This window comes from Mya arenaria, chromosome 7, assembly GCF_026914265.1.
Source record: "Mya arenaria isolate MELC-2E11 chromosome 7, ASM2691426v1".
Taxonomy (NCBI): Eukaryota; Metazoa; Mollusca; class Bivalvia; order Myida; family Myidae; genus Mya; species Mya arenaria.
The window spans coordinates 31,960,875-32,032,963 of record NC_069128.1 but is presented as its reverse complement, the minus strand read 5'-3'; the positions used below and the strand labels follow the sequence as shown (position 1 = coordinate 32,032,963).

The window sequence follows — 72,089 nt, the reverse complement described above, 5'->3', positions numbered from 1 at the left end:
TGTCTATAATATTCCACACGCACCATCGATACGTTGGAAATTTCTTCAAACATGGAACATCATTACTGAAAACTATCACTACTGGTGGATCAAACTCTTTACTTTCATATTTCGTGTTGTCAAAACTCCCATATTTGAGTTCAATGATCTCGTAGGTAATGTGTTCCTTGCGACTTCTAAACAAATCAGATACTACGTACGACTGTCCTTTGTCCATGTATTTGATATCTACACTTCTACCATTGCTGAATATATATCCACCTTCATACTTTTCCATAAGTTTACCTTTGTCCATGCCTGCTAAAGCATCCTGTACACGATTCAATATGTCATAATACGTATATGTATCTTCATATTCGGCTTCAATTTCCTTGAAAGAATCACCAGCAGAATCATCATCAGAACAATCGCCGTTACAGTATTCGATTACAACACGCTCGAAATAATCATCATCAGAATGAGTGGCTGATTAGCTCGACATAATTGTTTGAGAGTGTGTATGACACTAATCTTAACAACAGTCATTATATCATAACAAAGTAATTCACTTTTTTTGTGTTTTCTTTCCACGATATATAACACTTACAGTGAACTAGCTCACAATAGAAATATGACGGACATAAGCAACCTTAATTTACAAATTACCGGCTTCGTAGCGAGACTATGTATGGGTGATAACAAGCACGAGTCTACGTTCAAAGAAATCGTCTCAATACTTGACAATATCGAAAAAACTTTTCTGCAAAACAAACTAGAAACGACCGAGTATCGCAAGAAATGTGGCGCACTACAGCAAAAGGTGTTTAGGTTGATCAGAGAGAACGATCGGTATAAGCAAACTCATGTGCACAACTCGAATACGGACGATAGTCAACTATTGCAGGACGAAGTTACACGCTTGACATTGAATCTGTCACAGCTGACTGCGGAAAACAATCAGCTTAAGCAAAATAACACTGCATTGGAAGACGAAGTTTTGCGCTTGAAATCTCAAACAGACAACCAGCAATTCTTAGACGAAGCTGCCTGTATGGAACTATTCAACGAAAACACTCAAGATTTTTCATGAATTACTTTACTTCTGCCACTTACAAGTGAATATTACGAAATTCAATAAAAAAGCAATTTCAAAGCATTCGTTTTTTATGTTTATTTTATGTTATCCTAAGTCTTAGAAACGCAAATCTCAGAACGTTGTGCTTAAACTGTTCTCTTGCGCTTTGCTTGATTCTGGCCAGATAATCTTTTCCTTCTGAGTTACTATTGTTTATTTTACCCAATCTTTTATAGTAACGTTTTATGTTTCTTCTATTCATTTTTTGTGCCGGGTGGTTTATCCAACAAGCAGGACAAAAGCCGTTGTATTTATCAAAACAGCTTGGACACGCGGAATGTTCGAATGCACATTGTTTCATAACGAGCAAGCGATAGTCAATGTTACTGTAGCCACCGCACCAATGGCAAGCTCTGAAACGTTTTCCGAGTCTCTTATCATACGAAATACATTTTGAGTTTTTTGGACTGTTGTTGTGAGCCATACTTTATTTAAGAGGTTCAAAAATATTTCACTTATATAGTGTCAAGTCAATTTCATTCAGTTTATGTAATTCAAATGTTTTGACAACAGTAACATGGCAAGTCTTAACTGTTGGTGCAACAATAAATTACTGTCTATAATTGCTGCGTTTTACACATTTACGAAAACACAAGACAAAGAATATTTCATTTTTTCATGTTTATTTTACAATTGAATCGTTATCTACAAAAACTTGAAACATCATAACACACTAAATGTCTCCAAAGTCCTGATACTCAGAGTCCCCAGGTTCATTGTTCATAAGTACGGTTTTATCGTTTCCCACATATAGCCTATGTGCTTCAACAGAAAATCGTTTAGAATCTCAGGTTCAGCATAATCGTTTGAACTGTGTCTCAGTGCTGTCCTCGCTTCTTCCGTCTCACAATACTTGATCTCTCTGTACATTTCAACGCACCTCCTGATCTGGTCTGCCTCATATTTTGACTCCTGAATAGTGTATATTTGTTCAAGTATTTTGCAACTTTATCATGATCCAAAGGGGAAGCCGGCGAAGAATTTTCAAGATCATCGCTAAAATTCCCATCCTCGATATCGTCATCATCTGAAAGGACAACAGCTGTAGCTTCATCTTTTCCTTCCCATGCCTTGAACCTCTTCCTTATCGGGCTAGCAGGTGGAGTAAGAACGTCTGCTTTTACTTTTACTGCGCTGAATTCTTTCTCATCCATGCTCACATCCATACAAGACTCTGCCGCATCTCGCAAATTGTCCTTGTCAAACATACCAACTCTCATCGATTCGGTTTGCTGGGGGGAGGTATTGCTGTATTCTATTTTCTGTCTTTTTACAATGTTATCCATCTCACCATTTTCCACTTTTCTTTTCATTCCCGCATTGGAACTGGAATCGTTTAAATCCATCTGCGGTTCGAACATTTCATAATAATTCATGAACATTTCCTTATCCAACATATCAACACTCATCGATTCGGTTTGTTGCGGTAAGGTATTGCTGTTGTCTGATTTCTGTGTTTTTACGGTGTTAGCCATCTCATCCATCTCACAGTTCATGGCATTGGAATCATTCAAATCCATCTTCTGTCTGTACAATTTACAGTCGTCGCACTGGCAGTCCTCAACTTCGTAAAACTTACAGTCATAATAATTCAATCTGAAAAACTTACAGTCGTCACACTGGCAGTTGTTTGTCATGATCTCTTTGCAGTTTGGTTTTGCCATGATCTCTTTGCAGTTTGGCTTTGCAGTATTTTGCAATGTTTTGCAGTCTTTTGCTTTTATACCCATTTGAACTTTGTATTACAAAAAGGCGAACATCAACACGTCACTTTTGAACTTTTCCCTTGTGCTTTTCTTAATGGTGGCGAGGTAATCATGCCTCATCTCTCTCAATAACCAGTCGTTAGTTTCTATTTTACCCAATTTCTTGTAGTATCGTTTCCTTTCCTTAATGTGTGCTAACGCAACTGGATGGTTCAACCAACAAGCAGGACAAGAGCCGTTGTATTTATCAAAACAGCTTGGACACGCGGAATGTTCGAACACACAGTTTTTCATAATGAGTAAGAGATAATCAATGTTACTGTAACCACCACACCACTCACAACATCGAAAACGTTTTCCGAATCTCTTATCATACGAATAGTTTGACGTGTTTGACATGTTTGGATCTGTATCGGCTGTATCGGCTGTCATAGTGTATGTTTGTGTGTTTGTATCTTTGCTAAAAGTGTTAAATGTTTTGTAGCCACCACAAATAATGGAATACAGAAAACGGGGGTGAAAATAAGGGGGGGGGGGTTTCAACAAGGGGGGGGGGGCCTTTTCTATCAGCCTATTTCCCCAAGTCCATTCCATTTCCATTTTCATTTTTCAAACATCAACACAAAACTTCCCAGTTTGCTGTAAAAAAAATAGAATGAGTATGAAATCCTTTTTTTTTCGCACAACCCGTCCAACATTTTTTCAAAAAAATCCGTTGACCGATTAATAAAAAAATGGCCAAATATGAATAGTTTGTACAAGTTACGAATAAAACCTGATACATTCAGTCAATGGTTGACAAAAGAAAGTCAAGCAGCAGAGTTAGTGTAAGTAAGCGAGTATAAGTAAGCAAGTGTAAATAAGCGAGTGTAAGTAAGCGAGTGTAAGTTAGTGAGTGTAAGTAAGCGAGTGTAAGTAAGCGAGTGTTTGTAAGCGAGTTTAATAAGTTAGTGTAAGTAAGCGGGTGAAAGTAAGTAAGTGTAAGTAAGCGAGTGTAAAAGTAGCGAGTGAAAGTAAGTGAGTATAAGTAAGCGAGTGTAAAAGTAGCTAGTGTAAGTAAGCGAGTGTAAGTTAAGTAAGGGAGTGTTAATAAGCGAGTGTAAGTAAACGAGTGTATGTAAGCGAGTGGAGGTAAACGGGTGTAAGTAAGAGAGTGTAAGTTCAGTAAGTGATTGTAAGTAAGCGAGCATATGCAAGCGAGTGTAAGTACGCGAGTGAAAGTAAGCGAGCCTATGTAAACGAGTGCAAGAAAGGAATTGTAAGTAAGCGAGTGTTAATAAGCGAGAGTAAGTAAGCGAGTGTAAATAAGCGAGTGTTAGTAAGCGAGTGTAAATAAGCGAGTGTAAATAAGCGAGTGTTAGTAAGCGAATGTAAATAAGCGAGTGTAAGTAAGTGAGTGTAAGTAAGCGAGTGTAAATAAGCGAGTGTAAGAAAGCGAGTGTAAGTTAAGTAAGCGAGTGTAAATAAGCGAGTGTAAATAAGCGAATGTAAGTTAAGTAAGCGAGTGCAAATAAGCGAGTGTAAGTAAGCGAGTGTACATAAGCGAGTGTAAGTAAGCGAGTGTAGGTAAGCGGGTGTTAGTTAGAGAGTGTAAGTTCAGTAAGCGATTGTAAGTAAGCGATTGTAAGTAAGCGAGTGTAAGTACGCGAGTGTAAGTAAGCGAGCATATGTAAGCGAGTGCAAGTAAGCGAGTGTACGTAAGCGAGTGTAAATACGCGTGTATAAGTAAGCGATCGTATGTAAGCGTGTGCAAGTAAGCGAGTGTATGTAAGCGAGTGTTAGTAAGTGATAACAACAGCAAGAGGCTGTAATTCACAGACTGAGTCTTCTAAAGCAACTTTCAAAAAGAAACATGCGCATTAATTCTTCAATGAAAGCATATCTGTTTCTTAAAGTAATCGATGTATTTATTTTAATGTACAAACCATTTTAATCATTCCTTAAAATAAATGGTATTTTTTAAAAACGTTTTGAAAGTTTTTGAAATTCTGTGGTGAAACGTTAAGCATTTGTAATGATTGGAAAACACATTTATTATATTATTCATTAAAATCTACATAATACCCCAACATGTTTAACAGGATCAAGACTTGCTGAAGATGCCAAGGTCACTAGAATACATATGATCTAACACTGAGAGAAGATAATGCTATAATGCAATGAAAGTTACCAAAAGAAAATGTAACATAGAAATTTAATAAAACATGAAAATCAGAAATCAAAAATTGAAAGTTAACATTAACAACAACAACAACAACATCATCAACAACAGAATGTCACATCAAAAATGAGTTAAAACCATATTTAAGAATGTCACATCACTTTTAAATGAACTAAAAATGTTGCACCAAGGGCAGTGTGATAAATAAGTTTATAATGTTCAAATTAAGCTACATTTGAATTGTATTTAACTTTTCAATACGTGCTAAACTTACAAACGACGACCCAACCTTCCCACTATTCGACCCGTACAAGTCTAGGCCAAGTATGAAACTATATATAGTTAAACTTAAAATCCTTTTTGAGATTTCAATAAAGGTCAGTCTATGACACAGTTTCCAATTCAATGAAACTTCAGATAAGTGATATGACATCCAAATGTAATAACAATTACATGCGCATGTATGGAAAACCATTCAGAACTCCTCGGCCATTTTCTATCGAAACCACCTCGGATGTAAATGGCCGGTTTACAATGTCAGAAATCGGTACTTTAACTTCTTTGCACGTATATCGCATAGTTTCAATTTAGCAGTTAAACTTAATGACCTAACTCTTGGGAATCTTATCCATGTTTGCAATAATACACTTCACTGGCAATCAATTTTAATCTTTAAATACACGTTAAAACAATACATTTAATTAATAATATCTAAAATTTTACGAACTACGTCTGCCGATGAACCAGCATATATCCGAGGTTGTTTCGGATAGAAAAAGGCCGAGGAGTTCCGAATGATGGATACCACGCTTTTCCACTTGATAGGGGAGGCTAGTTCTTGAAGAGAAGGAATCATTTGCGAACGAACGAAAGTTTATTCAATGAAAGGTCTTCAGCCCATAATACATGTTACAATGCACATTGCACAGTAATGAATACACGGTGTTCACTGTTATGTGACAGAACAGCTGCAGCAGTCAGAACAAGCATTATGTTTGCTATGTGACTGTTAATGCTGTTTTTAGTTCAAATTAAGGGGCCGATTTTGTAGTAGACCGAATTGTCTCGCTCCCGTTGGCTCGAACTCCTCGTTAACTCGACGTAAAGGGCCGATTTATCAATACAAAATGTAGGCATTCCCGCTCCATTTATTTTCGCCGTTTCCTGGGAGTTCAAGGCAACGAGGTTGGACTGGATGCGTTCTTTCATACAAACGGCTTACACTTCCAGAGCTCATCATTAATTGTTTGTATTTTTTTCGTGAACAAGCGCCTATTCCTTGGCCAAAATTGTGATCGTTTTTGATATTGTGAAAACATGACGAGGAAAATACACGCCATGCACAATATACATGTTTCTGATATATTTTCTTTTCAAAGCATGTAAATAGGAAAAAAACGTAGTTAACAGTTGGTGTTTATTTTTCAAATGGTTAAAATATGCTCACAAAAAAGCTGTTGTGTCATGGAGCTAACCCTCTAGATACGGCAGGAGAGCAATTCTGGTGTGTCATGGAGCGGACCGTCTGTGTGGGGCATGAGAGCAAATCTGTTGTGTCATGGAGCTGATCCTCTGTATGGGGCATAAGAGCAAATCTGTTGTGTCATGGAGATGACCGTCTTTGTGGGGCATGAGACCAAATCTCTTGTGTCATGGAGCGGACCCTCTGTGTGGGACATGAGCGCAAATCTGTTGTGTCACGGAGAGGAGCCTCTGCGTGGGGCATGAGAGCAAATCTGTTGTGTCACGGAGCGGACCCTCTGCGTGGGGCATGAAAGCAAATCTGTTGTGTCACGGAGCTGACCCTCTGCGTGGGGCATGAGAGCAAATCTGTTGTGTCATGGAGCGGACCCTCTGCGTGGGGCATGAGTGCAAATCTGTCGTGTCATGGAGCTGACCCTCTGCGTGGGGCATGAGAGCAAATCTGTTGTGTCATGAAGCGGACCCTCTGCGTGGGGCATGAGAGCAAATCTGTTGTGTCATGGAGCGGACCCTCTGCGTGGGGCATGGGAGCAAATCTGTTGTGTCACGGAGCGGACCCTCTGCGTGGGGCATGAGAGCAAATCTGTGTGTCACGGAGCTGACCCTCTGCATGGGGCATGAGAGCAAATCTGTTGTGTCACGGAGCTGACGCTCTGCATGGGGCATGAGAGCAAATTTGTTGTGTCACGGAGCTGACCCTCTGCATAGGGCATGAGAGCAAATCTGTTGTGTCACGGAGCTGACCCTCTGTAACGGGCATGAGAGCAAATCTGTTGTGTCACGGAGAGGACCCTCTGCGTGGGGCATGAGAGCAAATCTGTTGTGTCACGGAGCTGACCCTCTGCATGGGGCATGAGAGCAAATCTGTTGTGTCACGGAGCTGACCCTCTGTATTGGGCATGAGAGCAAATCTGTTGTGTCACGGAGCTGACCCTCTGCATGGGGCATGAGAGCAAATCTGTTGTGTCACGGAGCTGACCCTCTGTAAAGGGCATGAGAGCAAATCTGTTGTGTCACGGAGCTGACCCTCTGTATGGGGCATGATAGCAAATCTGTGGTGTCATGGAGCATACTCTCTGGTAAAACTATAACAATAACAAAATTATCTTCAATAAAAACAGTAAATCGTCATATTTCATACATAATTTTAGTGAATGTATTAATCTAAAAAACTTAAACAATTTCTTCAAATGTTGAATAAATTATTTATTTTTATAATGATTAAATTATTAGGACAAATGTTCTCAACACTTTGTTTGAATTGAATATTAACTTAGTTTATGCTAACCGGTATAATGATATTCATAACTGTTACAAGTCCTTAAGTATAATGAAAGATAATGAATTCTATTTACCAGTCCAGAATTAAGCTTAACATCATAAGGGAACAATAACTTCCTTCTTATAGTATCCATGTTCTGTTGAAAGCCTGAAAAGATTTCATGCTTTTTACATAAACAGTTTAACCATTTAACAAGAAACGCCGCTATGTGACGAAACCAGGTTTTTAATGATCGTAAGAAGAACTTCAGCCTGTGTCTGTTTTTCTAAATTTAGTAACAGTGACCTTGACCCTAGGGACCCAAAATGCAATCCATTGAAAGGTATCCATAAGCTCTTCCTTTATACCAAGTTGGGTCAGGATATGTCAACCCTAACTTAGGTTATTCAGTTTCAACCATTTTTCTGTTTTTAGTAACATTGACCTTGACCTTGAATCTAGGGACCCCCATCGCAATCCCATGGAAGGTATCCATAAACTCTTCCTTTATACCTGGTTTGGTCAAGATATGTGGACCCTGACTAAAGCTATTCAGTTTCAACTATTTTTCTATTTTTAGTAACAGTGACCTTGACCTTGACCCTAGGGACCCCAAATACAATCCCATGAAAGAATCCATAAATTATTCCCATAGACAAAGTTTGGTCAAGATATGTCAACCCTAACTAAAGATATTCAGTTTCAACCATTTTTCTTTTTTTAGTAACAATGACCTTGATCCTAGGGACCCCAAACGTAATCCCATGAAAGATATCCATAAACTCTTCCTTAAGACCAAGTTTGGTCAAGATATGCCAACCCTAACTTAAGTTATTCAGTTTCTACCGTTTTTCTATTTTTAGTAACAGTGACCTTGAACTTGACCCTTTGGACTCCAAACGCAATCCCATGAAAGGTACCCATAAACTCTTCCTTTAGACCAAGTTTAGTCAAGATTTGTCAACCCTAACTAAAGTTATTTAGTTTCAACCGTTTTTATATTTTTAGTAACAGTGACATTGGCCTTGACCCTAGGGACCCAAACGCAATCCCATGAAAGGTATCCATAAACTCTTCCTATAGACCAAGTTTGGTCAAGATATGTCAACCCTTACTAAAGTTATTCAGTTTCAACTGTTTTTCTATTTTTGAAACAGTGACCTCGACCTTGAACCTAGGGACCCCAAACGCAATCCCATGAAAGGCATCAATAAACTCTTCCTATATACAGAGTTTAGTCAAGATATGTCATCTCTAACTTAAGTAATTCAGTTTCAACCGTTTTTCTATTTTTAATAACAGTGACCTTGACCTTGACCCAAGGGACCCCAAACACAATCCAATGAACGGTATCCATAAAGTCTTCCTATAGACCCAAGTTTAGTCAAAATATGTCATCCCTAACTAAAGTTATTCAGTTTCAACTGTTTTTCTATTTTTAGAAACAGTGACCTTGACCCTAGGGACCCAAAACGCAATTCCAGGAAAGGCATCCATAAACTCTTCCTATAGACCAAGTTTAGTCAAAATATGTCATCCCTAACTAAAGTTATTCAGTTTCAACCGTTTTTCTGTTTTTAGTTACAGTGACCTTAACCTTGACCCTAGGGACCCCAAACGCAATCCCATGAAAGGTACCCATAAACTCTTTTTATAGACCAAGTTTGGTCAAGATATGTCAACACTTACTAAAGTTATTCAGTTTCATAAGTGAGTTATGGCCGCCCGTCCGAACAACGACGTTCGTCATTCTAATAACCAGGTTTCACTATGTGAAAACCAAGTTAAAAATATGTTTGTAATACGATAAATCTAAAACAAATACATTGTCTTCAAATGCTTAATACCTCAAACTAAACAAGAGCTGTCACAGAGACAGCGCGCTCGACTATTCCGCCGCTTTTCAGTGGATTGAAAAAGTTTGGCGAAACATGCATGGATCCCTGTTAGATTTGATTTTAATGCAATACATGATGTGCTGAAATATTAACATAAATGTTGTTACATGCAAAATTTTAACCAGAATTTTTAAGTCTAATAATGAAGGGCCATTATTTGCAAAACACAGTTCTCTAACTTAATTATTCAATAGGTTTGGTGGTTGAATACCCTTGTATAAAGTCTCAATGCAATACACATAAAGAGACGTTAATTTATTATCACAATTAAAAAACATCAAATCAAATTGAAATGATTCATCTAATGCTTGTATATGTGCAAGGTATTATATGCATCAATTCGGTGCACAGCGGACGCATATATGTTTATATGTATAGCAAATATACCAGATTATAATTTTGAACAGGAAATAAGTACCCTAGTGGAAAAGCTGATAGTTAAGCTTCCTTTTCCAAAGAGATCATATAGAAAATATGAAAACAAATGAAGAAAAGACTCGGAAAACATTAAATAAAGTCTAGGAAGTGCAGAGATTGACTCAAAAGATGAAAAAGGTATGACAGCGCTCGAGATACTGAGAAAAAAGAGCAGAATTTGCAGTGTATTGCTCCATCGCTAAGAACGAAGACAACTAGATCCTAAATATGATTTACAAATAAAAGAAAAGGAGAAACTTAAGAAGCAGAGGCAGAGAAGAAATAAAAATGAACGAAATGAGCAAACAACAAAAGTCCAGAAAATGACAGGCAGAATAAAAGGAGAAAGGACAAGATAAGAAAGCATGAACGCACACAGTTGAAGCAGCATCGGTAACGGAGAAAACACAACATGCAAAACAATCCCTTCGGAGGGATTCCATGGCATGGGCCTCCACAATTAACCATCAGGTAAAGAATGCTACACCAAAGAGAAGGTCTTAAAATACGTCATGTTAAAGAAAATTACACTATTGGTGATGTCTGTCACAAGAAAAGTAGGCACACCAACTAAATCAGGAAAAGCTTAAAAAACAGCTAGTATACACAAGCAATGCTAAGAATATGTGGAGTTGCAAGTAAAGACTTTGACAATTCGAGTAGCGAAAACGGACCAGAGTAAAACCATGTCAAAGCCAGGTGAATATAAATCCTTGTGGAAACCAAAAGTTGAGAATTTTCTTAAATTTAATTCTTGAGTAATGCCTAATGAAAGAGGTACTATTCTATTGAGTAGGATGTTAGTGGCAAAGAGGCATCTTTTGAATTTAGGCATGTTCACAAAAGTGTTAAATGGTAACAGGTGCATTGAGACCAAAAACTTTATTCCACTCTATGGACATATTTTATTCGATTGTTTATAAATTTGGGTTTGTAGGCTCTAATGTACTCTTTCAAACATCTACAGTATTGTTTCATGCTTTACTGAAAGTACATTTCCTCTTATTGTAAAACTGTTTACCAGGAAAAGTTAAGTTCCAAAAATAATTACATAATTAAAAAATATTACTTGCATTATGATTTTTCCCCTGTGCACCCATTCCATTAAATAACAAAGTACTAAACATGTATGAATTCTAGTACTTTATATTACCATTGATGATATTTTCTTATAATTGGACTCAATTTTAAGTAATTAATGTTATATGTATGACTGTTTGCTGTAAGTTGTTCTCTTAGCCATTTTCCATTTGCATCATTACATGCTGTTGAATTTTGAGGAAATTGTTGTGAAAAATGTGATACTGATGAAATTTTGAGGAATACATTCTAACATATACACAGAATTGTCTTAAGTTGATCACAAATAATGTTTTTATTAACATAAAAGTGAATATAAATGCATATTATATTGGCTTTCAATATGTGTCTCCTGTGCACCGAAAAATAGTTCTATTTTGAAATGAAAAATTTGGCAATTGTAAATTACAATACATTCTTGAAATTTGGTATGTGATCTATAAAGATGCATAAGGTGAAGTAATTTTTTTTTTTCCTTATTTGATTCTTGTTTTAATTACAGCAAAAACTTTGTGAGGTAACAATTTATTTTTGGTTTCAAATTTAGACAAAATGTGTTGATTTTCTTTATTTTTCTAAAACAACTGAATTATTATTCACATGACTACACACAGGTACCAATTACTGATTATAAAATTCAGAAAAAAAACATCTGATTTATGCTAGGTTCTTGTCATTAGACACTTTTATAGATCACCCATATTGTTAGAAATGTTTGCAATATTTGGATTTAAGGTCAAAATATTTTTTATTTGTATTTCCTGATACTTTCCCAAAGTTATTTCCGTGTAATTTGAAGTATTTACTTTCATGTAAAATAGGTGACAATCATGAAAACTGGGTTTGAATTTTCAACCCCTATGTCACACTTTTGCCTCATTATTTTGAAAAGCACCCAAATATGTGTATAAAATTGATTGCAGTTGAATAACGGATTTTTACTCACCCTCGCTCTAAATTGTGCTATTTCTGTGTTAATCACAGTTGCACGGACAAGCACTGAGGCTGCACCAGCTGGTTATTCATCAGATTCAGGTTTGGTCACTAACTTATCAAGCCCTTAGGGTTAATTGCTTAGCACATGTTTGTCTATATTGGTCCTCAAACTTTGCATGGAAGTGACCAGAAGATGACCCCTATTGATTAATCGTCTTTATTTGAAAATGTTTATAATGACCTTGAACGCTAAAAGCTTAGGTCCAAGTGAAAATTTCATAATGCCTGCACCAACAGTCCTTAAACTAGATTTATTATCTATTATTTTGGTCTTTTTTTGGAGATCTGCTTTATGATGTCATGATGGTTAAATTCTCTCCTGCATAATACATATAATGTCTGTTTATTTTTCATCAATAGGTAGTGACTCCGGAAGGAGGAATTCAGCACGCCTTGCTGAGAAACGAAAGAGAACAACTAACTAAGTTGTTAAGTATAAGGCCGTAGTAATATGTCCGTTTCGGGTAACCCGACCCTATATATACCTATAAAAATGCGCCGACCCTAACCATTTTTTTCCGTTTCTGAGCAAAAAAATATTCGTTAGTGAATAGAGAGTTACGAAGGGCGGATAAATGCAGATTTTAATCAGAATTATTGTGAATATGATAAAACAAAGTCAGGCAATGACAGTAATGTAGGAAAGACTTCCATGTGCAAGAAAACACTCTGAACTTACGACAGATTTTGAAAAAAAATAATAAAAAATATAAAAAATCCCTACCTACCCTACCTAGAAATTTTGGGAAGGTTACCCTAAACAAACATTTTATTTTTTTTGGCATAAGGTTATGTTGTATATGCACCTATAAATATTGTAGATATTGCTAAATCATGGCTCAATACAGTTCAAATTTGTTGGGGCTATATCACCTGTTGCTCAATTACCTTGTTGGCTCAAACTGGATGTTAAGGATCGATTTTGTATTACTCTTAGTAAGCATACTTGTTCAAGGCTCAATATTCACAATTTATTAGGCTCAAAGTATTTTGGCTGGTCCCTGGAATATCAGGTTAACAGGTTTCAACTGTACATTTACTTTTTAATTGACTTCTGTGTGACATTAGGTTTCAAAATACCTTGGCCATGTATTAAAGGCTTCTTAACATTTCTGGCTTTAAAACTTCTAGCAGATGATACTAGATTTAAAGACCATAGATTGCATAACCATCTGTCTTTACTAAGATTTCATTTAATCATGCCATAATGGCAATGATATCAAATTTGGCAATCAAAGCACATTGCTATTGGCCATTTTCCTTTGAAAACAACCTCAGATCTTCAATAAAAATAAAAATTACATATTAAAACAATAAAATTGATTAATATATGGCCATACATCAAGCTTGCTATATGATGGAGATGGCTGATGTGTTCCATTTGTAAATGTTGATGCCTCAGGTGACCTCACATGAATTTTGTTTTGAAAGGGAATGGCTTGTCAATTTCTTAAATAATATATATATGATTGCAGATGAATAACTGATTTGTTTCTTTATTTTCACTCAAAAATAATTTCTAAACAGATTAATGTTTTGCTCCTGTTTGATGCTTTTTGAATACAGGCGTTTTTTTGTTGCTGGAAGAAAAGGGCCTACATGAAATAGTGCCAAGCAGTTGTCCAAAAAATCGGAGTTGTGCTTCATTTTAAATATTAATCAAATTCAAGGTAATAAATGAAAAAATAGAGACTCAGTGTCTCTCACATAAATGATCTTTGAAACCATGCATATAAATAACATTTAATAAAACAAATGGTAGGAGTACATTAGGTCTGTTTGGGGTGTAATGAGAATGTGCTGGACAGTGAATTATTGCTCATATTCTTTCCCTTGACATTACCCTTTCATATTTTTTTGACAGCCAAAAAGTAAAGGTCTGTCAACAGGCAGCAAATTGTTGTTACACATGGTACTAAAATAGGATACTTTAAATAATTTGGAGTTATGCTCATTTGTCAACTGAACAAGGCAAATGAGCATTGCCTTTTGTTCTGCCCCACTCTTGTTTTTGTTTGTTTAATTGATAGATTAACCGAGACTTACCTTCGTAGAGGGGAAGTTGAAGGTTGATCGGAATTTTATCACTGCAAACACCTTAAGAGCTCCACACGAGAGGCGACGCAACTACGGCAGCTAGGAATTTCAGGCTTTAGAGAAGCAAAGAGTTCGCTTGCGAAATATTTGCTAAATGTTAATTTGTAGAAAATCAAAGACAAGATTAGGGCGGAGTGGGTTGGGCGTGTTGAGCTCTTAAGGGGTTTGCAGTGATGAAATTCCGATCAACCTTCAACTTCCCCTCTACGAAGGTAACCCTCGGTTAATCTATCAATTTCATCCACTGCATAACCCCTTAATGAGCCCCACACGAGATTTTAGAGAATTTTCTGCAAATCAACTCTAGTATTGAAGAAACATTATAAACATCATAAACTGTTTCTATGTGCTTTTATTTACATAACGCAGTTAATTACTCATCATCTAAAACTGCATGTCGGAAATCAGCTGTATTAGAATTGTCCATATCTTTAAGGTAAAACTTTTGAAATGTTCTGGCATTTGACCAGCCTGCCCTTTTCAGTATTTGTGGGAGTGCTACGCCTCCTTTATGTGCTTTGGATGTGGATGCAGATCTCGTGCTATGTGGCTTAAATTTGGGGTCAATCCCAGAAGTTACTAGGACTTTTTTCACCCATTTGCTAATTGTTGCTGGAGAAGCTGTTTTGTATGGGCTGATTGTGGTTATTATTAAATAATCACCAGTTCTCAATTTGGAAGTAAAATTACCACATTGACTGTTTGTTGTAGTGTTGTTGTTTTTTATTAAAGAATGGAAAAGATAGACTGATGGATTTGTGAATTTATATTTTAAGATGACAGTGACATCAGTGACATTTGTTCAGGGGCAAGTTTTGGTGAAGGAAGGAGTAAGTTATAATATTTCTAACAGTTTGACCATAATAGCTAGAATGGCCTACATTAGATATAAGACTTAACAATTCATGGGATGAATCCGGAAAATGATGGTTCTATTGTATGGAATATTGTGGGATTGTATTAGCTTCTTCATGAATTAGTGGGTAAACTATGAGTTGCTTTGGAAATATCTAAAGCTGCACTTTCACAGATTGAACATTTAGACATTTTTTTGTGTTTAAACGAGCCAATTTATGCGAAAATGCATGGAAACCAGTGATATAAGACTGCTGACAAAAATTCAGATCGCGGATTGCATATATATATATATGTTCAAAAATTGATGTTCTATGCATTTTTCTTAAACCGTTAGTATCGCTTTTAGCCATTAAACATTAATTTTCAAATGGTAATAGGAAAATCTGCAATCTAATCTTTTGTCAGCTGTCTTATATCACTGGTTTGCAGTGATATATATCCTATTTACATAAGGAATGAATTGCGGGCTTGATGTCATTATCGGGGTATCAACACAATTGGGCTGTAAGGACTCCAGGCGTACTTTGACCAGCCCAATTGCGTTCATATCCCCCATAATGACATCAAGCCCGCAATTGATTACTTATTTACACTATTAGTTTATTATTTAATTAAAGGATTGTTAAAAAACCCTTCATTTCATTTAAGAAAACCCTTCAGTCATACCCATTCTGTAAATAGAACGACCCAACAGTAACAATAACCGGAAACGTTTATCAAATGACGTCGCAATAATGCTGAAAAAGAACAACCACTCGAAATCACATTTAAACGTTGAAATTGAGACACTTATTGCCGCATTACATTAAAATATCATAAATCAACACTTTCTTAAAGGTTTATTTATATTTTTACAGGACCTGCTGACACAATACAAACAATGACAAGATCAATAATGTTCATGCATATTGTTATGCGATGAATTGCGATCCGAACATATCCGAAGATGTTGCGTTCATCCGATGATAACCGCAATTGCCAAAAGGCTGTTCATTTAAGGAGGAGGAAGCAGAGAAGAACAAAGAAACCGGGTATGTTTCATTTTTACTCTACCTTTTTTTTAAGTTCAGCACCTTAAAATATACAAAGAGCAAAATTAATAGTGTGTGCATGTATAAATGGTCTTGTATATCTGTTAATAGTGGCTTGATCATGCTGAAATTTTCAATGAGTACAGCTAAGAGATGTGATATGATATTCAATTTATTTTATTTCATAACAAAAACAGATGAACAAAAACTGACCAATAAATGTGATGGTGTGTAAAAGCCAAAAGCACTGCTTATTCAAAATTATTACTATTTCGAAATTATTTTTGGTCTTGATTTTACTCTTTCTTTGTTTAACTAAATTTTTAATCTTTCATCCGAAATTGTTACTTCAAATGCACACAGCCAACGGATTGCAATTAGCTCTTGTTAAAGAATGATACAGAGCATGCTTAAGATAGCAATAACAACGTGACGTCGTATTTTGCACTTCCCTATTCTGCACAATGCTAATACCACTCCTCACTCAAATGGATATTACTCCTGCAAACATTTATACTAACTGCCGAAAATGGTATCAAAATAATCATGAATAAATTATCTATCGACTGTAGTACGGGTTTTATCATATTATGTAAAACAAAATAAAACGAGCAAAAAGTTTCACAAGCATTTTTTGTAATATGTTGTTTTTCTGCCGGTCTTGGGATGTTTTGACTGACATTTTATACTTCCGATTTCGGATATTTGAAGAATTGTTTTGATTATCAATGACTTTACAAGGATACATTGACGTCTCCTGCACCGGTGAGTATAACTTTTATGAATTATTATGTAGTTTTTCTGCTTTTATTTTGACAAAAACTAAAACAGGGGATAAAACATGCTGAATTACAGGTCCAAATCGAAAGAGAACAACAATGCATCATCGATTTTCTGAAAATTCATTCATTTATCTACACAGTGATGCTATCCATTTGATTCAGTAATCTGTCGCATTTTCCCGGAAGGGCTATTTATAAACACATCGTTTCTGAGGGTGGCCAAAAATAAGAATAATTTGATGACTCATAAGGCATGCAACATTAAAAGCCGAGAGAATCCGAATTAACTAGGAAGTAGTTTTTGTTACTTTAAATGCCAACCTCTGTAAATAGTAATTTATTTTGAGTAAACATTGAGGTAGGTTTATGCATATCATTGTTTTATTATATTTAGAATGTTATTTATTAGGGGTTGCCAATTCTTTTGCATGAACATTGGTCAAATGTTTTATAATTTAAATAAATAAGTCTTAAAATTTGCAATTGTTTTTATTTTGGATATTGTGATCGGTTTTAATGAAATCAACAGACCGGGTTCTTTAGGGATCTGGTCACTTTCGGTTTTAAAACAAGTAAATAAACTAATGTAGAATTGGCAGTTATTTTTTATTTAAGCCATTCTAAATTATTAATTAAAAATCTGTCAAGCTGAAGTTTGTTATTGTTTATGCGCATGTTTCTGCCAATGGCATTGCCGACAAATTCATATTTAATAACTTAAAGGAGCTCGACAACCAAAAATCAATTAATCAAATTACAACCCCAAGTTTCCATTAAGTGTTTTATTGGTTAATAAGAAAAATGCAGGCTGGCTTATATACAGGCATTTCACAATTGATACTAAAAAGTACGGTAAGCATTTTTTAATATTCTAAACAGTTAATTGGATGCCTACCAATTTTAATTGATTATAGATCATTCATTATCACTAAGTAACTAATACTTTAATAATTATGGGAAAGTTTCAAATTTCAACATATCAATGTTTTAACATGTTAATTTCAGGAAACATTTTAATGTCCTGTATAGTTACTTGGATTATAAAATCACTCTCTGTAAAAATTATTCATCTTTTCAAACATTATTAGTCTTCAAATTTATTGGAATTCCTGTTATGATAGGATTTAAATTGCTGTCATTAATTTTCGACTCATTGTTGCGATTATTCATTTGAAATGATTTTAAACTTCACATGCCATAAATGGCTGTTCTTATTTTTTAACTAAATATTGTGAGTATTTTTAAACATTAGTAAGTCTGCCAATTCATGGATGGTCAGTTTTGTCATTTATTGGTCTTTTTTCCCTGTCTTATTTAATCTTTTCTTCCTTTCAGTGAGATATAAAGCCATAGAATACATTCATGCCACTCAAATTCAGCCACTCAGAAGGATGGGAAGGATTGCAGAACTGAGGTAACTTGTAACTATGATGTATATTTACCAGAGAATACCTCATGAACATGCCATTTGCTTAATTTTCTTTGGAATTATACCTTATTGTAAGTTATTGAGAACTCTTTATAAACTGTGACATTTTGTATGATGACACATTTTATTATTTGTAAAAAATGCTTTTGACATATTTCTGAGCTGTGAAGTTGAATTGATTCTTAAATTGATTCTGATAAATACCAAACTGTGTATAGACATCAAACCTCATTACATATACATAGTTGTCCCTGTGATACATAATTATCTTTAATATGTTTCTTTTTACTTTCAGTTTCACTCTCACCTGACAAATGCAGATTCAGTAACCTACAAAGTGTAATTGTATGTACTTTTTAAGTCAAGTTGTATTTTTTTGCTCTATTAAAATATAATTTTGACCTTTTTGAGGAATAATTTGGAAAGGAAAAAATAAATTATTATAAAGAAAAAGTACTTCGCTATGTACAAAAAGGGGACAAAAACAGTATGAAGTTTTAAATTAGAAAATCCTTACTTCTCTCTGTATGTATGTCAACTTTATTTAATATCTGGTTATATAATGTATTCCCTTAATTAATTGTGTTAAAACCTTTTTACACTGTATGTATACATCTGTTTATGTATGTTGCCATATAAACTGAATGCATTTTGTTTCTTTGGTGTACATGTGTATTCAAATCAACACATTTCTTTGTTACATTTTCAGGCTCATGATGGTTTCTGAGAAAAAAATCAGCTTGGTGTAATTTGACAGTATTTGACAGTGGTTCTATCATGCAACAGTCATACCATGAAGTGTCTCACAGATTCTCTCTCAATTCCTGCAATATCCAAGATTACAGTGTAGTGCAAAGATGATTAATGTTCTTGCAATAAGAAGTATCTGCACTTCTAAATACCCCGGTACAGCATGAACAGTTTCTTCGTTTTTTGAGTGATTATAGAGTGAAAATGTTTCTATATAAAATGTTGTCTTTTTATGTGTAAAACTTGTTATGAACGGTTACAAATACATGCATGGACATTTGGATTCCAAATCTATGCACATTTTGATTCCAATAATTAACCACAAAAGTATTTTAAATTTGGTTTGAAACAGAAATATTGTCCATTTCTTTGTTTCTAAACAGTATGTGGTATTATTCTTGTTTATAGTTTCCATGTCAATTTAAAAAAGTCAGTTCTTTTAAAGATGCACTCTTACTCCCACATAAGATTTACCACAATTAATACTATTGTTTTATTATTCCAAAAAGGATAAATAAATGTCGAAAACAATGGTTCTAATGAAGGATACCTATTTTAACTTGAAGGAAATGTGCACAAAACACAATATTTCTACCATATGAGATCATAGTAGATCACAGTAAATCTTTAAGCATCCACCAATCATTTAATACTTTTGCGTTTTCAGCTATTAAATACACGGTTACAATCTTGTTGTCAGTACTAAATATTTTCCATAAATGAATTATTAAGTAAGTAGTTAAAGGGTTAATAGTCAAAGTATATGTGTATGCATTGATTTTGAATAAGTGTGTCACTTTAAACAGTTGCCATGGTAACTAGAGTCTAGTTTTCTTAGGAAACTGTAATTGTTGTCTAAAAACCTAGCCCATTTTTCAATGGCGCAGCGCCCGTGCCCCTTTTCTTACCGCCCTGTCCCTTTTTTGAGTAGTGCCCTTTTCACAAATGCTCTATTAGCGCTAATTATCCCGTTAGTGCCCTTTTTACTATTGAAATCATTATTAAAGATCGGCAGCCGCTGTCATAATTGAGACAAATTACGTAATATTTATGATAATAGTGTTCCCGCTAGGTGTCACCATGCTGCCCCATTGCCGACTTCTTAAAATATGCCGTACTGCCCTTTCATCTTCCCATGTGCCTTGTCCAAGTCATATGACAGCTAATTGTGTATTTGTGTAGTGAGCAGACGACATGTGTTTTCATAACCGGTCATCTTTTAATCCGATAATTAGGAAAAGCCAAATAGGGAACATCGGCAGGAGGCGGAGCTATTGAATACCAGCCAATCAGAATATACATTGAGAACTCGTTTATTCAATGATGAAAGTTCGTAAAATGCGATAGAAAATGTGAGGGGATGGTGAAAAATGTTGTCAAGCACAATTAAATATTTTTAAATAATTGTTTATTGTATTGTACAGACGAGACTCGCCATTTTAAACAGTGTTGATTTGAAGCAGACGGTCACTGCCGATTTATAAACACAGGAAAAGTGGCGCTAACACAATCAAATACATCACTTATTCAGTAAATGTTTTGAAAGTTTATTTGTAAATAAAATATTGATGATGAAAATTTCTTTGTAACCCACAAAAATATGTTGATGCTTTATCTAGTGTTTACCTATCATGTCCACGATCTTGTCAAAATTCGCCGAAACCGCCATTTTGTCAGACCGAATTTAGGAGTTATTTTATCAATGTTTTATGTTTTATAAGTGACTTTTTAAGAAAGGGCAGTGATTTTTATTGTCATTTTATTCTAAAACATGAGCATATTAAACATTATTTTACCAAAGACAATTAAATAACAGCCAAGCTGAATGTAACATTCGTACCCAATCCTGAACGTACCAAATTAAGATTCGTCCCTTACATATTTGTTTTTTGTGTATTTATTTATTTGGTTGCTTCAAATGTTTAACTGTCTTTGTTTTTTTCTTCATTTTACATGATTTTTAGGAGAAATATGTGACATTGCACTAAAGAAGACTCCAGTCAAGTACAGTCACACTATACCACAGACAATAAGACAAATTTTAATTTTGATATTAAAACACACCCTTCTAAATTTTGAGAAAAAGCCCCATTTTGTTCAATCCTAAAATAATGGAAAATGATTTAAAATGAGTATGAAAACAAAACAAATTCTAGGGTGAGACCCCCACCCCCCACCCCCAGAAAAAAAAAACCTTGTGACAGGGGTGGACCCCTCCCACAACCACCCCCAATCGCCCCTACACGACTCATGTAGCTTGCCCTTTTCAAAACTCCACCCTGCCCTTTTCAAATCCTGGCTGGAGCACTGATACTTTTTAGCATGTCCGCTTCAGTCGTAGAAATATTTCTGTTATTTTTTTATTTATTTGGTCATACTTTGTATACAATTATATGTATAATTTAACCTTGAAAATAGCTGACAATCTCATACTTTTAAAATAATCAGAATTGCTAGATGGGTTTAAGTTCACCTTTTTTACAATTGTCAGGCAAATCAATGCAAGATATACATAATTCTCCTTTTTAACAAAAGCGATGTTTTTTAGCATTTTTTTGTATTTTTATTGAATGGTTACCATTGCAACTATTTTTTTGTTTGCCTGTAATCTTCTTATTTATAATACTATTAATTGTAAAAATGCAAAAGTCAAGCAGTGAATGGAAGAATGTAAATGTTCTTTGTCTTTTACCTTATTGCTAGCTCATTCTCCAAAATATACAGCATTTTTAAAATTTCTTAAAAATTGACGTTTTTTCATCATTTTTTTAACGTTAAATAATTTGCTTAAAACATTGTTTAAGCTCTGATATTTAGATATGTGTATTAAATTTATAGAAAATAAACAAATTGTGTTGTTTTACATTGTTTAGTTCATTTAAATTCCGAAGTTTTGAATTTGACCTATTTTGGCAAAAAATTGACAAATAGGAAAATTAAAAGGGCCATAATTCTGTCAAAAAATGATGGATTTTTAAAAAAAATGTGCATATTTGAGTTTGTAATGACGTAACCTTTAAAATGATATATCACTTTACTATATAATTATTTTTTACATTGTTATTGCTACTTAAGATACAAACATCGGTGTCAGAAAATGAGCCAATTCATTTGGGTGACGCAGTGTGTATATAATTGCTGGTTAACACAACAGTTACTGAATATCATTTGAAAATCAGATTCGATTGCCACATTTCCTGTTGAGAATCTGTTCATGAACTGATGAACTGTTCATGAACATTCATGAACTGTCCATCAAGTTCTTGAAAAAATTATCAATGTAGTTCATCAACAGTTCATGAACCAAAGTTGATGAATTTTTCATGAACTGTTCATCAAAAGAAGTTCACGAGTCTTATGCCATAATAATAAATATCACCAATTTTCTTGCACAGAATTCATCAAAACATAAGTCCATGAAACTGGTTTATGAACCTAAGTTCATGAACTTGAATCATCAAAGTTTAATGAATTTGATGAACTGTTTAACCATTCAAAAGATGAGACGCCCAGCAGAAGGTTGCGGCAGCAACAGGCAGGTAGTTGAGGAGTGAGAAAGTGGTGACTGTTAGGTGTAGATCAGATGAACACTGTTTGACTTAAAAAGCCATTTGGGATAATTCAAGGGCAATTACCCATAAATGTGTGGGGTTTCTATGCATTTTTATCAGCTGGCATAAAAAAATTGCAGCAAGTTGCAGATTTGAAACATTTGTTTAAATTAACAATTGACAATCAAATATTATTACCTGCTTTTTTATCAGATCGTCCAAGATTGAGATGATCACTATGGGAGGTGGTATTGATCTCACTATTAGACAGTGTAATAAAAATTAACACTTCAACTAAAAGCATTGAAGACCATTGAGGGTACTGATGAACACATATTCGAGCCTGTCCGAATTTGATGGAACTGACGCAATATGTAGAGATATCCTATTTGCTAAAATACTTTTATTTACAAAGAACATCTTTGCCAGCCCTGGTAAATTACTTGTCAAACAGGTTAAAGGTATTTTCTTTCCAGGTTCACTAAACTAATCAAAGCGCGAGGCGCTGAAAGACTATCTGCGGGCAAATATGTGAGAGTTGCAAATTTTATTGAACTATGGGAATGGGTGAAGGGCACATAAATAAAAGTGAAAAATGTGCTGAAAGCACTTGTGCCCACACTGGGCGAGGAAACAAACATATATATATCTTTATGGCGTCTTGTGTCAATTTGTTTTTGTAAATGTCACTTCAATCGTCGTAATCCACCATCCCCATGTATTTAGTGTTACAATGCATGCCCCATTTCAACTGTTTCTAAAGGTTTTTCGTTGCTTTGATTAGATATCATACGATAAGAAAATACAAAACATCATATATATATCATTTCCTTTTATTAACATACACGTTTTGTTTAGGGAAAATTATTTTTTACAAACAACTTTAGCAATAATACCATTCAAAATGCACAGCTTATCACTTCAGTCGACATATCCCCATTTTTAATGACAACAAGCTCATCTTGAATGGGGTGTTCCGTCGTCATATCTGCCGTACCGGTAAGAGAGTCTGCGCTCATGTCACGTGTTAGCTACCAGGCAGTCACTTTAATGTATCCTTATCGTAGTTCTACGGTGGCCACTGTGTTCAATAAGTATTTTGCTGCTTAATTTTCATTGGTCTGTCAGTGCAATAGTTTGTTTTTAATAATCTTACTAATACCAGCGATATCAAGAATGATAATATACCAACGCTTGGGCTTTGGGGGAGGCAGTCTCCTCGTAAATATTTTGGCTGATTATGACCAATGACAAAAACATATTTCTGTTATGAGAATATAATATAGCAACCAATGTATCAATTATATGCTATTATGAGTAAAGGACGTTATCGTCAGTTCCCATTGCAACAGCTATGACTGGGTAGCGGTCAGCAAAGGTATGTAGAGCAAAGACAGACAGTACAGTACATCGAGATCAGTATGTATAAACTGGAGACACATTTTTATTATATTTGTCTTTATAAAGGAAATTATTAACAGTTTGTTAACTAAAAAAAGTTGTAGTAGATACCGTTATTTATAATATTTTCTTCATATTTCAATATATTAGGATCTGGGTGAAGGTCATTCACTTCGCAGTGCTTTACAATAATTCTTCTCCGGACTATGGAGAGGTGTAAATAATGTATTAAACGCTGTATATGAACGTAGTCCAACTTAATGTTCATTTATTGAATTCAAATCGAATATATAGATGGTAAAATAACTCAATAACTGCCACAATATAAGTAAATGTGGGTAAGTATATTATAGTTTGTGTCTCAGGTAGACAGGTCCGTTTAACGCTCACCTCATCCCAGACCAACCCCATCTACACCATACAAGATAACTTCAGGCGCCTGTGATGTGTCTATCTAAAGGGTCAAGTAAGAAAATATTACATAGTGGAATTACCATGCTAATCCATGACATATGGCTTCAAGTACCAGAACCTTAAACAATAAAAAGATCGTAAGTGCAACACACGTATCATTTATTCTATAAATATGATTTCGTTAAAATTTCCCCATTTAAATGTCTTCGATAATAGATAGCTTTATTTTTACGGAAATGCACAAACCTCTCTTGGGATCGTACCTGTGCAGTCATATGTCCGTTGTAATTACTGTTTTTTGGAATTATTTAAAGGAACGTCGGCGCTGTAAGCTGCCTCGATTTGGTGTGAGACACACGATGTTGACACAAGGGCTGCGCTGGCCGGAATCGGAACGCAGTATATGGTCATTGACCTAGGAGGTCAGTTAAGAATAACCGCATGGATGCGGCATAATTTAATTTCACATCCGCTCTGAAAACTTGCATATTATCGTAATATATATAGCATTGGTCTGTTTGTATCTATTAAAGGGGGGGGGGGGTCACAAACACATGCGGAAAGACTGGATTCGGTTTCTTTAGTTTCATTCAAAATACTACTTAAAACCTGGCAAATACAAATATATACATTAAAAAATATGTAATTCATTTATACAATTTTTAGTTAAGTGGGAACCAAAATATATAAGAGCACTGGAAATATAAATTTGATATGTCCACTGCAGTGAAAATAACATCAGTGAAAATAACATTATATTCACCAAAAAGCATAAACAAATCAATACATTCTAATAATTTTTCAAATGAGTCGGGAGTTTTGATCTATACAGAACGCTCATGAAAATACGCTCAATGGTATTCATGGGCTCTCCAGAGTTACTTCAGTGCACACTATGTATGCAAGTCGTATTTCCTCTAAATACACAAACTTTTGGCTAGCTTAGTTGAAATACTCAAGTTCAGTAACTATTTTTTATCTATTTAAAGATATTAATTTAAAAGAATAAGTTCATGGCTGCCTGTATTTAGGAATTAAGCAGTTTGTGATCCCTTTTCTTTGCTATAGTGAGGACAATATCTTTGATACAAATCTAATGTTACAATTTAATTAACTGTAGTATCCATTTAGAGTATTCTAACCTTAAACATATAAATGATGATTGTAATGATGGGAATTCTATTTCAGGTGGCACTGCAGATATTTCTATCTCCAAGAGAAGAAATAGGGCGGCACTCTGAAGGAAATACATCAGCCAAGTGGTGGACCATGGGGTGGCATTTATGTTTACGCTGCTGCACTAAAGACCGATGAAATGGTGGACTACTTTGACGTCATCAGGGAATTTGAAACAAAGAATCGTATCTTTAGCAAACAATCATAAGGGAAATTCATGTTAAAAATATCAGCAACCACTAAGAAGCTGTCCAAGAAGTTTACAGGACAAAAGCTGGAGAAGAGGATAGGTAGCCTTGGATATGGTGATTCAGTTATCGTGAAAGCTGGAGACAAGTTGCGAGTTAAATTTGACATCGTTCGTTCTTGGTTTGACGGTCCTATAAACAACCTAGTTGACCACGTGAAGAGCCTTCTTAAGGAGCCCAAATTGAGGGCGGTGCAGACCATTGTGCTGGTTGGTGGTTTTGGAGAGAGCACGTACGTCCAGGAGAGACTTAGGGTTGAACTCCTAGACAAGCGACTGATCGTCCCTGGTGAGGCGGGTCTCGCCGTGTTGAAAGGAGCCGTCAGGTTTGGGCACAACCCAGCGATCATCACATCAAGGGTTATGAAATACACGTACGAAATTGAAGTGAGTTCGCTTTATGATGAAAAGATTCATAGCGAGGACAAAAATGCTTAGGTGTATACGGAAAATTGCACGCCAGTCAATGCTTCTCTGTGTTCGTTCGCGTGAACGATGAAGTTTCCATTGAGGACGAAAGAACCAAGAGATACTCTCCTATGGGATATACGATATACACACCCATCTACCGGACGACAGCCGAGAACCCCGTGTACGTGACCGACCCCGGCTGTGAGATGCTCGGGGAGCTGGTGACAGGGCTGCCCCGGGACCTTCCTCTCGTTGAGCTCAATGACGATACAACATTCATGTTTGGCGGAACGGAACTTGTTGTAAAAGCACGTGTGAGAAAAACGGGACACGAGGAGATATTGAAACTTAACTTCTTGAAATAAACTACGACCGGCCCGAGGAACCTGTTATGTGATACTAAAAAAACACAATAGCGTATATATATTATTAAAATGTTATTATTTCCTTTTGCATCATATTAAGTTGATATTATTAATGTGCATATAAAAAACAGGTTATGCTGCTGACCAAGTGAGAGAAACATCGGGTAGAAGAATAATCTTGAAAACTAATTGTTTCAAGTAAGCTGTAGCCGGCGTCAAGAACCTGCGTAATATAATGACAGAATAATGTATTTATAAGGAAATGACGTTATCTTGGTTCTATCAGCATTATCAAATGAAATTACCTTTTATGACTTATATGTTATACGATCTCTATAAACTCTATATACTTTTTTATCCTGTCGCTTGCATACATATCGATCCAATAACAAGGTGCCGTGTAAATTTTAGTTCATAAGGATAGTAGACCACGTGATGTCTATCTACTGTCAGGTGGTCATGTGACCGCGAAAACGAACTTCTTTTCTATATTATGCAATGTCAGAGGAACAGCACAAATAATGTTTTAGTATCTTATCAATGGACCACAAACAGGCGACCTCAACAATAATTCGACCATAAATACCGATCATTATGCAAATTAATGACACTGGCAAAACAATCGACCTGAAAATCTACATGTGATGTGAATATCTTACCCCACCCGCAAATGATAGAAACTGTAAAACAGAATTAAACGATACTCGTCGATAGTTTTGTCCATTTCTGTGGTGAATGACAAAAACTCACTTACAACAGATATAAATTTTCCTTTTGCCGGTGCAGTTTTGAACATCCAACACTATCAGCATGAATTAAATCCATTTAATATGGGGCTATTGTTTGTAAACACTCGTGATCTAGAATCTTGACCTGTGTACTGTACTTTGTGACTTGCGGAATAATTGTTACATCAGATAATATTTGGAGACTGATCCATGCTTATGCACGTGTAAACGCTTTTTATGTTTCGAATTGATATTGACGTATATAAATGCAATGACTTAGAATATAAACGTATTGAAAAAAGTTGATCAGTTTTAAGAACTATTGTGGGGGCGATTTAAACATGAATACAGAGTCATGACGTCAACAGGGAAAAACAGTTGGTCATCTTACTTTTAAAGATACTTAATAATTTTTAGGTTTTTTATAGTGTTTAATTAAACGAAGTAACAGGATAAATAGACTTCTAGGCTAGTGCCTTCGGCTCATTCGATAAATTTCCCCGCCTTGCTAGATAAACTTCCTCCATCCAAGGCACTAACCTAATATTCTTTATATTTATACATTCTGATATGGACGATGATTAATATATGTATGTAAAACCTAAGTACATACTTAAATTACATTAACTCGACAAACTGAATGCCCTATAATATAATAATTATAATTTCATGGAATCATAACTTCAACAAATGAATAATTTGTTTTAAAGCGATCACCAACCTAACCCAGGGATGCTCTCAACCAAGGGAAAACGAAATCAGCCAGCGTATATAATAATGTTCTACAGTTTCTGTTAATGTTTTATGTGTATGTATGCATAAAACGAAAACGATTAGACAGGTCAAACCTATTAGACGGAAAGTTTTGTTTTCTTTTGTTTTGATATGAATTTGTAATAGTATGTGTGTATGATTTTGTTACATTTGTAGAAAAAAAAGGTTTAAGTTTTGAACTAATTAAAAGACGAAGTGAACTGCATATTGCAAGTGTTTATTTTTATAAATGAAAATATAAGTTTTTACGGCATATATTAATTTTGATGTGTGTGTGGTACGTTTTTGCCTTGAGTTTGGTGTGCCCTTACCGTGTGCATCTTAACAGCGTTATGATATGATTACTTCCTTTATGAGCTTGTCCCTGTAGTTTGTTCATACTTTATTTGATAATTGTGTTTTCGAAGGATTTTTTGATCTGGTAAGTAAGTTTATATCACTTTTATCGCAACATAAATACGCCTACCCGGAGGCCAGACTTATAAGCTTCTCTCTTTTTTAACCAATATTTCTAAAGGCTACTTTGTAGTCTAACAAGACAGAAAGTAAGATGTTCAAGTCAGAAAGCAAGATGCACAAGTCAGAAAGCATGACATACAAGTCAGAAAGCTAGATTCACAAGTCAGAAAGCAAGATATACAAGTCAGAAAGCAAGACATACAAGTCAGAAAGCAAGACATACGAGTCAGAAAGCTAGATTCACAAGTCAGAAAGCAAGATTTTCAAGACAAAAAGCAAGACATACAAGTCAGAAAGCAAGAAATACAAGTCAAAAAGCTAGATTCACAAGTCAAAAAGCTAGATTCACAAGTCAGAAAGCAAGATATACAAGTCAGAAAGCAAGATGTACAAGTCAGAAAGCAAGATAGACAAGTCAGAAAGCAAGACATACAAGGCAGAAAGCAAGATATACCAGTCAGAAATCAAGATGTACAAGTCAGAAAGCAAGACATACATGTCAGAAAGCAAGATTCACAAGTCAGAGTTCAAGGCATACAAGTCAGAAAGCAAGAGATACAAGTCAGAAAGCAATATTCACAAGTCAGAAAGCAAGATGTTTTACTTATCTTTTACTAAACAATTATAACCACACTCCCCTAACTTGATTTATGTCAATATTAAAGATTAAGAAGAATGGAAACAGCTGCTACAAAAAAGGCTAAACTTTAAATTGGGGAGTATCCCGAACCCCCTTTCTCCATTTAAACTATATATCTCTTTTACTAATGGGGATCGCGGCGCACATGAAAAGCTGCTTCCAGAAGTGACACCCCCTCTAATGCCAAGTTCTAGATGGCCACTGAATTCATGTTTTGACATTTTGTTTATTTAATATGAGATATGCTACTTACCCACTATCACCGAGAAGCACCCCGTGTTCCAGACTCTATCACCGAGAAGCACCCCGTGTTCCAGACTCTATCACCGAGAAGCACCCCGTGTTCCAGACTCTATCACCGAGAAGCACCCCGTGTTCCAGACTCTATCACCGAGAAGCACCCTGTGTTCCAGACTCTATCACCGAGAAGCACCCCGTGTCCCAGACTCTATCACCGATAAGCACCCCGTGTTCCAGACTCCTGTTATCTCGCTGGAGCCTTTTGCAGAGATCCGACGTTTTCGTGCATGACAACTTTCACACGCTGGACAAATTGATATGTTCATCGATCAGTGGGTGAGTTTAAAATTGTATGACCGTTTGGGTCTAGGACGAGTTGTCAAAAACTGTTTGAGAAAGCGTTTCTTAAGACGCAGGTATTTAGAATGTTTAGATGAAAAAACTGTTTATGTTATACCTTCGTGGTCGTAAACAGCATGTACATATACGATGTGGTACCCTTTTTTATTTATATATGCAAGCTAATCAACAGCACCATCTACACACTCCCTTGTTATAAAAGGTATCTTTACTCCAATCAAATGATTCCGATTCCAATAATTTTCATTCACCATTATTCGATAATATTAAATGTTCTTTGACATTAAAACATTAGAATGTGAGAATTATGTCTTTACACATAAGTTAATACTTATTGTAACTTGTTGGCTTAACAATACCATTTTGTAAAGTGCTGGGTCGTTTCTACAAGGATCATAAGAGCAAATCCATACCTAGGAGAGGGTTTCAACATTGCAGTTTTACTGCTAAAAGGTTTTCAAAACAGTTTTTACACTCTTTAGAATTCTGCATAAAACGTCCCACTGATGTCGGATTAAATTGCTTTGTAAGTCAATAAACTTTCGCGAAATAATTCTAGTAGAAGTAATGATATATAAATATATTATATAGTTAAAATTTAGCGATTCACAATTATTTAAAGTCATCAATTATTCCCTGTGAACAATTCAGAAGTTGCCAATATAGGTTTGAAAATTCCTGTTGCTAAAGGAGTCATGGTAAATGTTGTTGCATGTCTTAGTGGGATCGTGATATACTTGTTGGTTAAGAGATTCCTTCAAAGACCGTCGTCGACATCTGGCTTCCATGTCATATAGTTATTAACTATAATTTATTATTATAAACAAAATAATGTTGTATATTCATACACTATGAAAATATGTGAACAGTAAGTCCATGCACATGGATAAACAATAAGGATAAACGTTGAATTGAAATTCATTTAGGAAAACAATACTGTTGAAACTCTCTCCTAGATATTTAACTGTTCCTATGATCCTTGAAGAAACGGCCCAGCACTTTAAAGAAACAACACTTGAAGTTAGTATATTAGTTATTGTGTGTTTTATTATACTTTATTTTCCAATATCATCAGGTTGATGTTAGCTCTTGTATCGTTATACAGTGTCATCGTTATGTATTGACTAAAGTTTAAAGCAGTTAACTATCGAAAGCGGTTAAAATCATTTCTTTAAGCATTTCGTTTATGTTAAGAAGACACTGATTATCGTCTCCTACCAAAGCTGTTTACTGCTCCCTTAGTAAATAACGTCAGTTGTTTATATTGATATGCTTGCATGTGTTTAAACCTCATAACTGTTGTAAATAGGTGTGTGCAATATTTTTGGATAAATGTGTTTTTAAACTCAAACACATAAGCGTTTTACGCAAGGATATCTGACTTAAACAAGGAAGTAATTCACTTCTGAATACAATGCAGGTTGGTTTTCCCGGTCTTCAGATATTATTTGGTACGATTTTGAAATCCACATTATTTATTTGGTTAATACGGTTTTGTTATCATTTTAAATTCAAACTAAAATATATTTCACTAAGCTGTGACGACTTGAGTGAATTGCGCTAACGTTATAGTATTTTGAAATTAAATAAGATCGATGCAGAAGCTTTGGTTTTGATGTAGTATTTTAATATTGATGTGTTTTTACGATTTTAACCTTAATATTTATTATCGATAGGTTTAAAAAGAAGAATATGTTTGAGTGTGTTCAGTATTTGAATACATGTGTTCCAAATGATGAAACATATCTGTTTTAAGCGTAAAAAGCCAGAAAAGATTTTTTCTTAAACAAGGAAGTAACTTGATTCTGAATACAATGCAGTTGGGTAAGTTTATACCAAATTAATTCAGCTCGATTGTGTAGAAAGCTAACAGCTTATTTTAAACATTCTCGAGTCCGCTTCCTGGGTTAAATTCACTAGTATTCAGTGTCCATATGAGAGGCCACAATAACGTTCCCCTTACCAAGGATCGAACCCGGGACATCTTGGTCGGGAGGGGGGCTTTCTACCTCTGAACCATCCCGAATGTAGTTTGGTTGTCCGCGGTCTTCAGGGAGTATACGGTATTTACGACTTTAACATCCAAATAATTCATTTGATTTTAATACTCAATTTTCAACACTTTATATTCATTCATTATATATTATTTCAATTAGATGTGACGACTGAAGTGACTTGTGCTAAAGTTTGGGTTTTAGTCTTAGTATTGTTTTAATTTTAAATAAGATCGAATCAAACGTTTCGGCGGCTTTAATGATGATAGGTGATACAAAATGCTACCAAAATCGATGAAATGGCATTGGTAATTGCAAGCCAGAAATACATTAAATTTTACATTCTGAACTACGATTGCTTAGATTCATGTTTGTATAATACATCTAGTTGCTAATGATTTGCTGTTGTTTTGTAGGATCTTTTTTTAAATGATTGGGATTTGATTATTGCTTCTTAATCAAAATTAATATCTTTAATGTTTTCTTATTTAAATTGAATATTTCTTTATTTACTACAGTGGTATAGGCAAAGGTGTCCATGACATGATTGAAAGTAAATATTGAGTTTTATTCAGAATAACCTTATATATATATATATATATATATATATATATATATATATATATATATATATATATATATATATAGTATATAACAATAGATTCAGTAGAAATGAGTGAAAATTCCTTAACTTCCTACACCGGTTGGAACCTAAGACGCGTATCTAAAGGACACAAATAACTTTAGTGCACTATTTTGTGTAATCTTTATAAGAAATGTATGAAGATGGAGGTCTGTGGACCGGTTCTATTCGCGTCTAGGTTCATATAACCCTTTTTCGAACTGGGACGTAACTAGGTCATTGCACCGAACGCTCAAAAGTAGCTTCATGATTGCTCCGTATGCAATTCGCGTTCGTTGAATACTATTAAATAATTCGGGTAGTAAATTACTTTTAAAAGAGTACCGCAGATACCCTATGGTAAACGGATGTATATTAGATTGGAAGCTGAATTAGTGAGGCAGATACCTATGGTAGGCGGATGCAGATGAGATTGGAAGCTGCATTAGTGAGGCAGATACCCTATGGTAGGCGGATGCAGATGAGATTGAAAGCTGCATTAATGGGGCAGATACCCTATGGTAGGCGGATGCAGATGAGATTGGAAGCTGCATTAATGAGGCAGATACCCTATGGTAGGCGGATGCAGATGAGATTGGAAGCTGCATAAGTAAGGCAGATACCTTATGGTAGGCTGATGTAGATTATATTGGAAGCTGAATTAGTGAGGCGGATACCCTATGGTAGGCGGATGTAAATGAGATTGGAAGCTGCAGTAGTGAGGCGGATACCCTATGGTAGGCGGATGTATATTAGATTGGAAGCTGCATTGGTGAGGCAGATACCTATGGTAGGCGGATGTAGATTAGATTGGAAGCTGCATTAGTGGGGCAGATACCCTATGGTCGGCGGATGCAGATGAGATTGGAAGCTGCATTATTGGGGCAGATACCATATGGTAGGCGGATGTATTTTAGATTGGAAGCTGAATTTGTGAGGCAGGTACCCTATGGTAGGCGGATGCAGATGAGATTGGAAGCTGCATTAATGGGGCAGATACCCTATGGTAGGCGGATGCAGATGAGATTGGAAGCTGCATTAATGGGGCAGATACCCTATGGTAGGCGGATGCAGATGAGATTGGAAGCTACATTATTGAGGCAGATACCCTATGGTAGGCGGATGCAGATGAGATTGGAAGCTGCATAAGTAAGGCAGATACCCTATGGTAGGCTGATGTAGATTAGATTGGAAGCTGAATTAGTGAGGCGGATACCCTATGGTAGGCGGATGTAGATGAGATTGGAAGCTGCAGTAGTGAGGCGGATACCCTATGGTAGGCGGATGTAGATTAGATTGGAAGCTGCATTAGTGAGGCAGATACCCTATGGTAGGCGAATGTAGATTAGATTGGAAGCTGCATTAGTGAGGCAGATACCATATGGTAGGCGAATGTGGATTAGATTGGAAGCTGCATGAGTGAGGCGGATACGCTATGGTAAGCGAATGTAGATCAGATTGGAAGTTGCAGGAGTGAGGCAGATATCCTATGGTAGGCGGATGTAGTTCAGATTGGAAGCTGCATGAGAGAGGTGGATACCTTATGGTAGACGGATGTAGATCAGATTGGAAGCTGAAGGCATAATGCTAATACCTTATGGTATGCGGATGTAAATTGGATTGGAAGCTGCATTAGTGAGGCAGATACTCCATGATAGGCGGATGTAGATCAATTTGGAAGCTGCATTAGTGAGGCAGATACCCTATGGTAGGCGGATGTAGATCAATTTGTAAGCTGCAGGAGTGAGGCGGATACCCTATGATAGGCGGATGTATATCAAATTGGAAGCTGCAGGAGTGATGCGGATATCCTATGGTAGGCTGATGTAGGTCAGATTGGAAGCTGCAGGAGAGAGGTGGATACCTTATGGTAGACGGATGTAGATCAAATTGGAAGCTGCAGGAGTGAGGCGGATACTCTATGGTAGGCGGATGTAATTAAAATTTAAAGCTTGCGTAGCGAGGCAGATACCATATGGCAGACGGATGTAGATATGACTTTCACCATAGATGTTGTGAGTTCGAGCCCCACTAGGGGAACGTTCTCTTTGCCTTTCAAAAAGAACACATTACTGGTTTCAGCACAGGAGATAGGCTCGAGAATAATTCATATAGATTAGTGTTTATAGAAGTATAAGTATGTTTGCTGTTCCTATTTAGATAATGGCGTAAGAATCATGTTATGGATTCTGTGTCTCTTGTTGTCATGGCGTGGACATACAATCAGCTTACTGAAAATATGATACAACATATGTAAAAATGAAATGTTTATATAACAACGTTGTATGTTTACTGTTGTTTTTTCTGTATTTATCGATCAGAAATATATTTAAAGTAAAATAGAATCTCTTCCATCATGCACATTGCATACGTATAAGTTCAATATCTTAAACATTGGTGTAGATATACATGGAACTTTCAAATACAAAATAATCGTTCTTTAAACAGTCCAATATTTAAAATGCCAATAAAGTGATTTATTCATTGAAACAGCGATTGATACAGATTGTTACTAATCTGTTATTATTATTTGACAAAAATTCATAACGTCAACCCACAAATCACACTTGCGCATAAAAGAACGTTTAGCTTCATTTATCATATTTAAACCTGCATTAGCAAAGGACATGGCATCAAAGCAGATTCAGTGTGAAATGTGTTGTAAGGAAAATGCAGTTGGATATTGCGAAACCTGCGGATACGTTGGAGAATCTTGTATAGATATTCACAAGACAGGAAAGGTGTTTCAAACTCACAATGTCAGTATGAATGAGGAAAATAATGAAAATCCAAAAGTCATATTACGGGACATCACAGAAGAAAGATGTAAGCAGCATCCGACAGAGAGAGCTATATTTCTGTGTAATGTTCATGATTCCATGATTTGTGGCCGATGTCTTCATTCGGAACATCTTTCGTGTGGAAAAGATGTTGTTGATTTGCTGCATGAAGGAGTTACCATTGATTGCGAGAAAGTCAAAAACATGAAATCTGTGCTGATGGAGGTTAAAGATGAAATTCAACTTGTGAGAGAAGACGCAGAACACAGTAATGATAACAACAAGAAAAGTGCTGATAAATGTGTGATGGCATGTATGGAATTAGGGAATCAAATTAAACAACGTGTCGATGAACTAACAAGTGGCATACGAGATGAAATAAGAAAGAAATATGACGAAAACCTGAGCACCTTTTCTCGTATAACTATTACGTGTAATGAAACCAGCACGTGGTGTGAAAATGAAAAAAGAAAGATTGATGAATTTGTTGACAATAATATGGCTGGATACCTGTACCTAACGTGTAGAAAATTTGAGAAAGGGGTTTCGGAGGTTAGATCCCGTCTGAGCGAAATCAAGCACAAGCACACTTTTAAAGGGTTTGACTTTAAAGAAAACAAAGTCATTCTGAAATGTGTGTTTGAGGACTTGGGAGAAGCTTGTAAACAAGAAGAAGTTACTGAGAGCGAAGATGGAAGTACAAACAATGTTATCGTAGCCACCACAGATATAAAAAAGGTATCGCGTATGAGTTCGATTGTTTAAGTGATATAATCCGTAAGTTCTTTCAAGATCGTTATACCAATGAAGTATTCCCGAATTGTTGAATCATCAACTTCTCTGCACTTAATGATTGATTAATTTTTACATAGAATTTCAGCTATGATTAAGTCAAATGGCATTGCATTTTTTTATAAGAATATCATAATTCTACCAAATATGTCCGATTAAAAAATTATTTTTGGAACGTGCATCTTTTTTTAAAACCCATATAGTGTTCTTGGTTTGCATGTTTGATTTCAGACACGGCAGGAGCTAACTGTGCTGTTGAGGCAGGCAATACACTTCTTAGATAAATCAGAAAAGGTTTGTAAAAGTGTGAACTGCTAAAGTGTAACGCGGCATTGTATTTAAACATTTTTTTTTAAACACACACTACATAAAATACACATTTGGCTGATTCTTCAGAACTTTGTTAAGGTTTATAATGTTGTCAAGTACATTGTTGTTAACTTTTAAATCTTAATTGCACCGGAAGGTACATGGATACACTTGTGATCTACAGTATGTCTAACAAGATTTGAGACAACAATTTCAGCTTTACAGGTTTTATTTAGATATATGCGCACACCATGAAATATTACACCTTAAAATGTTAACAACGATGTCATTAATCACGTTGATAAATTTAATCAAGATCTGAACAATCGGCCGAATAAGTAGCACGAGTGACAGAGGCTTCTCAATCAACAAAATAATCCTACCGTCGCTATTTATTAAAATATATATCTTTTTAAATGTATAACTTCATTAGTACAATTATGTAAAGTTTAGTTGATTTTGCAAGTAAGATTCAACTTGTGACTCTCACTTACTATTAGTTTGAATGTATTGTCCTTACGATAGCATTTATCGTAATTAAAAATTAATCCATGTATTAAAAAAAATCAAAAATTAAACGATCAGTTTACAAAAAATAAAGAAAAGCGCATTTTTTTAAAGCGAAACACGACGCTGTTTTTCAATAAAAAAGATGTTTTCATCGAATTCAAAATAAAAAAAAAACGTTGAAAATAGATATGTGCGTGAACGTTTTCACAAGACGCACATGGGGTTTAAATTTTATAGCGGTAAACGAAGAATGGATGAAAATATCGGTTATTGTAGCTGGAACTTAAAACAATGACATACGTCTCAAAATTGACGCCAGTCGTATATTTTGAAGACGCGTAGTTCAAAATTTGTTCCGAATATTGAAAAAATAAAAACAGTTCCTAACTGGGCATATGCTTTTCTATTCGTTTACCAATTTTCAGGCATTAACTCGAAAACTCGCTCAGGGTCGTATTCCACCTTATGCCTTATCTTTTGAAATGGAGTTCATGTTTATATCTCAGTCCAAAACTAAATATTACAATTTTATTGAAATGTGGTTAAGTTTAATATAAAAATCCAAGGTAAAATGATGCAATTTACCACAAACATCTGTGTACTATCCATGTTGTTATTTTGTAGTATACCCGTAAATCGACGGGAAATTAATTGTATACAAGCTTTCTTGTTGAACACTTAGGTGACTATATCGAACATAGACGGTCCCCATGACTTTACGTTTTATGTTTTCAGACAAGGAAGGCACTGTGTGATGAGCTAAAAAATGTAAAACAGCACCTAGATAATTCAGAGAAGGTGAGACGTAACACAAACTTGTTTTATGAACATAACTTTTACAGATTGCTAGAGAAAGCACGTGTAGTAAACCATTTACATAATTCCCTGCCATAAAACACATGTATAGGGATATAATTGTATTATAGTTAGTAAATTTATATATAAGTTCGATAACGCATTGCAATGTGTACTGATACTATGATCAAAACTATTAACTTTGTGGTACGCCTTTATGATTTTAGGCAAGGAGGGCGTTTGAACAAGAACTACTGAAAGGAAAACAGGGCATAGAGCACTCTGAACGGGTAAGAGGAACAATGCTTTACAATACGTATACAAGCTATTTGACAAATATATTCAATTTATTTCAAACGCTAAAGAAACCTTTTTAGAACGGGAAAGATTCATTTATTCCAAGCTATTATAATGTCTTATAGAAAAGTATAGAATGTTTTACCAATAGACATTACACATTTAAGCAGGGTATATATACAAAAATTGGCTTCTGGACGTAGATTTCCTTATATTTTGTTACATACATAATAAACACATTGCTGCTCTTGCTTAAAAAGCCCGTGGTGAAAAATATCTAACGGGTTTCGAGAACTCAAGCGTGTTTCCCTTTTATTACCAGGGAAACCACATGTCAAACATGACTGACAGCCGTAGTCGTAGGGACACGCGAAATAGCTTGTACTAATTAAGTCGTTATCATTATGGTACAATCGGGTATATTTTTGCAATGATTATTTTCATAGACTCTCAGTTACCATTGAAACCATATATTTTCGAAAGAGTTTTGTATACAGGGCGTGCGACATTATTGTATACAGTGTCATTGTTAACGTTAACAAAAGGTTGATATTCCCACGTCTTGTTTTTAATACGAGGTTGTCATTTATATTTATCTGTCCATGTAATTATTAGTGTTGAATCTAAATTCGATTATATTGCATTATTATCAATGAAATTACTTTTTGTTTGTTAAAAAGCGTTATTGCCATATGCCTTCATTTACGAACAAGAATGGTATTTATTATTTTACGAAAATGAGTAAACAAGACTAAAAAGATTCTGCAAAAATATTAAAAATAAAAACAAATGGTTATCTATGCTTTATATTATTCTTCCATGTAATATTTTGAATAATTGTATAAAGTATTACATGCTGTGTTAATTTTTATATTCATTGCAACACAAATAGCTGATAACGTGGCACACTTTGTGGAACAGTCACATGCTTAATGAAAGAAACGTATAAAAGCCAAGAACATTCTATAATATGTTGCATTCGCCGTATTTACACATTAACAATTTTATATTAGTATTGGCTATATAAAGAATCAGTTTTCAGAGAATAAATGTATATAAATTTGTGACGTTTACCAATACATTAATCATCATCATTGTGCAGATTTCCTTATATATTGTGTTATCTTTATATGTTCGAGACTCGAGTACATCCTGAGTAGAAAGTTTGATATTAAACATCATTTAAGCTGTTCTGTACCTGGGTTAAAAAAAGTATTTTCGGCCACAAGATTGGTTTGTTGTTATTATGTGTAATTGGTTTACAGGATTGCAGGCGGATAAAAAAAGTTCACGTCTTAGTTTAATCGTGAAACTGGCCCAAACCCTTTGGTTTAACATGTATATAATACTATAGTAATTGTTATAAGTATTTAGAACTAATGTAACAAATTCCTTGCATGTTAACAGGCAAGACAGAAACTGTGTGACGAACTGAAACAAGTAAAGCAAGAGCTAGATAGTTCAGAAAAGGTGAGACGTTAAACAAGCATGTTTTTAAATATTATCGTACAGATGTACGGGGAAAGCACAAATAGAATACCATGAACAGTAGTCCTTGCTATATTACCAATGTATAGGAGTATATTACATTATGACAAATTATATAAATTTTCGATAACGCATTGCCATGAGTATATATGAACTGATAGTGCTATTGAAACTACTCAATTATATATATATGAGATATTTGACAAATAGATGCTATGATTAATACTGACTTTCATATGTACGAGCTAGATAAATTCATCGCATAATCTGTTCAGTATAATAATGTCTTCGATACACCTGCACTCTACCGTTGTACCTACAAAATGCCGATAAAAACAATGGATTAAAAGGTTAATTCATCGCAGAATCTGTTCAGTCGTATATTTAAAACAAATTAAACCAAACGAATAGATCTGCGTGGTATAACCCATACTGGCTTTTGTTCGAGCTCTCGAGCGGTAACATAGGCGTGATAGTAAACGCATCTGTTTTGTGTAATTGTAGGGATGTTTAGGGGTTCGAATCCATAAAGCGAGAACATACGCGTGATAGTCAATACACTGTTTTGGGGCTCGAACCACCGAGCGGAAACATAGCCGTGATAGTAAGCGCACTAGTTTGTGTTGATTTGTAGGGAGGTTTGGGGCTCGAACCGCCGAGCGGAAATATAGTCGTGATAGTAAGCGCTCTAGTTTGTTTTGATGTGTAGAGAGGTTCGGGCCTCGAACCGAAGAGCGGAAACATAGTCGTGATAGTAAACGCGCTAGTTTGTGTTGATGTGTAAGGAGGTTGCGGGCTCGAACCGCCGAGCGGAAACATAGTCGTGATAGTAAGCGCACTAGTTTGTGTTGATATGTAGGGATGTTTGGGGTTTGATCCAAAATGGATAGCAACGTTTGATATAGGGTTGATAAAACATTTTTTATATCAAATCTACGTGAATTCATTCTGCGAGACACAAATTGATTAGTTTGTCCATCATATTGAATATTACATTTTACATGTTATAAGATATATTACATCGCTAGAAGTAGAAATAGAATCAAAATGAATACCATAGGTTAAGCCTGTGACACTACTATGCAATTGTGAGCTAATATTGATAGTGTTACAATGTGAACATTTACGTCTTAAATCATTTTTTTGGACGATCACGCTTTGGTATTGCGAGTACTACTTGTGAAACAATCCTGGATATTTTTTAGGGCGTCTATAAGACAGAATACGATTAAAATTATGTAGTGAGTTGACACTGTCTTGATTAGAAACTTTCAAAAGATATTTGGTAATGATGTATTAAAACATATTAGAAGTGGTATGGCTGATTTAGCATTTGTTTTTGTTTTGAACAGAGTAACGCATCATACTGTGACATATTTCTAACTAGCGTCAATCCATCCGCTATGACATCTTTATTCGAAATAACTTTGTAAACTAGTTAAAGACCTTCTGAACACATTGTCATTTGAGATAATATGTCTATAGCGTTTAACCTAGCAATATGGAATGCCACATTTACATGACATAGGGTGAAAAAAGGAAAAATCTAAGTATAAATGCATATTAGTTGGCTTACAAAATATATCTGTTATAATATCACCAGAATCACCTTTAGATATCGTAACATCTAAAACTGATACATATTGCTTTGATATAAAATGTGTAAACTTTATATTTGATGAGCATTGTTTAAAGCATTTATAAAACAGTTATGTTCCTCTATTGATCCATTCCAAATCATAAATATATCATCTAGAAATCTTAACCAAACATCTGGTTTCAAAGGAACTACACTTTATTCTTCTGATTAACCCATAACTAGGGAGGCATATAATGGAGCCTTAGGAATGCCGATAGTGGTACATATAGTTTGCAAATAGCTTTCACTGTCAAAGTCAAAACTAATGTTTTTAAGAACAACTTTTAACACTTTGCTAATATTACTTGCACTAATATTTCGATTTCCAGTATCTTTCTCTAGAAAATATGAACGACTTCAATACCGTCTTAATGCGGAATATTCGTGTACAATGACAAAACATCAAGTGTAACTAAATAAGAATCTTTTTTTTCCAATTTGATATTTTTAACTTTGTTTATAAAATCTGTAGTGTCCTTTATGTACGATGGTAAACTCTGATATGTAACCAGAAAAGCATCCTATCGTAATATTCCATTTATTATATACATTACTATCTTTTCCTTTCTATTTTTCGGTTTCAATTTGATATTAACAATGGCTTAAAAGGTAAATTCAATGGAGTATCTGTTCAGTATATATTATCATCGCAATAATTTGTTCAATCACTACTGGCATTATCTAATTAATACGTACTTTTACCTCTGAAAACATGACTATAATTCACTTTTGGCAATTCAGAAACATTAACGTCAGTTATAGGTCATATACATATACATGTGTACATATATTACTATATATAGTAACACATTTGTGCAGGGTTTTCGCAATTATTTGCATGACTCAGCGATTATCAGTTTTGCGGCGAGGCAAACGCGAGCGCAGTTAGAAAACTATGCTAGTGTTTCATAACCAGTGTGGACTATTAGAGCGACGTTTTTTTTATATAGTGTTGACATTCTAAAAAACAACAAAGGAAGCGGCAAAATTGATTTCACTTGAAAAACAACAACTGTACATGCATATTGACATCAATAATATGAGGTATAAGTTTATTTAAGTACAAACAGTCGTTCTACTTGCTACGTGTTCATGTTTATTAAATTAGATCTTGACATTCAAGACATGAAACATCAGTTATTCGTACAGAAAAATGCGGATAGACGTGTTAAGTAATTTTCAAGGCAAACATGTGAAATTAATGGGAACATAAAATGCAAACAAAATGTTGTTTTCCTTTTTGGCTTACTCATCGTAGTCAAATCAGAAGGAAATAAGAATGCACAACTGGATTTCAGGTAAACTTGAAAAAGACTTTAAACTTACAAAATAAGGAAAACAAACATATGTATTAAAGAGGTTAGTACACGGCGTAACCGGGCCATTGAGTAATACGGCACGAGATGATGTTCTACAATAAACAAATACCTCGTCCTTTTGAAATTTACGTACAGAGTACACAATTTAAGGAAACAGAAATTCGCGGCATCTGTCAACGCTGAATAAAAAAAACGCAGCCCTATTGACACAGTTTAAACTAGCATACTTTCTTACACTACGTGCGTTTGCCCCCTTTAAAATTTGTGGTTATGAAGTTAATACCGCACTCCATGATTTCGCCGGTCGCCGTATGGATTTTAGAACGAAAATTGAATTCACGTGCGAACGTTCCACAGGCAAAGCGATAACTCGGTAATCGGCCTGGGCCGCAACACTAATAATCGTCGAGTCATGCAAATAATCGCGGAAACCGTGCACAAATGTGTTACTATATATTGACACTAAAGAATAACTTCACTAATCATTAAAAGAAATATATTTAATTCTGGTTGAAAATAAGTGACGAGTTACAAACGTATTGTATCTGAATAGAAACAACTAGTTCGATCGAGTATTTGAAAGGAAGATTCACCCATATTATTTGATTGTTGAATGGTTTTCCATTAATTAGGTCGTTTAACATTTGATTGAACCCTACAAAGAAAGTCAATGAACAATATTCATACCGTTAGTTGACCATCATCTTGTAAATAAAACTTTTTTAACAATGGTTGTTGTTTATCTGGTGGCCATTATTTAATCACAGAAATAAACGAAGTATTTTCCCATTCGTTCAATTCAATGTTACAGTATGTACAGATAAGACTGGAGTGTTTTTATGCGAAAAGGTGTATAGTGCCGTGAATCAACCTTTTCAAACACTGTATCAGACAATGCAGATAAAATATGACATTGTTGAAGTGTGATAATATAGCTAATGCTAATGCAGTTTAATTATCAACATCCAAGTAATACATAGACTTTCCACACAATATCACCTGGTATGTGTTCCATAAACACCCCCATTACGCGATTGTCAGATGTCTACAGTTAACTAGTTCAACACTCTACACGATCGTATTCAAAATAACATTACAATGATTTTTATTGAAATGACTGTTCAAAATAACTTTGATATACGTTGATAATTCCTCTGTCCAATAAATTCCAAACAAATAGTGTTTGGTGTCCACAAATGTGTTGTATATATAGGGGATGTTATGATAGGATGCTTTTCTGGAGACCTGTATCACGTCGAGTTCGGTGTTTACTCACCGAAGAGTATCCTGTCGTAATATTCCAATTATTATATACATTACTATTTATTCCTTTGTTATTTATTCCGTCTCAATTTAATTTAAATGTACCGCTATCTGTCAAATGTCCAAATATAGAATGGCTGGCGCGTATGAATATGTTACGTATTTTTTGTGTATTGAAGTCCAGACGTAACATAATTCACTTTATAGAGCAAAATAATAAGAAAATGTCTAAAAACACACACACAACAAATTGCTTATAAATACGCAAATAATTATTCAATGTCACAGCACAAAAATCAATAACAATCATTAACTGTACTATGTTTTACAAGTATAAACAAATCGTCGTTTCCTGAAGACGTAACGCGGCCATTTTAAAAACGAAAGTGAATGTTCGTATGAATTTTTGACGATCATTATATGCAGAACTGAGGGAAGTTCGTGAGTCAATCGCTATTACTATCGATGACGCGAATTCGTCTTTTGTTTTTATTGGCGAGCTGCTCATGTTTATGGGAATGTTACAATTCATGATTTTCGAATTGTCAAACAACTAGTTGACTAGATCTGGGAAGTGCTCTCAGCTTCGTGTCTATCTTCATGTTTCTTTGAATACCATGTTCCTGGATATTTACATGCTACTGGTGACGTGAGTAAAATTAGGTAATGTTATGTATATACAGTTAGACAGGTATTTCCAGTTATTTTTGTCATGCTATTTTTAGCTACGCGAAAGTAGTTCCTAGACTTTAAACCGTACTAACATGATTCAGAAAACGACAGTATGGTGATACGGATTTTCTATACGGCGTGTTGTATTTTCAGCAATGCATATATGCATATAATAAATCGGAAAACAACGGAACCTTGTTTACATCTCCTTAAAATGTTCAGCCGCTTACCAATGACATTTGTTAACGAAAATAAAACTAAACATTCGATGTATAAATGGTTTAAAGTTTGGACTCAATACTATAAAAATCAAAAACGTAAAATAATAAAATATACGAACAAAGCACGAGTACTGTGTATTTTAGGGATGTGATCTTGCAGATTTCTCATTAATTAGTGGACATTAATTGTGGCCTATCGGTATGTTTACCCTTTTCCAACATGTTATTTAAAGCATGATCGTAAGGACTTGAGACAAAACAAGTATTTTATACAAGTTTCGTATTACTTAACTCGAGATCGTATATCATGCAGGTAATCGTGCAGAGTTTCGTTTAATAAACCATTTGTCACAAATGCTCAATGCTCAGAACTAACAAACACTCGATGAAAGAAAAGAAACGTACAAACAACACAGACATACCACAAATGTATCAAACCATGTTTATCAACATATGCTGGGTTCACCACACATGTATCAAACCATGTTTATCAATATATGCTGGGTTCACCACACATGTATCAAACCATGTTGATCAATATATGCTGTGTTCACCACACATGTATCAAACCATGTTTATCAATAATGCTGGGTTCACCACACATGTATCAAACCATGTTTATCAATAATGCTGGGTTCACCACGCATGTATCAAACCATGTTTATCAATATATGCTGGGTTCACCAAACATGTATCAAACCATGTTTATCAATATATGCTGGGTTCACCACACATGTATCAAACCATGTTTATCAATATATGCTGGGTTCACCACACATGTATCAAACCATGTTTATCAATATATGCTGGGTTCACCACACATGTATCAAACCATGTTCATCAATAATGCTGGGTTCACCACACATGTATCAAACCATGTTTATCAATATATGCTGGGTTCACCAAATATGTATCAAACCATGTTAACAATAATGCTGGGTTCACCACACATGTATCAAACCATGTTTATCAATATATGCTGGGTTCACCACACATGTATCAAATCATCTATATCAATATATGCTGGGTTCACCACACATGTATCAAATCATCTATATAAACATATGCTGGGTTCACCACACATGTATCAAATCCTCTATATCAATATATGCTGGGTTCACCACACATGTATCAAACCGTATTTATCAACATATGCTGGGTTCACCACACATGTATTAAACCATCTATATCAATATATGCTGGGTTCACCACACATGTATCAAACCATCTATATCAATATATGCTGTGTTCACCACACATGTATCAAACCATATTTATCAATATATGCTGGGTTCACTACACATGTATCAAACCATGTTTATCAATATATGCTGGGTTCACCACACATGTATCAAACCATATTTATCAATATATGCTGGGTTCACCACACATGTATCAAACCACGTTTATCAATATATGCTGTGTTCACCACACATGTATCAAACCATATTTATCAATATATGCTAGGTTCACCACACATGTATCAAACCATATTTATCAATATATACTGGGTTCACCACACATGTATCAAACCATAATGATCAATATATGCTGGGTTCACCACACATGTATCAAACCATATTTATCAATATATGCTGGGTTCACCACACATGTATTAAACCATATTTATCAATATATGCTGGGTTCACCACACATGTATCAAACAATGTTTGTCATCGTATGCTGGGTTCACCACACATGTATCAAACCATATTTATCAATATATGCTGGGTTCACCACACATGTATCAAACCATGTTTATCAATATATGCTGGGTTCACCACACATGTATCAAATGATCTATATCAACATATGCTGGGTTCACCACACATGTATCAAATCCTCTATATTAATATATGCTGGGTTCACCACACATGTATCAAACCGTATTTATCAATATATGCTGGGTTCACCACACATGTATACAACCATCTATATCAATATATGCTGGGTTCACCACACATGTATCAAACCATCTATATCAATATATGCTGGGTTCACCACACATGTATCAAACCATATTTATCAATATATGCTGGGTTCACCACACATGTATCAAACCATCTTCATCAATATATGCTGGGTTCACCACACATGTATCAAACCATATTTATCAATATATACTGGGTTCACCACACATGTATCAAACCATAATGATCAATATATGCTGGGTTCACCACACATGTATCAAACCATCTATATCAATATATGCTGGGTTCACCACACATGTATCAAACCATATTTATCAATATATGCTGGGTTCACCACACATGTATCAAACCATCTATATCAATATATGCTGGGTTCACCACACATGTATCAAACCATATTTATCAATATATGCTGGGTTCACTACACATGTATCAAACCATGTTTATCAATATATGCTGGGTTCACCACACATGTATCAAACCATATTTATCAATATATGCTGGGTTCACCACACATGTATCAAACCACGCTTATCAATATATGCTGGGTTCACCACACATGTATCAAACCATATTTATCAATATTTGCTGGGTTCACCACACATGTATTAAACCATTTTTATCAATATATGCTGGGTTCACCACACATGTATTAAACCATATTTATCAATATATGCTGGGTTCACCACACATGTATCAAACCATGTTTATCATCGTATGGTGGGTTCACCACACATGTATCAAACCATATTTATCAATATATGCTGGGTTCACCACACATGTATCAAACCATGTTTATCAATATATGCTGGGTTCACCACACATGTATCAAATCATCTATATCAATATATGCTGGGTTCACCACACATGTATCAAATCATCTATATCAATATATGCTGGGTTCACCACACATGTATCAAATCCTCTATATCAATATATGCTGGGTTCACCACACATATATACAACCATCTATATCAATATATGCTGGGTTCACCACACATGTATCAAACCATGTTTATCAATATAAGCTGGGTTCACCACACATGTATCAAACCATATTTATCAAAATATGCTGGGTTCACCAAACATGTATTAAACCATGTTTATCAATATATGCTGGGTTCACCACACATGTATCAAACCATATTTATCAATATATGCTGGGTTCACCACACATGTATCAAACCATCTTTATCAATATATGCTGGGTTCACCACACATGTATCAAACCATATTTATCAATATATGCTGGGTTCACCACACATGTATCAAACCATATTTATCAATATATACTGGGTTCACCACACATGTATCAAACCATATTTATCAATATATGCTGGGTTCAACACGCATGTATCAAATCCTCTATATCAATATATGCTGGGTTCACCACACATGTATCAAACCATATTTATCAATATATGCTGGGTTCACCACACATGTATCAAACCATATTTATCAATATATACTGGGTTCACCACACATGTATCAAACCATATTGATCAATATATGCTGGGTTCACCACACATGTATCAAACCATATTTATCAATATATGCTGGGTTCACCACACATGTATTAAACCATCTTTATCAATATATGCTGGGTTCACCACACATGTATCAAACCATATTTATCAATATATGCTGGGTTCACCACACATGTATCAAACCATATTGATCAATATATGCTGGGTTCACCACGCATGTATCAAACCATATTTATCAATATATATACTGGGTTCACCACACATGTATCAAACCATGTTTATCATTGTATGCTGGGTTCACCACACATGTATCAAACCATGTTCATCATTTATGCTGGGTTCACCACACATGTATCAAACCATGTTTATCAATATATGCTGGGTTCACCACACATGTATCAAACCATGTTTATCAATAATGCTGGGTTCACCACACATGTATATAACCATGTTTATCAATAATGCTGGGTTCACCACACATGTATCAAATCCTCTATATCAATATATGCTGGGTTCACCACACATGTATCAAACCGTATTGATCAACATATGCTGGGTTCAGCTCACATGTATCAAACCATCTATATCAATATATGCTGGGTTCACCACACATGTATCAAACTATCTATATCAATATATGCTGGGTTCACCACACATGTATCAAACCATATTTATCAATATATGCTGGATTCACCACACATGTATTAAACCATATTTATCAATATATGCTGGGTTCACCACACATGTATCAAACCATCTTTATCAATATATGCTGGGTTCACCACACATGTATCAAACCATATTTATCAATATATGCTGGGTTCACCACACATGTATTAAACCATATTTATCAATATATGTTGGGTTCAACACGCATGTATCATAGTATATTTATCAATATATACTGGGTTCACCACACATGTATCAAACCATATTGATCAATATATGCTGGGTTCACCACACATATATCAAACCATATTTATTAATATATGCTGGGTTCACCACACATGTATCAAACCATATTTATCAATATATGCTGAGTTCACCACACATGTATTAAACCATATTTATCAATATATGCTGGGTTCACCACACATGTATCAAACCATGTTTATCATTGTATGCTGGGTTCACCACACATGTATCAAACCATGTTTATTATTGTATGCTGGGTTCACCACACATGTATCAAACCATGTTTATCAATGTATGCTGGGTTCACCACACATATATCAAACCATGTTTATCAATATATGCTGGGTTCACCACATTGGAACGGTCAGCGAAACAGGAGTTCACTGTCGACTGTTTATTGATTTCCAACCTTACACTTGTCCCGAAACCATAGATAGTTGTATGTTGTGAGTATAGAGGGCGTTCAACACAGTTCTATACAATGACATACTATATTATAACTTTAGAGTGATATATCCACAGGGTTTTTTAATAACAAGAGGGTATATCATGTGTATTATATACGTGTCTACGGTTTCACAGAATGTAGAAAATTATGATATCAAAATTATACGATTTTAGTCTGATGTAAAACACAGCTTAATATTGTAGACTATATGCCGACTATGCGTGATATCCTTAATGTAGACGAAACATTTATAGGTAAAATATACGTTAATAAAGTGAAAGTACGAAACTTGAGATCACACATTCATACTTAAATAGTGTGACATCTTTAAACAATGATGCTTTATATGTTTGCAGTATGTTACTTCCTCGAAAGTGCGGTTCATGTAAGCAAAGTTAGTACTGCCGGATTGTTGAACTCGAATACTATCCAAGCTCTATCTGTATGAATACAATAAGTTCCATCAATGTTTTCACCTGTTTGACATGACTTACGTTGCTTTATGTTCCGTATAGTTACGACTGAATATGGAGGTGGAGTTAAAACAAACGAAAGAAGCCTTGGCTCAAGTTGAAAGGGTAAGCAATGATAGCAAATGTACCTTGCACGGGCAAACACGAACAGTATTAGCTAACTATTGATTATTGTAGTAGCATATGAAAAAGCGGTGGTTATAACGTCATAGACTCTTGTTATATTGTGTATCCTTTGTTCGAAATGCACCGCATATTCCAAACATGAATAGTTCTATTCATGCTTTATTTTCTGTTTTAAGGAAAAAGTAATAGTCCAGACAAGACTATCACACATCAACAAACACTTTAACTGTAAGTTATACTTAAATAAATACGTATTATACAAATACCTAAACATCAGCAAATTGACAACGCATTATAAAATCTCCATATTAATCATTGAAAATTGATATTTATTACATTGCTATATATTATTCATGCTTGAATTGGTGGTAAATGATGTTTAATATTTAGGCAACTGCTAGATGGTACGATTTATATTTAAAGTTATTAATGATATCAATGATTAAAGCAATAAGAGTTGCTTAGCATCTTACCCTTCAAATCTGCTTGTATAAAGGCTTGTGTTTGCTATTAACAAAACAATCAGAAATTGCAATGTGTGTTCAAATCTGTTGTAGAGCGTACACGATTTAATATATATATGCAAAAAGTTACAGAAAATGCTCATTTTGTTTTTAAGGGACTCAACCAACTGGAACGGTGGAGGTAAAGATCAGCAAGGATGAATACTGTTATTCTATCATCGTATTGGTTTTTACATTCCCGGATGGCATTCAGACGGTAATCATTTTGTGTGAATTCTTTATTTATAATCACGTGTTTGAAGCTACTTGCAAACACAGTACTATACTATTGTATACATGTGGACATTTACCTTCTTTGTTGCGAAATATTGCCAGTATCAGATTTAATCTCTTCGCAAAAATTTCAATGTTATTTTTGTATTTTTTAAATAGTTTACCTTAACTAAGGAACACGTTATCATGATAGAAAAACAAGATCTGCACCAAGTCAAAAGGACAGGCAGTGGGAAAAAATCAACCAACATTACTGACGTTAAATCATATAAGCTTAGTGATACAAATCAAAGTTACAAGCTTGTACAATTCAGGGTCATGTCATAAATTATCTAATTTCACAGGTGTTTTTGTGCTAAAAATAGCATTACAACCGATTTATTTGTTTATTCTAAATCACTCATCTCGGACGGTATTAGCCTTTTCTAAGAAGAGCTCAAAACATGTACTTAAAAAAACCTACATTAAAATGCCCATTCACGATGTGTATATGTTAAAATTTTAATAACGTTTTAACAAACAATAGTCTCTTTAAGACGTTTCGTTTTAACACTTCAATATGTACATTTACACTTCATTCCTGAAGGAAATTAACGATGGTTGTTGTTTAGCAATTTCTCATTATTTTTGTGTAAAATGCAATGGCATTTCCCATCAAAATCGCGTGCATTTGTTCGATACTTCTGTCCTGTGGGCGGGGCATATTTACTACGTAACTATATTTTCAATGAAATCGTAGTAAAATTAGTGTCAACCTGCATAACTAAAATCTGCAGTAAAGCAGTTAAAACCAAATGAGCAACGATAGTTTAATTGATTTTAATGTAGATTTTGAGTTCATGATAGATGGAACAGTTGAAGAAATATTAAATGACAATGATGACGACTTATTTCAGAATTTGGAATTGTAATTGGCATATTTTTTATTGGGTTATGATATGCAATGGCGCAGTTTAAAATGCTGGTGGAGTCCTTCAAAAAGTCAAATTGTAATCCTTAAATAAGTAAAAGCGATACATCCATACTCATAACGATGTGCTTAGTATTTATCTTTTTCTTCTGTTTATTTATTTTTGTACAACATTTTAAGCCTTGAAAGACAATCGCCTTGTATGTGAAAAATGATATTGGTGTATAGGTTATGTCAAGAGTCGTCATATAATGCACAATTTATTCAACTAGTTCTGGAAATTTGTTAGGAAGCACGCCTTTGGCGAGCTTACTAAACTGTTTCAAAACGTATTGAATACAACTGTGTTGCTGAAATATAGTACCAGGAATAATTTAAAATATGATATATATCCAATAATTTAACTCCATTTATAAGTTAAATGCATCCACGATGATATCCAGTAAATATCTCAATACAAATACTCTCCTTTAAACGGAATTTGCTTTCTTTTAGATTGTGACTTCAAACCGTTTCATATCTTCATGACGTCTTTTCCTGTTAAAGCATATTAAGTACCGAATGTCTTCAGTTTTTTTTCAAGAAATAAAGAGGAAATATCACTTTTTAGATGACAAATGAATTATTTTATTTAATAAATCTTGACCATATAAGGAAATAAGATGTAAACGTATGACTTGTTGAAACATTGACAATTAAGCAAAACCAATCCTATTGTATTGTTTACAAACGTGTGGAGGGATTTTTTTTCTGTTTTCTGAACAACAGAAAAAAGAGCAATGTTGAATTATATGTTCATGGACGTAGGGCTGTATATAAAGAACAGTACATCTTTTCTCTAATTCATGATAATATAGCACAGAGCGATATATTGATCTGTAAATGTTATTCACTATATGTTCTGTTTTGGTCAAGGGAAATTATACACCAGCATATTAATTTATTCACCGAAGTTATATTTATATTACCGGAAATTATTAATCACATTTTCCCTTTGATCCAAATATAAGTTACATACACAGGCTGGGCGAAATAATGATGAGAATATATCAAATACGCTTTAATGAATTAGCTATGTGATGCATACCAGCAATTTGCTTTGAATTCGCTAATTGAATCAAACCAATGTAAATATGTATGCAAAAAGCTACAGAAACATGCTCAGTAGCAAAAAGTTTAAACATAAACCCGGTTTAGTGGCAATGGGCAAACGCCAAAGACATAGAACACAAAATCACAAACAAGAAACATAGAACAACACAAAACTCTACAAACAGCACAGTGCATAAATAATATATATATTAAAAAAAATATTTGGCATGTTTATCAAGAATGGTAAGGAACCGCATTGGAACGGTCAGCAAAATGTAAATTTACTGGGGGTTTAAACCAGTTTGTAGTAACGTAATATGAATATTTGTTTGCACGTACTTTTTCTTAAAATACTTAAATGTAGATTTTATTCTATATATGCCAAACCTATTTCAATGTACATAACAATGCCTTTGCTTTTTATTTTAATGTCATCTTTATTAAACGTTTATTAACGTTTTTTCTTTATTCTCCCGCCTTTATTGTACAGTATAGGGCTTATAAAATGCCCAAAAGCAAACATTCAGAACAGAAATCGGATGGATATTTGAATTAAAATAAAAATTGTGCCATTTTATCTAGCAGTCACTTTTCTTGTCCAATATCTTGTATGGTATAGTAGTACTAAGTAGTTATATGCATTCCATCACGTTTAATACAACGTTTGTCATCGCTACTTACAGACGAACCATCCGTCCCCGGGAAACCCGATTCAAGGAGGCACCTTCAAAGGACGTTTGATTAGCGACTGTGAGGGCCAGCTGATATGTAGGATGTTAAAGGCGGCGTTCAGGAGAGGGAGGTTGTTCAACTTGGGGAAGGAAGGAAAAGTTGTCCTTGATGGCGTATCATTGTATAATGATAACGTGTAGGACCTTAGGTAAGACTAATCATACAGCTATAAAAAGAGTCAGCTCAGTGTGATCGGGAATAGACGGATGTTCACAGGAAAGAAAAGTTGCCTTGAAGGGCGTCTCGCTGTTTAAGGGTTCATGGTATGAATGTTTTGGGAGACTAGTATTATCGGTTAATCTACGTAAGAGTAACTATATATATATAGCATATAACTGTTTAATGGCACAGTGGTGAACTTCCGTATCGGTAAGATAAGTTAGTCTTACAGGATGTATAGAAAGTGTGAAAGTATATTTTGTGGTGTCAATATGCTGTTCAAGGAGACGAATGTTTACTGTAAGAAGGGAAGGAAAGTTGTACTAGATGTTTTATTGCTGTAAACGTGTTCAGAATATAGATACCGTAAAGGGTTAACATTACTGATTTGCCTACAGTAATAATATGCAGCATATATGCTAGGCTCAATAATTTCAGTAATAATTGATTCATAATTAATTGCTTTCAAAAATATAGTTCTACTGTTTCGATAAGTAATTCCTTTTTTGCTAGTCTAAATTATTATCATCCACGAGGGGTGATTACAAAATTCGTAAACTTTTCACATAATTATTAATTGCAATATAATTCGTATTTTCCCCAAACAAATCGCAAACTATATCTAGAACATGTATGCAAAATGTCATCAAATATGGTTCTTTATAACAGAATCTATAGTCGTTTAAAAACAGTTATGTCGGGTACATGGAGCACGACGTCGACGTCCATGAGGTTGAGTGTTTATGTTATTGTCAGGCGATGTTCATGATGTTTTATAAGTAGTAGGGCATTCGTGATAATTATGATTCGTTATTGAAGTTTACATACGTCTTCGTTTTGCCTTTCGTTTTTTTTTTTTCATCTTGAAGCTGACATTGCATTGAAAAGCTCTATCAGAATTACATGATGGACTAAACATTTAAATATCCAAATTTTTAAAATCAAATCACAGGGTCAGGTACACGATCTTATAACATAAAAATTTGTGCAAACATCGATTTTTTTAAACACAATCTTTGGTTCAATCGTATTGGTTCAATCCTATAATCGTATATATTTGATTTTCCTCATAATCATAATTCATTAAAAGTTATTTGGCAGGTTTCGCATGAAAACCGTTGAAATCATAAGTATGAAACCCTCTACGCATACAAACAGTAACTTACTTCACTTGTGCTATAATTCCCATCACCACATATTGTTTAGTTATGCCCTTTGCTCGAGTGATAACAAACGGACGAGCATTGAGCATCCCTTACAGTATTCTTGTTTAACAGTTTTATTGCTTGTATACCTTTTGTTGGTTAAAGTCTAATATCATGTCTGCTTAATGATACATTTATTTTTTGAAAACAGCTGAATTTGTGTTATTACGTCTATTAACACAATAACATTTACGGATTGTCTTCACGCAATAAAGTAAAAATAGTATCATGGATGTTTTCCCAAATGCAATACCGATCAGTCACCGTATGTTGAGAAAGCTTTATTGTTTAAAGAGTTTAGAATGAATCCGATACTAATTTATATATTAATTTAATTGAAACGGTGACGAATAAGTGTATATAAAACGTGAACTTCGTTTATGAAGAGAGTAAAATGCTGATAAACATCCTTTCACTGTCAAAATTGGTGTGAAATATTGCTGAACACTGCAGGACCCAATTCAAGAACTTTCCTAAATAAATCAACCGCGAAGTAGCTCTACCGTAAAACATATCGTACAAAAGTATCAAAATCATATTTTTGAATACGTGAATAAGCTCAATTTGTTTAAAAATGAATAAAGTTATATTTGTACGTGTACCTAGTTATATTATTTAATTAAAAATTAATCACACTATACAGGATTTGTATATTATGTGACCCTCAGCAAGTTCAGAAACTGTAGAAGGTAGTCATATATAAAGGAGTATGGAACAAATATATGTGTACATAAGAATAATTTGCTTTGTTTTTAATTGTTTACTTTGCCTTTGAAACAAAGTTCAAATTATCATACAATACGTTGTGAGTATCAGTAACGTGTTATACTTGTATTTTATTCACGATATTAGGCGGACACAATAAGGTGACTTCAAAAGTTTCCTGTTAATGAAAACATGCTGTCTATAAAGGTGTAGTTAACTTTTATCTTTAAAAGGTGGCAAACATCTTCGGCATACGTTAAATACATACGGACATTGAAAGCGGAACTGATAGCCAAAGGCATCACAGAGACGGACATAGATCAGACGGAGAGGCTATACAAGACTTTCACTGTCCATGGTCCGTGACTTTCATAAGCCGTAAGTCGGTATTCTTTCTCCGAATGATAAAATTAAGAGAAATTAATTAAAAATATTATATTTCTATGCCACAATAGTTAACATTTTGTTTGAATATACTATGTACATGCGAATAATTATTTATTAACTTTATTTAAACACATTCAATCATAATTAATATGACAATACATTATGTAAATATCAATCTTGCCTGCATAAATTAACTGTATCCGATTTTGTTATAATTCTTTTTTTACCAAACGTATATAGCGCCCTTTTCATATCCACGTTTAAAGGCGCTTTACAACGATATAATCTGAGAAATACATCTTTAAGGTTATCCTTAATGATTATATTCAATGATATTCTGTCGTCATCAAATTATTATATTTCCATGTCACAATATTTCATAATTGATGTAGATCTATTTTCCCGTATGAAAAAAACAACATTTTTCACTTATATGTAGCATTGTGTATGTACTGCATTGATTTTCATGTCAAACGGCAGTTTTAAGAGAATGTAATGTGATTTTCACTCAGTCAATGATGTATTTTGCATGAACATGTTGGATTTTTTCAGGTGTATCTGTGCTAGATGCTACGCAGAGTTCTCAAAGGTGATGATAGTGGAGTTGGCAGACAAAGGCAGCACATAGGCAAAAGTAGATCATAAAGGAAGGTCACAGTTCAAGGTCAAAGTTTAAGCCATAGATGTCGTGTCCGCTCCATATCTCCTGAATTTCTGAAAGAATGTTCATGAAACTCCGGTCAAATGTTCACTCCGTCGAGCAGAGGTGCAAAATTGTCATTAAATCCGATTTAAGTTCAGCGTCATAGTTCAATTTCACATATTCGAGCCATAGATGACATGTCGGCTCCATTTGTTTAAAATCACTCGAAGGATTTTCATGAATATTGGGTAAAATCTCTACCTTATCGACACGACACTCAGAATCGGCTCCCTATCCCCCAACGTCAAATGTCGTGGAACAGAACAAGAGAAGCATAGGAGGAGGCAACTGTTTTTGTTTTCAAACATCTGCCAAAAATCTGACGATAAACGTTTTAATGAGTAATATGCAAGAAAAAGATCAAATGGAAGAAATATGTCAGAGTAATTATTGTGTTAAAGAAAGCAGAAAGAGCATAAATGTGCATAACATATAAATAATATCCCCTCATATAGTTTCGTGATTCGTTTGTAGCTCCGTTTTTGTTACGTGGTGTTGTCTCTCGTTAGGGGTCAGTTTATGCGTTAAACATTGTGCCTCTTAAACGGGTATTCGTAAAAACAGTTGGTCAACTTGACCCTGTAGTTGCCATTGTAGTATGTGTTTAACAATACATTGTGTAAATTGTCAATCTTGTCTTCATAATTAATAGTATATGATTGTAATTGTACAGTTCTTGATGGTTATGTTTAATACTATTTCATCCTTAACATAATATTAAATAATTCGTATAATTTTAGAATGTTATATTAGTCCATGTGTTATGTAAGTGTGTATTGTATTATATTTGTATTAAAATGTACATTTTATGTCAATTATCATACATTATTATATCACAACACTGATATATACCCGCTACGAAAATATTCAAGAACATATTAGAAATAAATTATTAGAGTGTTCTGTATAGAACTCTCACATATTGTAATAGGCATAATGGTTCATAGAAAGGATAATATTGAAATTACAAGCAAAAGCTCAGTTGTAAATACCCGTACTAAGACCTCGTTCGAAGACACAATACTTAAGGCCTAAAAGAAACGCAATGAAAGATGCATGACGTCACCCACATATTTCAAACAAGATAACATGAACATGGCAATAGCAGTAAATGGTGGAATCACAGATTTATAACGGTCCGTGAAAACAGGGGTTCACATGCGGTTTAATTAAATTTAAAATGTTCGACCTCAACTTTCTGAAACATGATTTGTTACTGTGTGTTTTAATGGTTTTATTCGGGTGCGGCAGGTCCCAGTTTCAATCCACGCCCGCACTGTAACGCCGCATAGCAGCATCGCCGCAAAAACGTGTTTTTTTTCGTTTATGCGGTAATTTTCAACGCATAAACAGGGCGACCACGTTTATGGGGCGACGTTCAACGCATAAAACAGAAATTACTTATATGGGGCACAACGTTGCCTTTTTGCCACATAAAGAGGATTAACTTAACCATATATTACAAAGCTAAAAATATAGTTCAAATATTTCAACAAAAGCTATGGTGATGACGTTGTTGATGATGATGATGATGATGATTATGATGATGATGATTATGATGATGATGATGATTATGATGATGATTAGGATTAGGGCATAGCATATTAATGTCATTTTGAAGAATATAAGGGAAAGGTAGGCAGGCAAATTGGTCACATTTAAGGTAATATTTTAAAGTTGAGACGAAATTGAAAGTTAATAAAGAGTTATTACTTCCCTTAGAGTGTTCACATCTACTCTTTCTTTGTTACAAACGACTAATGCAATAAACACAATCAATGAAAGAAAGACGTCCAGGAACCTATATCAGTCATATTAGTCCACTTGTTCGAGTGCACAAAACTACTGTTGTGTTGAAGTTTTTGGAAACAATATCATTTTCAAAAGTTTTCCTTTCGTTGCCCTGGTAACCAAAGATATACGCTGATGACCTAGACGTGAATAAATTTCACAATCGCACAATTACCAGTGGTTCTTGACAAGGAAATAATTCTTAGCTCATCTCAGCACAAAGATTGTTGGATTTCTGTTGTTTGTCCGTCGTTAACAATTGTTTTTTTCTAGAAACGTTTGAAATGACGTTGAAAGTGCGCATTGTCAATGGTTCATGTCCGTCAGTCTGACAAAAAGGCGAGAATATATATAACATCATACGACGATTCAATTTTCTGATTGTCCCAAATGACGGTGTTGTATGTGAACGTAACATATATTCCCGCCATTGGTCGGGCCAATCGACATTTCAAATGTTTTCGCAGAAAGATCAATTGGTTGGTTCACATTTAAACCGATCTTACTTAATCTTTGTCAGAATTTACGTCTCAAAAAGTGTAATTCAAAGCTAATTTTAAGTGCACACAAAAAAGTAACTCCGACCTTGATGAAACTTTATCAACCAGTATGTGTTTTTATCGTTTTTCTATACGGCGAAAGTATGCCTTTTTGCCACATAAGAAAGTCCTGTTTATGCGTTGAAAATCAAAGCAGATATGCGTAACATGTTGGGTCTAACTTTACCCTGAATTTTAGTTACACTGAATTGTTTAACAGATATGTATCAAATATATTTATGTATTGGTCAGTATGTAAAGGCTTTGACCTGTCTTCACCCTGTTTTATGATATACACGTGCACATGCAATTACAACCGCCCAAATACCTCTGTAGTAAGGCGTACAATAACGGAGGGTTTTATTTTCCGATAAAAAAGGCGTTGTTTCGACGACAGTATAAAACTGTAGCAGTTAGGCCACTCCTTTTTTATTTTTTGGTTTACAAGAATTTTTGGAAAAATTGTCCACCGGGTGGTCGAAAAAAAGTCACAAAACATACCCTTAAAGGGTGAAAATCAGAGAACAACATAATAACATTGAAATTTGATATTATTTACTTGACATTTCAAATGTTTAAGCTGCTAATAATGCATGTTTTTATACACTCAAAGTTTCAAAGTTCTAATTAAAAACACAGTTTAAATCTTACATACCGTGCATATAAAACAACAATGAAATTGACTATAAAACATGTTTTCATGTATAAACAACTGTTTTAATCAAAGATACATTGAAAATCACTCAGCAAGACATTTGTTTGGCTTTAAGGGTATGCTTAAGAAATGTGAATGCAGAACACTTAAAAACTGACCAATATTAAATTGAAAAAAAGAGAAGGCAAATTTTACGCATTTAAATACACAAAAATTGCACTGTATTAAAACAATACATTACATTTTCTAAACATTGTTTCAGTCATTTCAAAATGTCAATAAAGTGAAATAATTACCAATTTTGTAACAACATTGAAGTAACATTTTATGAAGACATTTGAGTTTTAATATTGTGAAAAACAATTCCTGAAAAACTAAAAACCAAACTAGACCTAGATTTGAGGTTTTAATAACCCTTACCATGCGGGGTCTTAGTTGTTTGTAACCCGATCCATGCTAAGTCCGGATATTTTCGGACCGGGATATTTACCATAGGATGTTCACCAAATCCATTTCAAATTCAAGTCTTGCAGCAAATTACCACATCAGTACATAACAATCACGTAGCAAAATAATAAATCTAGCATGTGACTTAACTTTATGTACCAATGATAGTAAACTGAGAGAGAAATCCATAATTATGTATTGGATATTTGCATCTTCTCCCAACTCCGCCATTTTGTGTATACAATTGCATCTGTACTTTATGCTTGTTTATTTTTCGTTTTAAAGAGTATTCGTTGGTTACAAAAACAAATCTCATTTATAGTGAAACATCAAGTTCATTACAAATTGAAATGGACTTATTCAAAATAGTTTTCCGTGTTGTTTTATCAACTCCCGGCATTAGTAAAAGTCATTAACACATGTGTTCAACTCTTTCATTGTTTTTACTCTACTATTAACTCAAACATAAATAAACATGTAATCTAGAATAAACACAAGCTTTACATTGATTTAATGACAAGTATCTCCAAATATTTCTGTGATTTAAAATCCATAAACACCACCGACCGAACTTGTGAAACTAGGTCACCGGTGTCAAATTTTACTTTCGATTTCACCACTCACACTCAGTGCGCTGTTATTTGATATTTAACCAGAAAATGTTATAAAATGTTTTTCTTAAACATAATTTACAGATATGTGTGTCTACTAATTCGATGTCAGCCGTTGTCACTTTTATTTTTTACCTATAAACAACAACTCCTGCATATTTTAATTAATTATTTCATACAAAGAATGACTGCTATCGTCAATTCCATTGCCATAGGCGCTGCCATAACATTTGACTGGCTCACATGCTATCACTATAAATTGGCACATACGGCTACGGAACAACAAACCAGTCGAGATCTACTGCATTCGTACTCTTATCTGTTCGTTTTTCGTTCGTTTCGCATCAAAATGAATCCGGTCGGGAAAATTAATTTGAAAAAAAAGTGAAATTCATTTTTTTTGTGTACTTTTCGTTAAATTAGACCCGCCGGTTTTGTAAACCAATTTATATAAAAGTAATTGCCTTACATTCATTTTGGCGACGAGGTAACAGAATGAAACTGGCCTACTCGGTACTGGTTAGACATAGAGCAATGTTTACTATTGTTTCAGTGCATTATACTGTGAATGTGAAGGAACCATGCATATATGCAAGCGCTCCATTCAAAAGCGCTAGGTTACCGTCTCCCCAATTCCCCATGTTAGTTGTATCGTACTATCTTTGTTTCGAACTGAAACAATTCCAAATACATGTAAGGATTTTTAAGTACAGGGACGGTTTCAGGCTTTGTCGTTAGAGGGGGCGTAATAACGGATAACAACTCATAGTGAAAGAGATAATTGATTGTCGGGTAAACGATCGGCTTTATAAGAACAGCTCCACATGGGGCTTGAACCTTGAACATACGTGAACAATTTTGTTTTGAAAATAATTTATTTTTTTGAAGTTATTAGCTATGTATGCGTGTAGGTCATCCGAACTGATGCCTGAGTGTAAGGTGATGTCGTACGAGTGGCAGCTTCTCACATAACATATGTTTGGCTCCATCAACACTTTTTTCTTTGCTTTAAAGGCGACAACTGTACTGGTTTATACCCAGGAAATTGACCTTATACCGGGTCAAACCAGCGTTGAGCCTTTAGCTGTCTTCATTATGCTAAACAAATTCCTATAACCTTGAATATACTCAAAATACCCCGTGCAAACGATCATGAACAAAAAATGCTGTAATACCCGGTTTCGCCATTCGTATTCAAATGTGCGAGTTTCAAGGCTATGTCCAATTTATAACATTTCCTTACTACTCGCAAAATGCAAACGAAAGGTAATACATGTTTAATAGGTATCGAGGCAAGTCCACAATCATTTTAGCTGATGTATTGCTGAAATGGGGGATTTCCCTTTCCTTGCCATATTCCAGCGATCAAAATATTGTCTCTTGAAAATCTCTCCGCTGGAGGTATTTCGTTAATCGCCAAAAATACAGGCCAAAGTTTCACTTTTGATGAGGAATACAATGGAATCCCATCAGTGTTAATGAGTGCACTCAGATGTGTTTTATTGTTAAGGAATTGGCCTGGTTTACTAAGATTTTTATAGCCCTCACCATTAACAATATCATGAATATTACTTTCTGAATTGTTTTCAAGAACACGAAGTTTAACTTCTTCAATAGATTGCCATACACCTGGTTTCTCTAAAATATTTTTTATCTGTTCTGATAAATTTGCAATAATGAATGAAATTTTAGGTTGGCGGTTTGATTTCATTTGGTCAGAGCGATGTCCCTCATACCTTAATGTCATACAGTTTGCTGTCTGACATTCAAACACATCTGGATCAGGAGGAAACAATTTATTACATTTTACACAGTAATGAAAACACAAAAAATCTCCCTGTGTAGTAGCAGGCTGTGAATGATTTAGGTCAGGGTTTACTACAGACACAAGCTGTTTTAGATATCTTGATGCCTCACTGGACAGATTGAAGCGTTTTGAATATGCCTGAATACACAAGTCAATTGTCTGAGACTTTGATTGTAGCACTGTAGAACTGTTATTTACATCAGATTCTGTGCTACCAGGAATATCATCTGCATCACTTGACATGTTTGAAAAAGAAGAGTCAAAAGAACTCTCATCAACAACACTGAATTCTGACTCACTATCTGTCCCAAATTTATATTCGCAACCAAGTGAGAGGGGACTGTGTGAAGAATCAGGTGAATTCATATTAACACTATGCTGATCATCAGAGCCAGTTTCACTTTCAATTGGTATTTCATGAAACACTACACTATCAGTATCAATGTGTTCTGAGTCTGAAATCTGTTCAGGGGCCACTTCGTTGCATTCATCCATTGCTATGTCGGCACTAGAGGGAGTGTCTTGAAAATCTGACATTTCAAGGTTTTTTGCTACATGTGAGTGGTGTCTAAGATGAGTTGTTTTTGGAACAGATGCTGTGGGGTCATTACAGTATGTCTTGTAGACACTCTTTACAGGACCTGAAAAAAAATATTGTAAACTATTATAAAAGTTTAAAGAAGCTTGTGTTGACTTTGGTGAAAATAACACTCTGAAAAATAGTTATTTTAGAATTAACAAGTTAAAGGAGTATTGCAAGCAATACATAAGTCCCCTACCATATGAGAAAAGCACAAATTCAAATATTTCAGTCCAAAATATGACCTTGACCTTGGGTGTAGGAGGCTGGGTGTTGCGCATGACACATCATCTTGTTAAGGAGAATAATTGTGTGTAGTAATATTAAAATCCAATCAAGCATGTGGATGATACAGCCGGCACTAGAAATACGGAATAAAATTGTCATCCGCAATGTTAAAGTCAAAAATGTGACCTTGACCTTGGGCGTAGGAGGCTGGGTGTTGAGCATGACACATCGTCTTGATATGGAGAATAATTGTGTGTAGTAATATCAAAATCCAATCATGCATGTGGATGATACAGCCGGCACAAGAAATACGGAACAAAACTGTCATCCAAATGTTTAAGTCCAAAATGTGACCTTGACCTTGTGCGTAGGAAGCTGGGTCTGCGCAAGACACATCATCTTGTTATGGAGAATAATTGTGTGAAGTAATATCAAAATCCAATCAAGCATGTGGATGATACAGCCGGCACAAGAAAATTGTCATCCAAATGTTTAAGTCCAAAATGTGACCTTGACCTTGGGCGTAGGAAGCTGGGTGTTGCGCAAGACACATCATTTTGTTATGGATAATAATTGTGTGTAGTAATATCAAAATCCAATCAAGCATGTGGATGATGCAGCCGGCACAAAAAATCGGGAGGGACACACGGACGGACGGACGGACACACGGACGGACGGAATCGAGCAAACCTATAGTCCCCAAACCATTACATGGTAGGGGACTAATGATTTATTATTTGACATAAGGCAAAAAAACCATTCTGACAAGAGGATAAATGCACACAAAATCAGTCCATTTCCAAATGCTTTTAAACGCATTTTTCCAATTTGACGCCCATTTTCGAATATCTGAGTGTGTTCCTGTGTGTTTGACATAATATTCTTTGGTCAGTAGTGTTATTTTTATGTTAAGAAGATAGTAAATCAATAAATTTTACATTCTGAGACAACTTTTTAAACTAGAATGCCAACAGTCAGCATACGCCGGAAGGGGTTGCAGTCCGATGCAAATTGTAACAAAGCAAGTACTGGAATATTTCTGATCATACTTTTTCCATGGAGCTTGTTCATATGTAGTTGCAGATTTCGTTTCGAACTCAAGCCTTTCCCACATATGCTGCACCTGTAGCTGCTTTCTGAAATCTCCAAGCCTGAAAAAAATTAACAATAAAATTTGATTTAAAAAACACTGATGACATTTTTAAATAGAAAACTATTGACCACAATATCTCAAGTGCATTGTTCTGCCAAGGATTCAACAGTACCTTTGACCCCTCACCTTTGATCTTTGGGGCATACAAATTATGTCCTTATAGAAAATGCATGCAGTGTTTTACAGAAATAATAAAGTGATGTTCTCACTTCCTTTTTTTTAAACCGACAAAGAGCCACGATTTCAAGATACTGAAAAGTGTTTGTATCACTCAATGCCATTGGTCTAATACAATATTGCCATATTGTAAAAATTAATGCAAGCCAATCGAAATCAATGACTCAACACTGTTTTTGCAATGTTATCACCGTCTTTAAATATTATGCTGCTATAATGATTCAAGTTTCAAAATCGGCTCGATTTCAACATCGATGATCGCAAAAATCGGAAACACCATTTTGATCAACTTTCGATGCCATAATCGAAATATTTTAAGCCAGATTTTTTATATTTTTTTTTTAAATATATTCAGATGGTTTTGTCAATTTTCAATGTGCCAGTTTCAGCTTACCAACATTTGAATAAAGAAATGTATATTTCATGAAAAATTCTAATAATATATTTAAAACATATAAATAGGCATTCTTTTAAAAGTAAAATTAAGGAAAAAACAGAAAATATTTTGGATAAAAATAGTTGGTGATGATCGATTTTACATAATGAAATGGATCATCACATCTTTGGACACATTTCGATTAGTCATCGAAAATAATTGATCATCGTTTAATCCCTAATAATGATGATGATAAGATATGCCTACGGGCCAATTTATTCGCGCCAGTCAGATCCAGGCCATTTGGTATTCGACTTTTCTCCTTTTTTAGCGAGAATGTTGCAAAATTGGAGCCTTGGCAGAACACGGTAAGTGGTTTAGAATCTAAATTTAGATTGGGAGTTTTTGGGCTTCACCCAAAAATAAATATGTTTTACCACTCAGAACCATAGCATAACATAACTCTGGAGGCAGTATAAAATATCATCTGACGTGTTTAAGTTGTGTACAATATTCATGTTGCAAGAAACAAAAGTGTAAAAATAAATAATAACTCTTGTGCACAGCAGTAATTCACACTAGCATCTATCCAAATGTAAAGTTTCATGTTCATAGCTTTCATGACAACACAAACGAGCTAAAAAACCACCTGTTTTTGGTCTCTTAAGATTCACAATAAAATTTAATCAAATTTAGTGGCAAAACAAGGACATCATACTTACGGCTGTGATTGGATTTAACGTGGAATATAAGTCGCTGTTTTGATGACAGATGCCTCCCACAATCGGAGCAAACAAATGAGGTGGCTTTGACTCCACTGTCCATTTTTGCTAAAAAATAAATAAAATCTTATAAATAGCTTTGACAAAAAAAAGTATGGCACTTGCACAGAAACAAAACAGTAATGGTTACCGGTTCAGATAAAACCTGAAGTTAATTAACAAAGAAAGCCGAGAAACGAAGTCGGATGATATGTCATTTGCAAGTGCACGGTTACCTTGCCGACTTTAAATAAATCTTATCTTATATCACTTTATTTTTATAGGCGACAATGTTTACGATAGGATTCAAGGATTGTCAGACATTTTTCTCGCCTGTCGGGCGGGTTTAAATAATTATTTGTATTGCCCGAGATATTTTTTACTCGCCATGGTGATCGGGCGAGTGCAAATTTCAAAGACTGCAAACCCCCATGGCAAGTTTTTGTTCTTGTAGAGCAGTTGCATTAAGCGGTGTTTTTACTTCCAGGAAGCCCTCACAGGACAGAGACTTTACCTGGGGTTTGCAGAGCTCAAAGTTAAAATCACTGCTATTCTCGGGTGGTGGGGGCAGTGGTTTCAAATGGCTAGTGCATTAGAATAGATAAACAGAATATATATCATATACAGTCGAGACTGTCATAATTATGTGACTTTCCAAGGGACCTTCAGAAAAAGGTCACATATGACACCAATATATTTTTTTTATATATTATATTTTTTAACTTGATCGAGAATTTTCACTTTGAAACTATACCTGTCCGATTCAAATGCATGTTGCATCGCTATATTTTAACGGATTTTGATACAAAAGGTCTTATCTATCAAAGAAATAATTACTCTGATGAATAAATGTACACGCTGATATGGCGGCTGCACCACGATGTTTTCTGATTCAGTGGGAGGATCGATTGATGTCAGTTATAGAGTGTAAAAGCATAGTAAGTCCTTTAAAAAAGGCCACTGAATACAAAGAGGGAGAGTTGATCAAGGCCGAATTTGCGAAGAAAATATATGAAGCTGTTATCTGCGAAATCAGCAGTAAGTGTTTGGAGTTTTTCCATTTTCATTTTGCACAATTATTCTTTGTATAGAACATTAATACTAAAAAACTTCATGAAGTAATGACATGAAATCTTATATGTAGACAGGTCTCTGCAGAAGTGCACTGTGCAAGAACTGTAATTTGCTTTTTGCTAGCGATGCCAAATTGGAGTAACCTCCCCTGTTATACATCAATCATGAATATTCATTCATACTGGTCAAAATGTAACCTCATCTTAGGTCCTTTTTATTACACTCCAGAAATGACAATGTTCATCATTTGCAGGGTACTAAATGGTTATTTTTAGTTAGATAGATGGTGAAAACGTACAAGGCAGGGAAACCGCCAAAAGTATGGCAGAAAATGAAAATAACAAGAAAGAATCTTGTCTCAAAAATAGAAATTCCAAAAATAACTTGGAGAATTTTGATAACGCAAGACATTTGGGTATGTTTTTCTTCCTTAGAGTATTATCTGAAAGAACATGCCTCCTTTACAAGCAACAATAGTCGGTATATGGCTGCTTGAAATTTGATTATTTTTTACTTGACCTCGTTTCAGACTCATCGTATCCACTTTATTTTCAAGTCATTTATTCATAATATTTATTATTTTGGCTACTATTTAATAAAAAAAAGCTTTAATATGATAAAATGTCTATTTTGCAAAGAATTTGCCCTTATTTTGATGTAATATAAGAACTATTTGTCTTTAAGTTGGGAACTGATTTGTACTCAAACTGTTTCGTACCAAAATCGTTCCTAAAATTCGTCAATTTTTAAGATGAACTGTCACCAATTGCTTGCTTAAAAATATTTTTCTCATGCAATACATGAATATTTACAGGTTGATTTAGTATTGTATGACATTTCTTCTGAAAATCTTAACAAAAACTATAAATTTTAATTATTTAGTATGTGACCTGTCAACTGAAAATTTAAAAAACAAAAACAAATTTATCATCTGTTCAGCTCTTTAGTGTTACATGAACTGCTCATAAGTGTTATAAAAAGAGTCTCAACTTGTCCTCTATAGTATATTAAAGCAGTTAAATAATTAAACATAATGTCTTACCTTTTTGCAGCTGACAAGAAACTCCTCGCTAGCAATGCCAAGTTGCCACCAAAGTACCGTTTTGATGATGTCAAGTACCAGAGCCAACGTTTTAAAGGTAATTTAGTCAACTTAAGAAGTGTCCATTGTCTTGTACCTGCGAAATTTCTAGAATGCTCCTTGATATACTATTAATTACGGACTCTGTTTACACAGTGACAAGCAACAATACTAAAGAAATCATATGTAAAAATGATCCATTTAGCAATAAGTTTCCTTAATGAAATTCAATCTGACCCTGAACATATATTGGAGGCATTCTAACATTAAAGCAGTTATCACCAAGTGAAAAAGTAAATTAAATAAATAATAGATTGTGTCACATTGAGATAAAACCTTACTGGATACAATATGTCAGTTGTACAATACAATAACACATGTTGTATTTCAATTTGTGCACTAGTCTATGCATCTATGTTATGTTAAAATCCTAACACAAAAGATTTAATTGCCATTTATTTATTAAGTCTGAATTTTAGAATCTGATGCTGTATGTAAAGCTGAGAACAAGGTGTCCACACTGGCCAAACCTGTACAGTCAAAGGCTAAAGGTAAGAGATTTTGTTATGTATTCTTATGTATTCTATTCTATTTAGTAACAAATACTCTAAATTTGGTGACAAAATATTTGTTCTTGAGTGATCTAATGTAACATAATGCATGCTTTTGAGTTCAGTGTGTAGGAATAATTCACAAAGGCTGTTAGGCCTGAGTGAGTTGTTATAAGCACCGAACGAGCAACTGTGCATTATTATACAATAGATCACAAAATATCAAATTTTATTTCAACTCGTATCATGATTTTAAATGGAATAATGAGGGGAAAAAACATAGAACTGTTTGACCGTGCACGGTTATGAGATCGCAAAGTAAACAAGATATCATCATTTTGCACTACTGTGAATCTATTGGAAAATAATGCACATAACATTTTCTTCTTTGTATATAAAGAAAAGACGGCTCATCATGTTAGATTTAAAAAAAAATAATGCAGCAATGATATCCAAAGAAAATGATGGGTTTTTATAATGCAAATATTTCATAGTAATGGATTTTTCACAAAAAAAAGAAGTCGGCAGCTTTCAAATTGGTTAAATGTAAAAAAAACTTTTTGTATAATTGTATGAATGAAAACAAACATCAAGAAGTTAACATTTAAAGAATGACTTACAATATGTTATTCCCAAATAAAAAAAGTTAAAATATAATAACCTAAATAGAAAAAATAATCATAGATAAACATGAAACATTTTGTAATCTTTAAATGATAAGAGTTTGTTAATTTCAGTAGCTGATTCTACTCCAGCTGACAAGGGGCCAATGTTAGGTTCCAGTGACCTGGTGCCAACGCTAGGTTCCAATGACCAGGTGCCAACGCTAGGTTCCAATGATCAGGCACCAAGGCCAGGTTCCAATGACAAGGTGCCAACACTAGGTTCCAATGACAAGGTGCCAACACTAGGTTCCAATGACCAGGTGCCAACGCTAGGTTCCAAGTCAAGCGGTAGGGTTTGAACTTTTTTGAAGAAGTTAAAAAAAACTTTGTTGGTTTGTAGGTGTTAGAATGTAAAGTGGACGGGCCCGGTGGTAGACGCTCGCCTACAAATCCAGGGGACACAGGTTCAAGTCCACACCTAGCACATAACTCTCATGGAGTTTGGTCATGAAATCCTTTCTACAGCCATTCTTCCCCTATCGCCGACTCAAGAAGGGCAGTTTTCAGTTACCGGTGATAAATATGGGCACTTTGTTGTACTGCCTGGTAACTGACCGCTGTGATATAACCTAAATAGTGATGAAAATAGCGTAACAATCAAACAAAACAATATAAAGTGTCTATCTTGATTGTATATATTACTATTAGATGCTGCAGGCACCCCTGAACCGAAATATATTGATAAGTATTTACATTCCCTATGTTACGTCTCTAGATGAGCCTATGCGATGTCGTTGTACGTAATATCCAATGAAGAACAAACCTGTCTCAACTGGATTTATCCAGATATTTTATGTTAATGAGCAAGACTCCAGTTTGCCCGACACGAATCGGAACGCCTCGGTAAGCTCGTCTACGTAATCTGATTGGCGCAGCCGAAAATAGAACATTCCTGTGACGTCATATAAACGGGAAAATCGTGCACGCGCGTGATCCACTGTTCTTCCGAATTACGGACGCGATCGTTGTGTTAATAAGATGCAATCGATTTTCTTAGAAGATAATCCAATAAATCGACTATTTTTCTTTTGATATAAGTAGAAATAATATAAATGATAATATAAATATAAGAAATGAACGCCTTCTCGCTACAGTTCAACGGTTATATGAATACAACAGGTCGCGCGCATAGTTAACGTAAACCCCTTCGGGGTTTACAAACTCTGCATGTGACCTGTTGTATTCATATAACCGTTGAACTGTAGCGAGAAGGCGTTCATTTATTAAATAGATAAGTTAAGTTTGTTTATGAAAGAAAAAAAGGAAATGATACAATTTTATCCAAAAAAAAGCTTATTGGCATTATTAATAATAATTGGCATAACAATTGTTTTAGGGGCATTTATCAATTCTAAATAATTTATTGTTCTTAAAAATTAAACACATACTTATCTTGTATTTTTTAGATGCCAATCGTAAACAAGTGGGACAAGTGACTTGCCCTCTGCTGGTAAAACCTTCCTCAGGATTGCAGACTTCAGGAAAAGTAATAAGGTAAATAACATTGACCTGCAGGTTTTGATAGTTGATGGATATATGAACTCAATATTTTACTGTTAAAATATCTTCGCACTTTTCAACTTGAAATCATAGCATTGTTTCAATTTGTACAATTTGTCACTATCCCACATGAACATTAATTAATGATGCTGTCTGATAGATAAAATTCTGATATATGATATCTAGCATGCAAATGGTCATTGTAAACTATTTTTAGCTCATCTGTTTTGAAGAAGTCGAGTTATTGAGATCACTGAGTCTTCGGGGTAATAGGCGTCATCGTCAGCAGCAGCGTGCAAAAACTAATGTAGCTTTTAACTAAATTTCTTGATGGACTCTTCATATTAACACACATTGTTACTTGGGACCAGAGCTTTCCAGACATGCAACGACCTTTGACCTTGACCTTCAAACTGACGAGCGTTTGAGTCGTACAGGTCTTGTTTTTAATCTATTTTCATTATTGGTTATTTATCTAAATGCTTATTGTTGTTTTTTCTGGCTGTGTAGTTCGGAGGTGTCGAGAAAGGAGTTTGACGACATATGTGACCAGGTATCGCGCTTGAAAAAGAGGGTTCGGGAGTTGGAAAAAGACGCAAAATACAGTAGGGAACCAACATCACCACCTGAGAAGAGGCACTATTCACCATCTGAAGTACCAATAAAGCCAGACAAAATCTCACCTGTAGCCTCACCAGCCAATGATGTGCAGCATTATAATGGACATACAGAGATGGAATTGCGCTCTATGATAGAGCATGTGGATGGCCTTTTTAATTCATGCAAAAAGCTGTTGCTGGCTTTGTTCCCAAATGAATACATTATATCACATAGTGTAACAGGTCGTCGAGCAAACACTATGACAGAACCAAAACCCAAGTTTGATTCTAGACTATATGATTGTTTCTCCAAGATTATTAAGGAAAAGTTTCATGTTAAAGATACTGAAATTACACTGAAAGTTCAAAGTGTTCAGAAGCTTCTAAAAAACAAAATTCACTAACTGAAGCATCAGTCTATCATTCTCTGATAATTGTGGATGATGAATCTTACTCTTTAAACCTTGTTTGCAATGCAAAAATTAAAATAAAAAAGTGCAAACTTATTGATTTGTTTAGCTTGCCTGAGCACAAAGTGCTGAAGGTGAGCTTTTGTGATCACTCTATGTCCGTCATCCGTGCATCACCAAGTAATATATGTCAGTCATGGTTTTCTGACCATGGTTCAACCTTGGTTGACCATTCTTTTCTGACCACGATTCAACCTAGGATGACAATGGTTTATAGACCATGGTTCAACTGTGGTTGACCATGGTTTATATACCATGGTTCAACTTGGGTTGACCATGGTCTGTCAAAACCATGGTTGTAGACTGTGGTCCATTTGTTATTTTGTTAAACCATGTCATAACCATGGTTAAATAACCATGGATGAACATGGTGAACCATGGTCACATTTCGCAGGGGTTTTGTGTGTATGTTCATTATCTTTAATTGAGCATCTTTAAAGTGAAACTCTTAATTGAAATCAATACATATAATGTATTTATAACTC

The 72,089-nt window shown here is 34.7% G+C and overlaps 1 protein-coding gene across 5 annotated transcripts; it reads left to right on the top strand.

Moving 5' to 3' along the window:
• The first annotated feature begins 31,106 nt into the window (after positions 1-31,106).
• LOC128240018 (paramyosin-like) lies at positions 31,107-57,348 on the top strand. 5 transcript variants are annotated; one of them, XM_052956498.1, is made up of 13 exons: positions 31,107-31,248; positions 31,505-31,652; positions 34,938-35,962; positions 36,248-36,310; positions 37,571-37,633; positions 37,858-37,920; positions 39,335-39,397; positions 49,826-49,888; positions 50,086-50,137; positions 50,529-50,629; positions 53,332-53,528; positions 55,683-55,827; positions 56,389-57,348. In XM_052956498.1, exons 3-11 carry the CDS (start codon positions 35,072-35,074, stop codon positions 53,518-53,520), a joined length of 1,548 nt encoding a protein of 515 aa, XP_052812458.1. In that variant the 5' UTR covers positions 31,107-31,248; positions 31,505-31,652; positions 34,938-35,071; the 3' UTR covers positions 53,521-53,528; positions 55,683-55,827; positions 56,389-57,348. The 5 variants fall into 5 exon arrangements, with proteins under 5 accessions (XP_052812458.1, XP_052812456.1, XP_052812457.1 ...); XM_052956496.1 differs by lacking the exon at positions 31,505-31,652; XM_052956497.1 differs by lacking the exon at positions 31,505-31,652 and having other exon boundaries at positions 31,107-31,279.
• The last annotated feature ends 14,741 nt before the right edge of the window (positions 57,349-72,089 follow it).

Excerpts from the sequence above, each read along its gene's own strand:
- LOC128240018 (XM_052956496.1), top strand. The coding sequence starts at position 35,072 with ATGGCATCAAAGCAGATTCAGTGTGAAATGTGTTGTAAGGAAAATGCA. Across the intron at positions 39,398-49,825 it reads AGCTAGATAGTTCAGAAAAG|TTACGACTGAATATGGAGGT; the intron begins GTGAGACGTTAA and ends TGTTCCGTATAG. Across the intron at positions 49,889-50,085 it reads CCTTGGCTCAAGTTGAAAGG|GAAAAAGTAATAGTCCAGAC; the intron begins GTAAGCAATGAT and ends TTCTGTTTTAAG.